Source organism: Sander vitreus, chromosome 7 (genome assembly GCF_031162955.1).
Source record: "Sander vitreus isolate 19-12246 chromosome 7, sanVit1, whole genome shotgun sequence".
NCBI lineage: Eukaryota > Metazoa > Chordata > Actinopteri > Perciformes > Percidae > Sander > Sander vitreus.
In genome coordinates, this window is record NC_135861.1 from 28,383,648 (window position 1) to 28,455,736 (window position 72,089).

The 72,089-nt window shown below is 40.5% G+C and overlaps 3 protein-coding genes across 12 annotated transcripts; 2 read left to right on the forward strand and 1 right to left on the reverse strand.

Moving 5' to 3' along the window:
* Positions 1-4,820: 4,820 nt before the first annotated feature.
* Positions 4,821-11,244, reverse strand: pfdn4 (prefoldin subunit 4). The gene is made up of 4 exons (XM_078255799.1): positions 11,135-11,244; positions 9,914-10,021; positions 7,649-7,789; positions 4,821-5,517 (listed from the first exon to the last, which is right to left on the reverse strand). The coding sequence occupies exons 1-4, from the start codon at positions 11,156-11,158 to the stop codon at positions 5,386-5,388; spliced, it is 405 nt and encodes a 134-aa protein (XP_078111925.1). The 5' UTR covers positions 11,159-11,244; the 3' UTR covers positions 4,821-5,385.
* A 1,287-nt stretch (positions 11,245-12,531) lies between these two features.
* Positions 12,532-30,844, forward strand: bcas1 (brain enriched myelin associated protein 1). Of its 6 annotated transcripts, XM_078255801.1 has the most exons (16): positions 12,532-12,855; positions 13,015-13,061; positions 13,340-13,424; positions 14,442-14,608; positions 19,920-20,075; positions 21,266-21,322; positions 21,730-21,765; positions 22,446-22,661; positions 22,789-22,875; positions 24,789-24,830; positions 25,599-25,643; positions 25,778-25,843; positions 26,174-26,212; positions 27,892-28,014; positions 29,726-29,935; positions 30,440-30,844. In XM_078255801.1, the coding sequence occupies exons 2-16, from the start codon at positions 13,023-13,025 to the stop codon at positions 30,518-30,520; spliced, it is 1,449 nt and encodes a 482-aa protein (XP_078111927.1). In that variant the 5' UTR covers positions 12,532-12,855; positions 13,015-13,022; the 3' UTR covers positions 30,521-30,844. The 6 variants fall into 6 exon arrangements, with proteins under 6 accessions (XP_078111927.1, XP_078111928.1, XP_078111929.1 ...); XM_078255802.1 differs by lacking the exon at positions 25,599-25,643; XM_078255803.1 differs by lacking the exon at positions 22,789-22,875 and having other exon boundaries at positions 12,534-12,855.
* A 6,443-nt stretch (positions 30,845-37,287) lies between these two features.
* znf217 (zinc finger protein 217) lies at positions 37,288-43,143 on the forward strand. Of its 5 annotated transcripts, none has more exons than XM_078255811.1 (6): positions 37,288-37,385; positions 39,481-40,862; positions 41,071-41,178; positions 41,309-42,697; positions 42,800-42,927; positions 43,061-43,143. In XM_078255811.1, exons 2-5 carry the CDS (start codon positions 39,536-39,538, stop codon positions 42,913-42,915), a joined length of 2,940 nt encoding a protein of 979 aa, XP_078111937.1. In that variant the 5' UTR covers positions 37,288-37,385; positions 39,481-39,535; the 3' UTR covers positions 42,916-42,927; positions 43,061-43,143. The 5 variants fall into 5 exon arrangements, with proteins under 5 accessions (XP_078111937.1, XP_078111934.1, XP_078111933.1 ...); XM_078255808.1 differs by lacking the exon at positions 37,288-37,385 and adding an exon at positions 37,392-37,729; XM_078255807.1 differs by lacking the exon at positions 37,288-37,385 and adding an exon at positions 37,392-37,716.
* The last annotated feature ends 28,946 nt before the right edge of the window (positions 43,144-72,089 follow it).

Below are 72,089 nucleotides of genomic sequence, written 5' to 3' on the forward strand. Positions count from 1 at the left end.
TGCCATCCCTTGATTCTCACCACTAGTGTGGCTTAAACGGTTGAAATAAACTCATCAGTTTCTAAATGTAATGGTTACATAAAATCCATGTAAGATCACTAATCAGAGGCAAATATACGTGTTAAGATTTAAGTTGTCCGTCAATTCTGGTGAATGGGTTTTTGCGCAATTCAAACTGTCACCCAATCAGTTTCTTCAAGGTCTCTGAAATATTACTGACATAAATTTAGGCTTTGGTAATGATATTCATGGAAATATTTGGAGGCATTCTACTGTCTTTCATATGGTAAGTTATTTTGTCTATTGTTCCATGGTGGATATGGAAATGTCTTTTCTAAAGTAATTTTCTCTATGTATTAGGGCCAACTGATTAAAGTAGATAACTGATGGAAACTTACAAGCTTAGACTCCCACACATTTTAGACATTCTAGACGGAGACTGGGTGATACATGACTGAAAGTTTTAATTTCCAATTCAGCAATTCATGAATGAAAGATAAACAAATCTTTAAATAAACCATTGGATGTTAGCTCTGGGACAGCAATTTGTTTTCAAAGCACTTATAAGTGCACTGATGACACACACACACACACACACACACACACACACACACACACACACACACACACACACACACACACACGTTGCTAACAGAGGGATCAGTCCACACAAAGACTCATCTTCATCATTCAGATTATTCATACTCTGCCGCAGTGGAATTGTGCCTTTATGATCTTGGCTGATCGACTTGACAGACACTAATGAAATGAATGACAGAATATATCCCAGCATAGTGCTTAGCCTCCACACATATATCCAGAGTCCCTGTCCACAGGAAGTGATGGATTGGAATGCATTATTAAGAAATTAATTAGTCTGGAAAGTCTCACAAAAAGCTTCAGGCCTTTGGTCCATCTGCAAAGCAGCGTGCCCTTTCGCTGCTTCCTAAATGATCCACGTCATCTGCTCACACAGGTGCATTGCTGCCTCTCAAAGCCCGTGACAGAGCTCTTCGCTGCACTCAATCTTGCTTTGTGCATTTTAGGCTTCTCTTCCTAATCCCCATGATATAGCTTACTTGACATTCTCTCATAATGTATTGCACTACAGCTGTCAAAGATAAAGACCCTCATATTTTGTTGCATCACTCACTCAGTTGGGTTTTCAAGTCTAGTTGACAGGGGCTTCCTGGTGGCCCAAGTGGTCCCTGACTAGGCCTGCAAATGACCATTATGCTCACTATTGATTAATCTGAGGATCAATATTGCAACAAAGAGAAAAAAAATTGTTTTAGCTCCAAAATGTCAGAAAATAAATTAAAAAAACAACTGGTGTCGTCAAATGTCTTTTTTTTGTCTGACCAACAATCCAAAACCAAAAGACATTCAATTTACACGGATAAAAAACGAAGAGAAAAGCAGTAAATTCTCAGATTGGAGAAGCTGCAGTTGCGGATACATTTTCCGCTGATCGATAAATCGTGTACACTCTATTTAAGACACATATCACATAATTCAAATATGATCAGACCGTGTTAGTTGCATGTCGTCTTCCTCTCTTTCCTCATGTTTCCTTAAAGACCAAAGTGTGGAGAGAGAAAACAAACTACACCTCCATGCTAACGTCAAGAGAATATGCTGTCTGCACGTTATTTATTAACTATTCATGGCCACAATATAAATTGCATGGCCTTTGACAGGTAGCATGTCTCATTGTGCTTTTGAGTTTGCTCCTCGCTTGTAATGAACAAAAGCTGGCTGCGGAAAGAACAGCTTGGAAGTGATGAAGAATGGCTGTGGCTGCTATGGATTTTTCAAACCATCTGGGTTGACTCTCCTGACATTTAGGCTAACATACAGAGACAGTCAGCAAACACAATTTTTCACTGTAGCACCAGTGCAGAAAATGATGAAGTGTGTACAAACTCTTTGTGGAAGAAACCAGCCACCGGCAATACCTGCACTGACTGCTGGATGACTGGATGTACTTTACTGTTTAAAAGGTGGTCGTGGCGTGTCACACTTTGGACCTTGAGGTAAAATCATGAGTGTAGTATGACTCCTATTAACAAAACGCCCTCCAATTATTCCTCTGCATATTTGTATTTCCTCTACATCCCATTCATAATTCTTATCCAGGAGCCATGAGGCAAACATGTTTGACATATTTCTCCAATATTTACAATGTGCAGCCATAACCAATGATCTAAAAAAAAAAAAAAAGGTTATATTGTTACTGTCTGATTTCATTGAGAAATTACTGGGGAGACAGAGACACCCTCTGGTTGGTTTCTGCTGTTACTGCAGTAAGCCTGAGCTTAAAAGAACCAGTGAATATAACATGTATATATAACCCAATCCAAATTAACATATTCTACATCCCAATGTGACAGTGAATGTTTTAGTAGACTACATTTAGAGACTACATCTCACCTTATTTAACAAACGAGTGATACTGGCAGCTTCAGCGGAAATCATACCAATTTAAAAGCTGCCAAAGTGTTTCGAAAGTTCTAACTGCAAAGATAAATATCTGTGTTAGAGAGGATGCAGGGGAGTGAGAGGACGGACAGAAATGAACACACAGACAGAGAGAGAGAGAGAGAGAGAGAGAGAGCGAGGGGACAGAGACAAAGTAAATAAGGCCATCGGGGAAATAAGTGCAGTCATTTCCATGTGTTCCTCTGAGCTGGGGTTTAACAAGCTGTGCATAAACACGAGGCTGTGTGGGTGGAGGTTCTCTTAATCATAGCTAGGAAGCTTCAGCAGCAAACCTACCGGGAGGAGACACTTGTTAATTGAGATCTTGATCCTCCAGAGGTGTCTGCCATAACTTCAAGCTCTCCATTTCTTTTTCTTTCAGATATTTTATTAGCTCTCGCAGGCCACACTTGAGGGCACAATTTAATGAGGTTTGTGCATTGTTGTTATTTGCGGGAGCCACCAACCCAGCATATCTAGAGAATTATCTGATTATAAAGGCAAAGATATTCAGACAGAAAATTCAGACTTTTCCATCCATGGATCGATTTGCTGTGTTGCTTCCACAGTGATTATGCTAAATACAAAATACACGTTTCTAGACACATTTAGTAGTCCACACATATAAAACCAGATGTGGAAATGATTTGCATCTTCTAAGAGTTCTGTCATTCCTGTGTCCGATACAGGAGATCTCGTTTATAAAAGAAGTGTATAAGACATGTTTAAGATCTTTTCTAAGAGTTTAAGAGTTGTCAGTAGTTCCAGCGAAGAGAAAACTCCATGATTGATGATTTCAATTAACTGTCCAAGCCAAAATAGGTCAAATCATTCAATAGTTCATCAAAGATTAGAGAAAAGTAAAAACTTTTAGATTGTGGGAGATACGTTTGTTTTTTCTTATTTCCTACCCCAATAATCATCTCAGGAACCCTCAGGTTTATCTTGTGACTGTGGAGGGATCCCAATGCTAGATTGGGAACCACAGGACTAACTATGTGTGTAAAGTAGTTCAAACTAGCTCCAATTAACATTGATGCATCAGTATCAGGGCCCTATTTTAACCATATACGGGCACGGCGTAAAGCGCGTGGCGCAGGTGCGTTTAGGCCGCGTACGAATCCATTTCTGCTAGTGTGACGGCGGAAAAAGGATCCGCGCGCCATGCGCATGGTTCAAAAGGGTTGTACTTAGTGTCTTAATTAATCATAGGTGTGTTGTGGGCATAACATGCAATAAACCAATCAGAGTGTCATCTCCCATTCCCTTTAAAAGCCAGGCATGTTGTACCATGGCGCATTGCTGTTATGATGGCAGATTTGCCCTAATATTTTTCTTTTTAATCTTTTGCATGTTTGTGTGCTGCTGCGCGTCCCTGTGTGTGTAACAAGCAGAGTGTGCGCGCGCTGTGCATAAGCCTAGGTGCATTTACTAATGCGCTGTTAAAATAACAGTGAAATGCTGGGTTATTGACTTTAGACCAGGTTTTTGTTGGTCAATGGCGTGATCACTTTCCGCTGCCTCAAGATAGCAATACGCCAAGAATGTACCCGAACACACCTCCCTGTAAGACCAGCAGGCGCATGGGCGCAAAAATAGGAGCAGGTGCATTTGCTATTTAAACCACGTGAGCGCTGGACAGCAAATTGACAACTGCGTCGGGCCGTGTGCAAGACAGGGCCGTTAATCTGTTAATGTGAATATAATGCCAGTAGACAACCATTTTTCTGCAGGACAACTACTTTGGATACTACATTTTGCTGATGACACTTTTACTTAGGTAGGATTTTAAATGGAGAACTTTTATTTGTAATGGTGTATTTTTACATTGTGGTATTGAGGATTTTACCTAAATAAAAGGATCTGAATGTGTCTTCCACCAGTAGTATAATCAGTGTATGAGACCAGACTGGTTTGTCTGTTTCAGATGTGAGAACTAGACTGACTGTTGGCCCCCCAAAAAAAAGAAGAAAAAAAAAAGTCTCCATCTCACCCACATTTGGTCAAAAGACTCTAGAAAATAACATCTGTGTAGTTTTTATATTTCTCTCATCTTTCCTAATGATAATACCTTCATTTGTGCCTTTGTATTTTAGACAGTTCTGTCGATTTCATGGCTGAGCTTCAACTCCATTTTACAGACGCATTATATACACACTGTGCTAAATCGTGTCTAAAGAAACATGGCCACAGATCAGGAGATACTTCTCTAAAAAAAAAAAAAATGTTGGATGCATGTTGGCTCGGTTTGTCGCTCCAATTCTGACTGAAGATGAATTGGCTCAAAGTATTTCAGATGTTCATTTTCATGTTCTTTGTAAAAGACAATAGACAACGTGTACATCAGTAAGAGAGGGTACTCATTTAATCAACTTGATTTGACCACGAACACCACAAAGTTATGAATAAAGGTCAAGCAGATTAAATACTTGAAAGATTTCCGTCATCAGTGCAGAGACAACACAATGTTGTTATGGGACTATTTCGTCCTACCTTGAGGGTAGTCAAACACAAAGTGAGCTCACAAATGTTCCGGTTTGTCAGAAGTTAAAAATACTATACAGCTGTTTTGTTTCTCATTTTTATTACTTTAGTTTGATCAACTGAGTAAAAAAAAAAAACAACAACATGAGCATTAAATAAGGGACCAATTAAAAGACGTTCGAAATGATGGGCATTTATTTAGTCTCCAAATCTTTGTTGTCCTTGTAAATTTGTTTGCCGAAATTTCAACTGAAGAATCATACAACATTGGTGCAAACAAAAGCCAAAAGCTACAAATCTAAGCCGTTCGTGCTGAGTCCCGCTTGATGTTTTTGTCGGGCAAACAACTCGGTGGATCGGATGCGTGAGCTGCGTGGAAAAAGTCCGTGTTGGGGCAGCTGTCAATGTCCATTTCTCAGCTCAGCTCTCGTCTGCCTCCAGGTTAATGTTGTTACCAAACTTGGCATAGAGGTGGACCTTCAGATCACCCAATACTTGCTGTATCGCTGACACTCGTTCCTCAAGGCCTTTGACCTCCTGCTCCAGTGTTTCCTGATTACAGAACATAAAACTCCAATTAGACCACAACCCACTACAGTTTTTATTTTTCCCCCCATATGGAGGCATGCAACAACGCTTTTTACAACTTTTTAAATAAATTACTCCCACTAGGTGAGTCAATAAAAACACACTCTGAAGGCAGGAGGACAAAATGTGATGAGGAAAGAAGAAAAATATGACTGTGTATATTAATGTGCACTAAATTATAATCAGCAGATATTACGAGTTGAAAAGTGAGCCGCTCTCAACGCGTTTGTCATTCAATGTGTGTGGCAGACTGCTCCACATCAATCAGCCTGGGCCTGCGCAGCGTGATGAAGCAGCAGCAGATACAAGGACTAGGGATGCACCATAGGAGGAAAATATGCGATACGGGATAACGTCGTTGAATATTGCGATAACAATATTACTTCAGATAAATAAACAGATATTACTATTCTCTCGGTTCAGCCTGTCTGCTGCTTTCAGTATTCTGCTAAAATACAAGAAACTGCTTGTTGAATTTTAAACAAATGAAATCATTTCCAACGTTATTTTATTAAACCAATTGAACAGTGAATTGAATATAAAAAAGGCACCACTGGGGGGGGGGAAAAAAAAAAAAAAAAAAAAATCAATGATTTTTTTTTTTTTTCTACATTTAAAGTGCGGTTTTCTGCCGATATTTTCTTTCAACTCACACAAAAAAATGTCTGAGTGTCTTTCGCGATGTGTTTGTTGCGCCGGTTGATATTGCGATGACGATAAAAAAAAAAAAAATAGGCCCGGCTGTCCAAACGGAACGGAACGGCTCGCGTGAAAATAGACCTGGCGAGCGTATTTAGCAGAGCGGCGGGAGCCGCTTCCCGCACGCTTCTGGGATGCGCCGCGACGCAGCTGGTGGAATGGCGAACATTAAATCGAATGGCCGCGATTGCTCGCGGGCATGCCACGCGCCCGGACAGCAGCGCAGACGCGCCTGGTGGAAATTACGGGGTAAATGAATGGCCATTGAGCCGTATCTCACCAGGCGCTAAAAGTTATCGACAACCCTTCAGCCACATTTGTCAAACCATGCGCTCAGTGAAAGAGCTTGGGTAGGTTTTGTGTGCACTTTTAACCATTATGTATCAATCTCAGTACACATTCCTGATGGACCACTATGACAGCTCTCTCCACGAAAGCACAAGTAGGAGAGCACAGCAACAATAAAATCATATGGGGTGTGAACGGGCACATGACGCATGTTAAAACCTTTATTTTCAGAACTTTTCTGTTACGGTCATCTGAAGTTCTGAACAAACTGATTTTCAATTGAATCCATTTCTTTATATTTATATATAAAACAAAAAAACAGCACGCAACAGGGACACATGCTCTCATTTTAAAAGGATTCTGTTGTGAGAACATAACATGAATACTTATTAATAACACTTAAGGCTTTATGCACACTGAGACATGAGTTAAGATTTTGTTGGTTGTTTTACAACCAAGACTTTATTAGATTGTTTCTCATCAATTTTTTTTTAAAGATAATTTTTTGAGCATTTTTAGGCCTTTATTGGACAGGACAGCTGAAGACATGAAAGGGGGGTTCAAGGTCGGAGTCGAACCCAGGCCCGCTGCGTCGAGGAGTAAACCTCTATATACGGGCGCCCGCTCTACCAACTGAGCTATCGGGGCGCCTGTCGAGCTGCTTTTAATTGTGGATTTCTTTTTCTAAACTCTGTATAGTGTCTTGAGTGTTGTAAAAAGTGCTATATAAATAAAAAAAAATGCATTATTATTATTATGATCTCAAACACAGTCTAATGGGGCAATCATGGAGGCTTTTCAGAAAGGTTAGTAAATCCCATTTTTAAAAACAGGAAGCTCAGAGGATAGTTACACGTACCTCAATGTTTCACTGGCTTCATTTTGCTACGAGGCAGGAATTTGTGCAATAGTACATATTATGATTCAGTACAACTTGATGATCAGTTTAAATAAAAACTGTGAAAACACTTGCCACATTGTTAACCAAATGACTTTCTAAATCGTTCATTATGTTAACTCTCCTCCACGGGCCCCTAACTTGAGGCCTTTGGCTTAACGAGGGTCTTCTAAGGGGGACTACAAGTCTGAAGAGTATGAAGAAACCTACCTTTGCAGCCTCCAGCATCTCTTGTGTTTCTTCCTGACTGTGACTGACAAAGACATCGCCGATTTGATATGGGATCAACAGAGAGTCGTCGTCTAACATCATTAGGTCGTCGCTGGCGTCCTGTAAGTTCTGCAGCGATTTCTGCAGGGAGACATTAGCAGGTCATTAGTCTCAGTTTGGGCTGTTAACAAATTAGTGTGAGCAATTTAGCACAGTGGTTCTCAAACTTTTTACAGTAAGGTACCCCCCCCCTTTGAATTTTTTTTTTTTTTTGTTGTTTTAAGCCAAGAACCCCCTGACCAGCGCAAAACATATTTGTTAGAAGAAAAAAAAAAAAAAAGTATGTAATAGAGGTGTTAATCTTCCCTGACCTCCCGATTACGATTACCATGTCAGCGATTCTACATCTCGATGCATCACGATGCGTTAAATACATTTTTCTATCAAAAGCAATATAGGAGATTTAATTCATAGCTTTTCAAGCTTCAAAAACAAAACATTCTGCAGTGCTCCAATACTACATAAATTGGATACATAAAACTGCAGCACTGAGCACATGGCACTTCCTGAATGCGCAAAACATAACAGAATATGTAAACAGAAAGGTTGTTAGGCCTACATTAAATTGTAAACAGAAATAATCGATTATGGCCCGGCCGATCATCGATGCAGCATCGTCCATGTCCACGATCCGATGCATCGATTATCTGATTCATTTCAACACCTCTAGTATGTAAGGGGTGCAACTGGCCTACGTCGCGCAACAACTGAAGACCGGAAGAACGTCTCCGAGTGGGGATACGGCTCTTCCGGTTGGCTTTTTACAATGGCGGAGCCCGACAGATACTGCTGGACCAAGTCTCTCCGCAACCTGCCTGAAGTCACCTACGATGATGTGGTTCGGATTGTAAATGAACACTCTCAAAGTAAAAAACATTTTTGAAAACGGCAAAAAAGGAAAAAAGGTACAAGACCGGTGTACAGAAACTATCATAGACTTCAATGGTAGAAGCTCGCTCTAGCCTTTCGCGGGTACGGTAAACGTTTCTACGGTAACAGCGAGTTGGACCAATCAGAGACGTTGCCGTTACGCTTAGGATTGTGGGTAGTGTAGTTTTTCTCCATAAGATCGCGGATAAAACATGTTTGTCTTAAAACAAGGTTGATTTCATACGGACTTATAGATTCTACAGGAGCAGAAACCTTCGTTTCACAACCAAGTAGCTCGGGGTCAGTCTACCTCGGATGGTTTAGACATTATGGCTGATAATCTAAATCCTTATGGAGAAAGGGACTGTTGACCGGAAGTTCGGATTCCCTACTCTGCGTTCTGGAAGCAGGAAGAGTGACACAGGCCTATACAGCGCTGTCAATGATAGATTTACTAAACAACAACGTTGTAACTGAACAACATTTAAATGCTATACTTCAAATGTTTAGAAGCATCACTAAATGTATTTATTATTATTTTATGAATTATGCATGACATATTTTTAAATTAGAATTTTGAAAAAAATCTCACGTACCCCGTGCAGTACTCTAAAGTACCCCTAGGGGTACACTTACCCCCATTTGAGAAACACTGATTTAGCATTTGCATTGCCCTTCAGACCACACTTAACCGTAACCCATCTGAACAAATGAACTCTCTGTGGAATCGGTGTCAAAAGGCTGTGCTTTGTGGCTCTGATGAGTTGTGCCATGTTATACTTAATAGATAAGAGGTGTGACGAGATCTCGTCCCTCGATATTGCTCGCCGAGGTTAAAAGTTGTCACGTGGTATCAGTACACAAGTGCAGAATTACGTTGGTATTACCGAGGACCAATGCGTAAATCAATCGGTGCCAAATTCCGGTACGTCAGAGCGCGTAAGCACAAGCTTCTCCGTCCTCTCTGCATCTTTAACAGAGAGCGGGGCTCGGCTCCGACACACAAACGCAACACAGACACCTCTCGGTTTATCACATTAAAATCAACAGCAGCACCACAAACTACAGCCTCCAAAATGGCCATTATGTTTACCCAACACTTCCTTACAAAGGTTTTAAAAGGCGACATTTCAATCCACACGAAAACAGGACTGTTTTGACAAGTGAGGTACATTATCCTATGTCAGTCAGTTAAGAGACACAGTATCAGGCCGAAACACAATTATATTATTCCCAATGAACCCCATGAGTGTCCAAAATGTTTGAAAATATGACTTTTGTAAACTCAGCTGAGCACACAGTGAACCCTGAGTGTGTGATATTCACAGCGCTTACTTTCTTTGCCTCAATTTCATTTTTCAGCTCGGTCATCCGACTCGTGTTCCTGGCAAATTTATTGATCTTCTGTTGGTCTTCAAAAGTAACATTCACATCTTCAACTCCCTGCAAACAAGAGGCAAACAGTTAAAGCTGTGCTTAAAGTCAGTGGTGGAAGGCAACTCTGTGCATTTACTCAAGTACTGTACTTAAGTACAATCCTGAGGTAATTGTACTTTACTTACTTAATATCCACATTGTGTTGTCATGCAATTGTTCATTCTGTATGTCATAAGAGCTGTCTTTCTGGTGCAGAGTGTTTGTATCTGCATATTTTCCACTGCTTTTATCATTGCTTGTACCGTCAATGCGTTTATTCTAGCATGTGTGTTTTCAGAAATGTTATTAATATTACACAGTGTCAAACAAAGTAATAAACTAAACTTGAATATTTATATTTTCTGCTACACTGCAATTCAGAGGGAAAAATATTTACTCAACATTTATTTGAGAACTTCAGTTAACATTACTAGTTATTTTACATATTCAGATGAATTACAATACAGTATTAATCATGTATAATTATAAGACAAGTAGTTAAAATGACCTAAATCTTTAACAGCTGCAATATTAAAGTGATGGACAAATGAATGCATCAATAATTATAATTCACTAATATAATATATATATATATATATTATTCTGAAACGGGCCATTCTGCATAATGAGTACTTTTTCTTTCGTTACTTTTAAAGTAAAATATCTGTGTAAGTTGACCAGATAAACTGAACATGACAAAATCCAGTTGGTTCACTACGTTTTAGAATGAATAAGAATGTCACATCAGCTAGCTACCGTTAGCTAGCAAGCTATAGACAAGACGACAGCTTGAGTAACGGTAGTGTCTTGTCAGTCACCGTTGCCAACTATCACATACCTCGTTCAGCTGGTTATCTTCATCATCATTATGTTAGTAAATGCTCAGGACTCTCGGTTTTTCTAACTTTAAACACAGGATACATCTAGCTAATGTTACGTTAGCATTACGCTAGCTACTAACGTTGTCGTTGACATGAGCTACACGAGGGCGTGACCATGATTTGTATATTACTGGCACCGGCAACTGTGGCTTTCCCCCCCATACATCTCTACTGTTTTTATTTGGATATCCATAAGTGACTGCAACGTGTATCTAACTCAACAACGAACAACGAATACAACAAATAATTCAATACTTACAGGTCCCTTCATGGTGGCTGCCATCTCGGCTTCCTCGACTGCACATAGACGGCAGTACTCCACAGAACAGTATAGCTTCGTCGCCACCTAGCGGGGCGGAAACCCTTTACAGAATGACAGTCAAGGATAACAGTAAAATGTTTGAGTTTTGTCAATTTAAACACATATTCTGTCCATACGCCTGCTTTTAAAATAAAAAAGGTAATGTGCAAAATGTGCTTACAATATGTCCAACAAGTTATTGTATCAACCGGAACTGCTGCTCTGTCAATTCTACAGCAAACAGTACTGCACCCAAGTTCAAATATTTACTGAAGACATCTGCAAAGCTAGAGCACTAGTCATCAAATTTAGATTATAGCTGCAGAAATATAAGAGCTGTTGTATTTAATAACCGGAAAGCATCGTGAGAAATCATATTGTTTTGACTTAATCTTGATATGCCATTTCTTCCTACTAGTCTTACAATCAGTGGGCTTTTTGTAAGGGTTGTGCTACTAACAAATCTAGTAGTAAATCTAGTGCCATGCATTGTTACATCATGAAGAGTTTGCTTGAAGTCACTCAGGCTTGCATAAGGTCACAAATGCACAATCCAAACAGGGGAATCCAACTCCCACCTCAATGTGCAGGCCATAGGCTACAATTGAGACATTGTGTTCATGGATTCCAAGCCTTGACATAATAAAATCAATAGATACTGCTCATTTTGTTTTGTTTTGTTTTAACAATTGGTTTGCAGTTGTTTGGTAAATCACAAGTTTATAATGTCTGGAGTGGCTGATTAGCATAACAAGGCTTTTGTCAGCATGATCATAGCACATGTACTCACAAAAGCAGCAAACAAAACAAAGATGAGAATAATAAAAGAAGGAAGAAATCACTTGATAAATAAAAAGTCAATTTGGCTTTGATCCCTTTGTATTAATTCACTGACAAGGCCCTCAAAGACATGTGGAAGTCTTCAGAGACAGATGATTTCATTACAGAGCTATTTGTAAGCCTTGATTAGCTGTGATAATGGAGCCCATAATTGATCTTTGCAACTCAAGAAAGCTTTTATTAACCACATAATATCAAAGAAATACAGTAGATAGTAGAAGCGCAAACAGTGGTGTGGGACTGGGGATGGAAATAGGACTGAGTACCCAGGGCCCTAATGTGAGGAGGGCCCAAAAAATGCTAGAATGAATAGCTGTGGATGCGGGGAGGGGCCCATAGAGAATGCCTTTCTACAGGGCCCAGAATGTAGTGCTACACCCCTGAGTGCAAACATATTTATTTCTGTTTTTGCCGTGTGGATGTGTGCCAGGCAAATATCCTTAATACACATCCTGTTACTTCACAGCTACATTTCTCAACAAAATTGCACTGCAGCGCCTTATCAGAGTGTGACTGGTTAGAGTGTAACCACATTATGATCATGTCAGTCTATTTTCAGAGAATTACGAGAGTGATTACCATGAGCTAATCATGAGCTTTTTTTAAAGAGCACCAACACTCTGTTGGGCGGATAGTGGGCTCTTCACAGGAAGAACTGATTACTTAAAAACAGTCCCACCCATTTTAAAACACACACACTGTATACACACTGTTAGCTGCATATACACAGTTTGGTACAGTAGGAGCAGCAAGCGCATCTCTCTGACACGGTGACAGACTATTTCTGTATTTCTTCTTAAGGAGGATATCATTTGCTTGACTTGCAGAAGTGTAACAAGGTAAGCTATTTGAAGGATACTAAAGTTAAGACAATGCCGAACTAATGCATGAACAGATGTGCAGATTATATCACTTCAAAGAAGTTTTGTCATTATTTGCAGTGCATCTTTTTTGTTTAAGCAACATAACAAAACCATATTTGTTTTCTTTTTTTGTAGGCAAAAACATGGGAAACGAGAACTCCAAGAACGGGGAGCTGACCGAGGTAAACATTTTATGAAAAGTTACACACAAAACCTGTTATGCTATACCTGCAGTATCTAGAACTTTGCGGCCTCTAAATCAGTTGTACGATGCACATGGAATAGTAGATGTTAGTTGCTTCTTGGATCAGAAGTTTGATCCTTCTTAAGTATTTTCCAAATGCTGAATTATCCTCAGGTTCATTTAAAGTCAAAATCTGTGTTTCTGTTGAAATGTGCCCCACTGTAAATAATGTTGTAGAGCTAACAGACCTATATGTCTTTATTCTCTTTTTTTTAGAATGGGAATATTCCTGGGAAGCATAGTAATGGATCAGTGAACGGCCTCTCTGCAAACATCACATCTAATGGATTGGAGATGGCTGGTGAGAGAGATTTTTAAATTTCTAATACATGATAATGATTTAACTGGGAATAGGAAATATAGGCTATGAATGCAGATACAGTGTCACTATGACGTTCTTTTCTCTAAATTTGGAAAATCTGAGGACGAGAGGAAGATTAGACTTTTTATAAAGATCTTTTTTTAGGGCTTTTTCCTTTATCAGAACAGCTGAAGCGAGACGGAGAGAAGGGATGACATGCAATAAAGCAAGGACTGAGCTATATTTTTCAGCAGGGGACCCCAAACTTCCCTTTCCCTAGCTTATTTTTTACTGTTCTTTATTTCTGTTACATCATATCTTACTTTGTAGGAAAATACTCAGTCAGTCTCTGACAGACAAAATCAGCTGATCTTTCCATGTTCATGTTGGATTAGTCCTTTGGACTTTTCTAAGGCTCTGTAAACACAGTGACTCACAGCTGGACAGTGCCTTGAGGCTTGTTAATGTAAACTATAGGCGTAGTCTCACACATTGACAAGGAACAATTATTCGACCTGTCATGGTGTGGTTTGTTTCTCTGCAGTTACAATAGTGCTATAGGATTCCCACTGGCACCTAAGTTTGTCTAAGGGCTAATGTTGACTCTGGAGTTAAAGATAATGTCACTTTCTAACATTGACTAGCCCATGTTTACTTCACGGACTATTCCACGATCATGCATGAGTTAAATGTTACATGCAAAGAGCTTAACATTCAAATCAAGACTGATATATAGTCGTGACAGCTGTAAACGTTTTTGGTAAAGCACACAGATAAGTAATTGTTAGATAAGAATAATTATTGCAACATGGACTTCACAATACAGACATCAGGACTTTGACAATATAAAGAACTAATAGTTTGATCTAAATGAAAGAAGAAAAAAAAAATTAACTAGCAATTGTGCTAGTTTGCTTATTAAAAAGGTTGTCAGTCAGTTTGGTAACTACAGATTCCAGTCATATATTGCCAACTCTTATGTTCACATGTTGACAACAGATTGACTGTTTTTTTCAGTTAACACTGAGACCATAGTCCAGCAAAATGGCGAGCCCCTCTCTTTAGAACTTGCCACAGAATCAACTCAGCCTGAAATCCTTGAAACCATCATTCATAAGAAAGAGGTCAAGAAAGGTAATGAAGATCAAACAGATATAAGTCTTCCTGCCACCAATCCACAGCCGGTGAGTGCACATTTCTGCGTTTGTTTTCAATGTGATATTCTACTGTATATTCCTCTTATTGTCAACAAATCGTTTTTTTTGTGTCGCCAAAGCATCACTGTTGCACTGGGTGACATCTTCCTTCGTTATGATGAACATGGGCAATGTAGTTTATTTTGACTCAATCCCACATACACTGTCCTGCTGCTGGAAATACTCAGAGCAACAAATGAAAATAAAGTCCTTCACAAATGCAGTATTTACTGCTGTTTTAGTAGCATTTGCCAAAACATACAGTGCCCAGATCTTTTAGAAAAGTATTTATAGTTTCATTTTTGAAAATGAATCAATCAAATGATTTTTGAGCCATTTTTGAAGATTTACATCTTTGGGCTAAGTGCTAAAGGCACAAAGGCAAGGAAGTCAGGAAGCATTGGGAGAAGGGACTAATACCTTGTTGGTTTTGGTCTTCTCATGGGATTTGTTGAGATTTTTTGTGACATTTTAGGCCTTTATTTGACAGGACAGCTGAAGACATGAAAGGGGTGAGAGAGGGGGGAATGACATGCAGCAAAGGGCCGAAGTCTAGGACTAAACCTCTATATATGTGCGTCTGCTCTACCAACTGAGCTATCTGGGCGCACTCTCATGGGATTTGTTGACAGTAAGGAGAACATAGAAACATTTTTTATCCTTTAATGTTTTTGATCTACTCTATTACCCAATATGCCTGCCAAATTACATAAAGTTACTTAGATTATTAGTCAGTCATAAAAGACAATTTAAGCAGTACATAAACCATTCCAAAAACAAACTGAAAAAAGAGAAAGAAATAATTTCCGTAATCACTAAACAATTACATCACTGAGAGATTTTTCTTATTTGTCTGCTGTCACAGTGTGATCAAGCACATGGTTTGCATATGTGTCCCGGGAAAAAAAGAAAAACAAGTGTATTTTATCTAAACACGAATGTTGATTTTTACGATAAAGGAGTTGGCCTCAAGTGGAGAGGAAGCTGCCACGGTGACCGTCACTGTGCACCGAGAGGACTTCCAATACCCACAACCAAAAAGTGAAATATCAACGCAAACGGACGGAGGAAGTCAAGCAGATATTTCAACGCAAACCGGTGAAGATGATGATGATACAACCACCACCGAGTCATCCTTTGTCAAGACTGAGGAGGCTGTTGAAGACACCGCATATGATGAGCCCAGAGACAACCAGACAGCTGGGAACATCAGTGAAGAAATGGTGATGGAGAACGTGTACAGAGCGGAATGGGCAGAAGTTACTGGCATTAAAAACTACAATCCTGATGAAAAGATTGTGAATGGCCGTGAGGAAACAGAGCTGGAAATTGCTGCAGAACCAGAATCTAACCCAAAAGAATCAATTATAGAAGATGAAATAGATGCAGAAGAAAATAACATTGAGGAACCTGTGCCATTGGAGGTCTTTTACAGCCTTCCTAAGGTGATGGCAGATTGTGTTGAGGTGGTTTTCGCCGCTATTTCTGAATCCACTGACTCTCCTACTGTAAACACCTCAGACCGGAGTGCAGATGAAGTCATTGCTGAAGACAATGGGGAACGAGCTGGAGACATGTCAGTGCTGATTAAAACCGCTGAACCTGAGTCTAATGCTACGACTCCTGAGGCCAGTGGAGCAAATGACGTTCCTTTCCCAGGCCAAGAGCCAGCGACTATGTTGATGGAAACAATCTCGGAGATTGTTTGTGAGGAGCCTAACCCCACACCTGTGAACCAAGATATGCCTGTAGAGGCACTTTCTGTCCCTCTGGTGCCAGTCCGTCTAGTTAGGGTGGAATCTGCCCATGAAAAGGTCTCCGCCGATGATGCTTTTGCAGTTGAGGATATACAGGGAATATGTCAACAAGAAAACCTCGACAATGAGCGGGAGTGTGATAGATGTCCTGAGGAAGAAATGATCACTGTGGAGGCTCCTCCCAATGACTTTATCATCATCGAGGAACTTCCTGAAGATACTGAATCAATTCCAGAAGTTATGACTACAGATGAGGACGCCGAGGTCGGGTTAGATGCGATGACTTATGTGGGACAAGACACATTTGAAGAAGCAGAACTAAGTCCTTTCTTTGTCAAAGATGACACCGAGCTGACAATGGAGGCAGCGATCGACGCCCTCTCTCTAGAATTTGAATCAATTGCCATCACACCTCCGGAGCCTGCAGTGGATAACGGCATCCCCCTGGAAGAAGAGGTGATCACTGCAAGAACTTTTGTGCCCCTTTCTGGAGAACTCGTTACTGAAAACATAGTTGAGGAAGCTGCAAACGTGCCGCCAACGGATGGCGCAGAAGAGTCGGAGCCTTGCGTTTCAGTCCAAGAGGAACTCGTAGAGGAGGACGTCGCCCCAGCCGAAGCGCCAACTGATTCCACTCACGCCGTCTCTGTGGAGCCTGAATTAAAAAACAACCTTCTGGTCGTCCTCCTTGAGACAATTGAAGATGAAGTTACAGAAGAGATACCGCTTGAAACATTTAATTCCGGTGCTGTTTTAGCTGCCATTGAGGAGAACTGTGTTATGGGCAGGTTGGTGAATGGCGGACCCAAAATGCAAATGCAAAATGCAGAGGCGGAAAACTGAGGATAGTTTGATGTGAAGATTTATTATAAACACAAAAACCCAGGGTACAAACCAATAGGAATCCAAAATAGCAAAAACGCAAGAAACAACACAAGGAGTAAAAACTGAGGTAGTCCAAAAACGAAAAAAGGGAAAACAAAGCTGAATAACAAAACTAAGGCAGGCAAGAACTAAGTCAAAAAGCAAAAAGGGAAAACAGAGCTGGATAACAAAACGAGAGCACAGAGACCGCAGGGAGACTAACACAAAACTCAGAGACAGGAGCAAAAAAACACGGACAGGAATGAACACCAAGGAATACCGACAGGAGACGAAAAACACAGGAACACTAAGACTAACACACAGGACTACAAACTGGCGACAAGACACACAATGATCTGACAAAGGACAAGGGGAAACACCATGACTAAATACACAGGGTAACCAGGAAACACAAGACAGGTGACAAAAGGCTGGGAAACAGGTGAAACACATTAGGGCTGAGCAAAACAATCAAAAAAGGTGTGAAAACACAGGACAGGAAGTAAAACCAGACAAGACAAGACAGAAAACTAGACTACCACAATAAAACAGGAAACAGAAACAAACACAACCATAACAAACTGTGAAGATGCAACTTCAGATGAGCCTGTGTCAGAGTGTGTTAAAGCTGTTCTCGGGATCATTGCTGAAGAAATCATTACAGAAGACGTTGTTGCAGCTGAGTGTAACCGTGTGACTTCAGAGGAGGTAGCGCCACAGGTCATCCCCGAGGGAGAGACTGAAGAGAAGGCAGAGGATGAATCAAGTGTGAACTCAACAGATTCAACATCAGGCTAACAAAATGTCATGAGTACAGACATGGAAGCTTTAGATGTTAGGTTGCAGTCTGCTTGTATATCAGTTGTTGAAGGATCAGCATATAGGCTTGGTGGTTTAACGCTATCTTCAATTGTTTACAGTATCACTGTTACTATTCATGTGGCCGCAAAAGAAGAGCAGCAGTGAAATGTTGAAGGAATTGTCTGAACTTTTGTTTTGAAAAAACACTTTCAGATGTCAAGTGTTTAATAGCACGTGATAATAATTGCAACTGGATTGTAAAATGATTTGTGTTTTAAAATAATGCATGTTTTTATATATCAGTGGTGGAAGAAGTATTCAGATCCTTTACGTAAGTAAAAGTACTAATACCACACTGTAAACATAATCTGTTACAAGTAAAAGTCCTGCATTGAAAATGTTACTTAAAGTGCTCATATTATGCTCATTTTCAGGTTCATAATTGTATTTAGAGGTTATATCAGAATAGGTTTACATGGTTTAATTTTATATATTTTTGTTGTACTGCACATTGCTGCAGCTCCTCTTTTCACCCTGTGTGTTGAGCCCTCTGTTTTAGCTACAGAGTGAGACATCTCACTTCTGTTCCATCTTTGTTGGGAGTCGCACCTGCGCAGTACCTCGGTAAGGACTACTAGCCAGTCAGAAGCAGAGTATGAGGGCGTGCCATGCTAGCAGCTGAGCATTATAACGTGTTACAAAGTGACCACGTTTGTCTCTGAAGTAAAGGCTGGACTACAACAGAGCTGTTTGGAGCAGTTTGTGAACAGTGTTTTCTGTTGGAGATGGTAAGTCCCTTTGGGGTGGACTTTGGGCTTTTTCACTTTGTAAACCTATAACGTGCACAAAAAAAGATATATAACACAATAAAGGAAAGGGGAAAAGCCAAAAAGCATAATATGAGCACGTATAGTATCATCAGGGAAATGTACTTAAAATATTAAAAGTAACAGTATTCAGTGCAGAAAAATCCTCCCATTTTAGAGACTGGAAAGGATCCAAACAGTTGTGTGTTTAATGGTCTAATCATTTCAGCTGGACTTGTAGGCCGTTATATTGTTGGGCAGCCTATGTATAATATAATATATTTATATGTGTTTTGTGTGCAAAAATCTTAATGTGTAAAGCAACTAGTAACTAAAGCTGTCAGATGAATGTAGTGGAGTAAAAAGTACAATATTTCTCTCTGAAATGTAGCGTAGTAGAAGTAGAAAGCCTGAAAAGAAAAGAAAAGACTCAAGTAAAGTACAAGTACCTCAACATTTGTTCCATAAGTACAGTACTTGAGTATATGTACTTAGTTACATTCCACCAATGTTATATAGTATCAACACAAAGCTCACACTGTAAAGTGCTGAAACATTTTACAATAAAAACAAAAAACAAAAACATCTTCATTTATGATTTTGTTCATTACTTATTTGTACTCTTTTGGTCGTGTCTTTAGTGACAATTGATACCTGCTTTCAGAAAAGAAAGAGAAGTAGTGTCTTAGTTTAAAAAAAAAAAAATAAAAAAAAAGGAACATGAAATTTGAATCTGAACTGAAGTGAACAGATTAACTAAAAATGATTTTAAAATTAGAGTTGGTCAATTCTGTATGTTAAAGATCATCACCATCAACACACAGCAAGGTATTTGAGTTTCCTGGCATTTCTCAGGGCATAACTCTCACACATTGTTGAATATCAATGAGTGAGGGGTGGGACACACACATTAATAAAAGGCTGATTGTTGACAATGCCCCGAGTAGGCAGAGGCATGGTTGGAATTGTGCTCCCATCTCAATGCTGCGATTAAGACACTCACTGCTTGCATTATCAGCTGCGCCGCTCTAACATCATTCTCAAAGGCTAATTCTTTGTCATGGTGTATAGGAGGCAGCTAACCTAAAGCAAGCGTCAGAATCATTAACGGTGCCAGAGAGCGTGACTCTAGACCCGGGTCCCAAGAAAGAAAAAGCTCCTGAAAGTGACAAGGGAGAGGACAGTAACCCAGAAGAGAATCCAGTTATGAACTTCTTCAAAACACTAGTAAGTGACATGATTTGTGTGGCTTACATACACTTGATATTTCTAATTGCTTGTAAAATTAGACTGCATGGGAAAATAAATAAAAAGAAATCTGCTGTAATCAAAAGTGAAAAGAACAAATGCACCCTTGTTATCTCTGACTTCAGTTGAAGGCTAACAGCTGCTCAGACGACAAAAATGAAGTTATTGTGGTTTGGTTTTTGTCACTGAAGTCAATATGTTTGGCAATTTGCCGGATAATGTAGGGATCAGTGATAATAGATTCAAGAGTGAAAATGTTGTTTAAATTCATATTTACTTTATTCTCTGTTGAGGCGTTTGCAAAAAGAAGTTGTATGGCAGTAAAGGTATCCATTTGCAAAGAAACTCCAGCACACTGTCTAACTTGCAAAGATACATTTATATACTTTTATTTTATAAAAGTTTTTTTTTTTTTTTTTGGCCTGATGAAGGTTTAGTACCGAAACGTTGCCAGCTAATACAGTTAATTAACTTTTGACCTACTCGTCCCCCTCCGACACACCTGTCTCACGTCACGTTACAGATGTGCAGAAGTATTTTTCTGTTCTGAGTTAAGGCATCTATAACAAAATCTGCCATGATGACAGTGCATGATGGAAAACCTACAACAAACAGCTATTGTATTTCCTCTTCAGAGTGCTGTCTTTTGGATTCATGCCGTTTTAAAGAGTTACCATTGCCCTAGCCCCATGCTAATCAAGTCTCTGAACATGCGGGAATGTGGTGGCCTATTGTTCAACCCATAGTGTGAGCTCACAAGGGAGGCCTGTGCGGTTGGAAGTTGAGATTTGTGAAGATAGAGCGAGGGCAGGCCTACGCCATCTCCGGAGCACAATGGCTATCACGATGACAGCGCATGTACTGTATGTGCTCTGTCCGGGCCTTCAGTGTTCCTCACTTAGCTTATCATAAAGGCCTATGTCTGCTTTCATGAAAGGCTTCTGTTTTTATCTAAATCATTATTTTTCTGTTCCTGTTACATCAACTATATACGCTGACTCTGTTTGACACTGCAGCTTCATTGCCAGGCAGCTATATGAAATAACATCATGCACACATTTAACATTCATAGGGTACGCATTTTGTTTTTTTCTTATTTTCTTTTTGTCTGGCATGAATAAAAGCCACTGAAGACAGTTGCTTTTTTTTTTTTCCCCCTTTTTGCACAGGTGACTCCCAAAATAACCAAAAAGGAAACAGCTACTCCTGGTGCCACAAAAGACCAGGTGAACAGATGTTTATAAAGCATTACGTCAAATATAAAACATGTTAACTGATTAATTGATCATGACGGTACTACCGTGGGTTTGTTCAGAATGGATTTCATTTTCTTGTTTGATTTTCTTTCATTATCCATTTTTCATCATTATGCTTATTTTGGTTTACAAAGTGCTACCAGTGAACTCAGTACTGTAAGGGTTTATTTTTTTGACTAGTTGATTATATATTGATTATACTGTCATCTATTTGAGTTCATTTCTGTTTCTGCTTGGAATTTACGATCTCCCTGATTCCAAAAAAGAACTTGTCATTTCTAAAGAACCAATACGTATATATAGCACATGTACACAGGCTTTTTTTATTTTCACTTTTCACATTTCTCTAACTGCTTCCTTTTTCTGTTGCCAAATAGTCCCAGATGGAGAACCAACCAGCAGTAACCACTACTGTGAGCACAATGCCCATTAAGTTTTTTCATTTGTTTTTATTTCCCCTAGAAAGAATATATTTATTGGACATATAATTGGGTTAACCTCCAGAAATGTGATTTTATTTGCCAATGTTGCATTGTACACTAATTCAATTTTTAATAGTTTATTTTGGACGAAAGTTGCTAAGCTTAAAGGTGCTGTAGGTAGGATTGTGAAGATCCAGGATTTAGCCAAAGAATTTGAAAATTGACAACTTCTCAGTCCCTCCCCCTTTTCCGCTAAAGCCCTAAACGGTCTCCTAAGCCCCTCCCCCCACAAGGGAGAATGAATACGTATGCATGAGCAGTAACTGACACACAGTTAGACACCCCCCCTGCCCCTGATTGGTGCATCTGAACAGGGAGCTGTGGATTTTTGCAAATCACACTACAGGCTTTAGGTGGAGCCAGAGGAGCCAGATTTTTTTTAAATGACCTGCTTCATGTAGTTCTACTGGAACATAGGGTCAGTTTCAGCAAATATGACAGAAAGTTAGTTTTATAAGGCTTACCTACTGCACCTTTAACTGATCACTGCTGTGCATTAATCTTATCATACTGTACATCGCATACAATTGTGTATCTTCAAATATATTTGCTGTTAAAGGTGACTGTGGACATGTTTCCTTTCCAAACCAAACGTTCTCTCTCTCGAATAGGTTGCACAAGTATCTGAGCCGCCCGCAGCATCCAAAGGAATGTCTTACCCACCACCACCTCCTCCAGAACCACCGAGAATGGAAATCAAGGGAGAACCAGCTGCCAAACCTGTCAAAGCCACACCCAAAGAAGAACCCAAAGCTGCTGCAAAAGAAGCCGAGTCCCCAAAAGGAAAATCAGCCAGAGTTGCTCTGAGCAAATTCTTCAGTCCAAAGGTAAATAAACAGCAAACTGGAGATTGCAAGAGTAGATCATTACTTTAAGGGATGGTTATTCTTTCAGTGAGTGCATGTTCCACAGTGAAATCACATTATAACGTAGTGTGAAATATGTGAATTTGAGGTACGGCTAGGTGTCAAGGCATCCAAAGGCAAGGGTGCTTCAGCAAGTGGAGCCAAAGCCCCGGCCAAGGCCAAGACTGCAGCAGTGGTACAGTAGCGTATCATATTCTCAAACTGACTATGGCTCATCCTGTTACTAACTGAACAAGAGCTGGTTTGTCTGGAGGTGGCAGAAACTGAACAATATGGTGTTTCCACATTGGAACACGCAGCAATTGTGTAATTTATCCTGCTTTGAACCCCATCCAGGAGAATCAGGTTATGTTGTTCTCAAAAAAACAAAAACGTGACTCACTCCCAGTGCGTCGAAAGAAACGCCTGGTCAGGTGACTTTGCCGTTTGTTAATGATGCAAAAAATCTCCTTTAGCGTCTGAGTCAGACGTAGGGGCACTTTCAATATATTATATTTATATCGATATTTGACACGCTGGGGTCATTTTTTGGGGTCATTTTTCGACGCGCTTGGTCAGGACCAATTAGCTTCACTTTTTGACACACTGGATCGCGACTGTTTTGGCGTCATTTTTCAACGTGCAGGGTAAAACCACTCTTTCATCTAGAGAAAGATTGTGGATGTGGTTAAAAATGTACATTTAAGTGACATGCGATACAAGAACGGGACAGTTAAGATTAGAGTGTTTAGGATTATTTTTTGGGCTATTTATTTATTTTATCTTATTAGATGGTGCATATATATAGACAGAAAAGGGGGGAGAAAGAGAGAGAAGGGATGACACGCAGCAAAGGATTCAAACCTGGGCTTGCCAAGGACTCAGCCCACATGGGGTTCACCCACTACCGGGTGAGCTAGAGGTCACCCCAAAGTCCTGTGTGGGTGGGGGGGGTGGGGGGGTGGGGGGGGAGTGTCTAACTGCGTGTCAATCACTGCTCATGCACACGCATTCATTCTCCCTTGTGGAGGGAGGGGCTTAGGAGACCGTTTTGGGCTTTAGCGGAAAGGGGGGGAGGGATTGAGAAGTTGTCGATGTTCACATTCTTTGGCTAAGTCCTGGATCTTCACAATCCTACCTACAGCACCTTTAATACTACGTCATCTTACAGCGCCTCGGTCGAGCTCGGTGCGTTCCATACAGACGCTAAAAGGTGATTTTTTTCATTGGTTTCTGGCGCTGAGAGACACGGACCAAGCATCTGTATTTGACGAGTTGGGAGTGAGAACAGGTTGGTCAGGAAGGCATGTAGGCCTAATAATAGCAATAGCATGACTTACAGGTTTCCCTGGAAAAAAGCCTCGTGTTAGCACCAATGTTTCTACCACAGTCCATATTTCCATCATATTCCAAACATTTAAATTGCATTAGTATATAGTATATATTTTGCTTCCTTGCCAGAAGATCAATACCACTTTCATGTCTGTGCGCTTAGTATGAAGCCAGAGCCAGGATACAATTAGCTTAGCTTAGCATAAAGACTGGAAATGGGAGGAAACAGCTAGCCTAGCTCTGTCCAAAATTCAAAAAATACAGTACCAGCACCTCTACATCACTACCAAACGCATTGAATAGTTTGTTTAAACTGTGCTGTTACTTATCTTGACTCCTGAAAGTTGATGCGCCCAGCTACGAGAACTTTTTGCACTTCCATTTTTGTGCAAATTAAACAAACGAGACACAGTGTAATTAGTGAGCTTTACAGGCCCTGGTAGATATATTTGTGAACTTTGGAGAGAGACAGGCTAACCGTTCCCCCCTGCTTCCAGTCTAATGCTAAGCTAACCACCTTCTGGCTTCAGCTCCATTCTAAACTCACTGACATGAGAGTAGTATTAATCTTCTCATCTAACTCTCGACAAGAAAGCACATAAATGTTTCCCAAAATGTCAAACTATCCCTTTAACCTGTTCATATGAGTCAGCATCCATCGCCATGCTAACATATTAAGCATTTCATAATTAAAACGTTTCCTCTTCTTTTGAGGACATCTGCTGTCTGTCTCAATGGCTTTTTACTAACAATAAGAATTCCTTCACTGTCCTGCAGACAATCAAAGATGCACCAGCACAGCCGTCGGTAGAAGTCCAGGTAAACTAGAGAGCATGCTCAATCTTCTCAGCTGTATTGTTCTCAATAGTCTTTCAACAAACGAGCACAGACGGTCTTACTTTGAATCTTCTTTTAAGGGTTACAGCAGGGGCAGTGCCAGATGTTCAGGGGTCAGCCCAAACCTAGGGAGGGTCCGGGGTCATGCATGCATCAATTTAGGGCAGCTATATGCACTATTTTTTCAAGCCATTTGATAATAGAATGCCTACAAATCTGTACACCATATGGGGGAAAACATGATAGTTGCCAAGGAAAGAACTCATGCTGTATAGCCTACATCCTATTTTTGTATCAAGTTGTAATTCTCTTTAAACTCTCTTTATCATTCTGAAACCAGAACACAACACATGACGATGACTTGCTTTCACTTCTGCCACCTAAAAAAGAGGCACAAATTGTCTGATGTTAGTATTGTTAAGATACAACATAGGTAGGGTAGGACTTTGGCGTAAACAGCAAAAACTAATCTTAAAACCTCTTTTGAGTTGAGTTCACAGAATAGAAGGCAATATTTCCCCAGTAATAGAACAGTTGCTCTATTGATTTGCCAGTCAAAGAGACTGAGGGGAAATTATTTTAAAACTCTGAAAGATTCGGGGCTTTTGAGAAAACATTCGGGGCTGGAGCCCCAGAAACCACCCCCGTCGCTCTGTCTCATAACAGACAAGCTGCAGTAAATTAAAGCACTTTCACATGTACATCATGATTTGCATCTCTTCCAATTAAAAAAGTAGTTTTGCTCTGCAGGAGACACCAGTGGTGCCACAGCCAGTTGTCGTTGTAGAAGTCCAGGTAAATCAAAGGAGAGTTCTCAATCTTTTTTAGGGAGTGGAACAATCTTCTGATCCTCTGATTACATCACATCACTATCTTCTAAACTGCATGTTGTTTCCCCCACATGTTCTGACTAATTTGCATCTGCTCAGAGTGAAAATAATGTTGGACCCCATGAGACAGCAGAGGAGGTGGCACAGCCAGTTGTAGAAGAGAAGGTAAATCAGCAGGAAGTGCTCGGGAATATTAATTCTTAATTTCCCTCACTCTGCAGGCACCTCTGACATGATGTTGTACCAGATGTTGAACCAAAAACAATCTTTCATTCATTACAGTTAACACAAATTGGCACTGGCAGTTGTTCTTTTTTTTTTTTCATGTTTTGATTCATGTATTCATTCATTGGTTAAAGGATTTTATCAAATTGTATCACCAATTTTTGCATGTGAAAATATTTCCATCATGACAGATGAGTCAGTTCAAGATTTGTTGCATTTCATACAGCATCTCAATTGATGGGAAAACAAATAATGTTTCCTTCCCTGCAGGTGGTGGAGGAGGTACCACAGCCAGTGGTAGAAGCTGAGGTAAATTCAAGGAGTTCAACATTTTGGGAATTATGCTTTTCTTGCTTTCTTGCCAAGATTTAGCGTTGCCAGCTGTACGATTATTATCGTACCTGTATGATCATTTTGTTCTCAGTTTAGTTATTTATTTAATTAGCTTATCTTATGGCCTTAAACTGTTTTTATGCTAAATATATACAGGCTTCTAGTCATACTATCTTATAATTTAATTTTGTATAAGTAGGCAATTACAAACATTGTCAGACTGATGGACTTATGGACACATACCCCCCACGTCAGCTTGCTTTAAAAAAAAAGAAAAACAATGAGGGTAGATTTGTGTCAAAAAGTTGTTTTTTTGTAAAATTAAAAATGTACGCCTATTTGTTCCTGTGGTTATGAGTAGCCTAGCGTACGGTAGTTTAAGTTTAAGTGCAGCTAAAGTTGTCAGCGGAGTCCAAGAAAAGTTTCCCTAAGGGCAAAATAAAGTATATTTAAATTAAATTAATTGAATTGAACATTTCCCATCATGCAACGCTGCTTGCGTTAGTTAGATTAGAAGATCACTCTCATCTCTGTCTGTTAACAGTGCGTTTCATTTGTACTCGAAAGTCAGATTTCGGAAACACGCCCTCTGAACTCGTATTTCCGAGCTGGGAAATCAGACAACCTCTGAGTACCCCCGAGCTCAAAATCCAACATGGCTGCACCGTGCATCAACAGCAGTGAAAGCTGTAGTAACATACAGTTATTAGCATTTCTGTCTCTATAAAGTCTCACTAAATCAGTCGTACACACAGTCCTGTCCAACTTCTATCTGTTGTCATTTTGTTACACTGTATGCACAAAAAACAGCATAATGCGTTGTTATCAACTGGTATTGCTAACAATGGCTAACCTGGTTAGAGCTACCCCACAATGAAATCAGACCATGAATCCGACCTGTTAAATGGAACGCAGTCAACTCAGGTGTGACTTCATTCCCAGCTCCGGCTTCCAAGTTCCGAGGTAAACGGAACGCACTATGGCAAAAGCTAGCAGCCGGTTAGCTTAGCTTAGCATAAAGGCTGGAAACGGGTAAACAGCTAGCCTGGCTCTGTCCAAGGGTAACAAAACCTGCCCGTTAGCACCTCTAAAGATCACTAATTAACACGTTATAGCCGATAAAAACCACAATTTTTTGTTTTTACATTCCACTTTTACTTTGTTAGATTAACCAAATATATATAAAATACAAACAGTAACATTTCTTGACCTTTGGACTGAGCCGTGCTAATTGTTTCCCCCTGTTTACATTCTTTATGCTAAGCTAAGCTAACTGTTTCCTACATCATAGGTGTGACAATCTTCTCATCTCTTGGCAGGAAAGCAAATAAGCGTATTTCCTGATGTGTCCAACTATTCCTTTAAAGGAGAATTCTTCAGTGGAGACATACCTTTTCCTATTTTCTTGTCCTTTTTTTCTTACAGACAATAACGTACTTAACCTTTGTGCATGATGTTGTGGGCTCCTTCATTCTTACAGGGACGTTTTTTATCAGATGTTTCTACTTACTTTTCTGCTGTGATCCAGCCTGGATATTTCCCCCTTTTACCTCTTCTTTCACTTCATAGGTGGCAGCTCCTTTCCTCACTCAGCCTTTAATTTGTAAATATACTCATCATGATGTGTATTTTCTGCTCTGCCGTTTCGATAATAGAAGGTGGATTCCTCAAAAGCCAGCACTCTGGAGGCTGCTGCAAAGCCAGAACCGCCACCGCCTGTTCAGGAACCAAAGAAAACAGCCTCAAAATCATCCTTCTTTTCTCTCTTCAAGCCTAAAGTAAGGACCTATTCACTTAAGCCTTTATGGCTTTTTAAAAGATCTGAATTGTGCTGGAAATGCTAAACAGAAAGTAACAAATGAATGTGAATTTGAGGTACTGTTAGACAACATGACCACAAAAGTCCAGGCAGCCTCCACAACTGGAGTTCGTCTCCTCAGGAGAACAACTGGAGTGGTAAATACTCTTACATCTGAAGAATAGACGCATTATTAACCAGAGTCATTTCATCAGTTACATCTGCTCTAAAACAACTGTTTTTTTCTCCATGTGTTAATATATTTGACATATATAATGTTGCAGTCGCTCAGACGCCACTGTATCCTAACAGCTGGTATACATCTTAATGTCACTTCAAATGTCACATCTGATGTCATCTCAAAGTCCATTAATGAGTGGAGCACATCAGACATTGTTATATGTACTGATACAGAAGCAGACACGTGCACAGACATCAAAGGGGCACCTGCCCTTCTTCTTCCTCAAGAGAAAGTGCTCTATATATATAATAGGGTCATATATATATATATATATATATATATATATATATATATATATATATATATATATTTATGTTGGCGTACAGCTTCCCTGTAAAAAAAATAAATAAAAAAAGGTATTTATTGAATACAAAAATATCAGGTTGGGAGATTAGACTTTGTTGAGTTCTAGTTAGTAAATAAATTGGAAACATTGGAAACCACACGCCGAGGCATCATCACACTGGACATACCAACTATGTACAACTATCACTAAGTAAATATTAATTATCTAATAATTGCCATAACAATGTGATTTAATGTTAATTAAGTCACCTCTTGTGGGGCTCAATAATGCAAGTCTCATAAAATATACTAAACAATCAATTTGGAGTTATGATTAATTCATTAAAATGAATAACTATAACCAAAGTTAGGAGTTCTTGTCGCAGAAGAGGTTGGCAAGATTCACTTTTGTACAAAATGACATAGACAGCAGGTATATCCCAAAGTGTTTATTCACAAACAGTACTGACAGATCCCAACAGTAAGGAAGTCAGAGTTGTGTTAATATTTTTCCTTTATAAATAGTTATGAGACCCTGCCCAGACTGATCTCATGAAGTGGTGTATGTATGCCACGCCAATTCGTATGCCATTATTGGCGTGTTATCAAGACGCATACTTATCACGCCGTTTGGCCTCCATTGACTTACATTACCTTGCGATTGCGTGTCAATTTACGCTGTAGTGAGTAGTATGAAAGGGCGAAAATCTGTAAAACACAGGACTTTCACCCAGGAGAGCGGGGATCGTGTCCTTCGTGTCTCGCGTGTCACGTTTCCTAAACTCAACCGTCGCTTTCTTCTTTTACTAAATCCAACCCTGTTCTTCTTTTCCTAAACCCAACCGGTTCTTCTTTTCCTAAACCCAACCCGTCCGCTGTATACGGCCCTCAAAATGCGTACAGATAACACAGCACTTGGCTTTAGAAAGTGGTGCGTATGTTTACGTCCGCTGTTTACAGCGTAGACATACACGCCGGATGGCTCAAAATGCGTACAGATAACACACCACTTGGCTTAAGAAAGTGGGCGTGTATGTTTACGTGAAGTCATGATGTCATGCTGCCCTGCCCCCCAAAATGTCTGTGCACGTCCCTGTATAGAAGGGTGCTCTCAGACTGGAACTGTTCAGTTTTATTTTTAATTGTGCATCTGTAACCCTTTCAGGCTGCTGATCCCCAGAAGGCGAGCCCTGCCCCAGCTGCAGCAGCAGAGACAGTAAAAGCCAAAGAGGAACCCAAAGCAGCAGCCAAGTCATCAGAGGCAGTCGTAGACAACAAACCAGCTTCGGTGGCCTCCCAAGCTGGAGATGATGCAGCCAATGTGCCCAGGAAACTGGAGAAGAGGAACTCAATCCATCTGTTCTTTAAACATCTGGTAACGAGAGTGTCACTTTTCGTCTTGACGTTGCTGACTGTTTATTCAGGTTTTTAATGTGAATGGCCCTGCACATTGCAATATGTTGTAGCTCCATCTCCACTAGATGGCAGCAGCAGCTCATAAAGGTTTGGACCGGACCCTATTTCACAGTGCAGTGCACAGCATGTGAATTGTTTTGCACGGTTTGGTTTTAATAATTCACTGTTAATAAATTTGAATCAGAGGACACATATTCCATGCAGTGTTGCAAGCACTGCAGTTTAGTGATAAGGATTAAAGTAATAAAGTAAGAAGGTACTATTAAAAAAAAAGGCAAAGACCTCAAGTTAAAATTGGTCCCCACAAGTAGCATCCAAAACAGGGCTTCTAGGAGACTTCAATCAAATGAAATTACATATGTAATGGGTTAGATATGAGTTCAGATTTGGCATGGAGGATGACATGGCTCTTTGAATAAAAGAACAAATGAACAGTCACAATTTTTTCCCCTTTACATTTCAGGGTCAGAAACGTAACTCGACAGATGCCGGGGTCCAGACAGAGCCGATCCCTGTTGCTCCAGCAGCTGAGAAGGCCAAATGAAGCCAAAGCCAACAATACAGTTTCCCTGTACAGACTCCCTATCTCTTTCTTGCTCTTACTCAATCTTTATCTCTCACTCTGTCTCATCTCCCTTTCAACTCTTATTGAATTACTTTAACTCCTTTTTTTTTTCTTTTTTTTCTTTTTTTTGTTACTGTTCAGAAGTTACAATATGGAAGGAAAAGTGACATGAAGGCTAAGAGCATGTTGTTGAAAGACAGAGTGGGCAGGTAGTTGAACATGTGGTGATTTGAAATGGTCAAAGGCGAGGTTGTTGAGATATATATATATATATATATATATATATATATATATATATATATATATATATATATATATATATATATATATATATATATATATATATATATTTTGGTCATATAAATGTCTTGACAAGTATAGCAATGTGAGTGTGAAACCTTTTCTACAGACATTCAATGTGACTTCTCTCTGTTCTTACGACCTAACACACTGGGCTTAAGCAATAGACAGTACCATGCTTTGCTTTTAGCAATTACTTTGTCAAAAGGGTTCTATTTTTACAGTTCATACCAGAAAAATCACGCAGTTGTGGCTATGCAGAGGTTAATATGAAATGACATTGAAATAAATACTTAAATCTATATGACATTAAAATGAAAAGCTCCTAACAGAGCTGATAAGAGGAGCATTTTCGTATAACAAACTGCACTTACAGATTTTGTAACTTCATGAAAGCTATATGTAGACTAAAGCGTATACGTATCCTAACAGTCATATGGGAAAATCACAATCTTTACTGTTCTGTGGGGAACTGATTGTAAGTGTAACAAATTGATCTGAGGTGGCAAAATGGTGTCGCTGTGCCACTGTGTCCTTGTGGTATGTTTTGCAGTCGTCATAAATCCCAGTTGATTAGCTTTTCATTTAACTGTAGCACTTTTTGTCATGGAATTTAATGGAAGTCTTATGGTGTTAGTCATTTGTGTTTGGCATGTGTGCAATTAATATGCTTATGTTTGCCTAAATGTATGTATGTGTAACTTCAGCTATCTCAAAGACAATAAATATGTTCACAGTTTGTTTGATCTTCATCTGTGTAAACTGCAATAGAGAGAGCTAATTTAAGAATAACTCGATGTTGTAACAACTGCAAACATATGTGGTTCAGCAAGTTTGGCTAAAATCATATAGGACATTCTTCCAAATCATTTTAATGCACACAAGTTAAAGCACTCAACTTGTGGCTTGATTAAGCGTGACACACGAGTTACACCTCGCTGTGTTGGGTGTAGAGGCACATACTCTAAGCCTTACTCATCTATGTGTTTATTTGTATGGCTGACAGACAAGTGACAGTTGTCTGACAGACATGGTCGCAAAAAAGAAAACTGACCGGCCGCAGCGCAGGCCATCATTTGTAACTGTACACAGACCGAGAGACGACTGCTGGACATTTGCATTCCTTAGAGTCCATGAGACACCTTAGAGATAAAAGATGTAAAACGAGATCTAAGGAATTGTATATTTCAGGTAAAGGAAGCCCTCAAATCTTCTATTACCATTTATGATGTCATTTACATGATGGATAGCACCGTGTGCAGTCTTTGGAAGGATGTGTTTTAGATAGTAATGTCTGACACCCACCATTCACCCGCCATTAAGTGATGAGTCGCGGCCCCTGAAGGCATAACTCACGCTGCTCCTTTGTTATCAATGAGACACACTCTTCTCGCATTACCTTCTGCAATAGTTGTGATCATTTTAAATCGTGCATCAAAGTAATTGCCATGGCACTTAAGGAGAAAAAAAGTGAGGTATTGCTTGCAGAGTATAAGACATGTGGGCCATTGTCTGTACTTCCCCCTGAGGATTGTTTCAAATTAAGACGAATGGGTGAGGTTTTTGCCAAAGGTATCGCTGGTATGTGCGAAGAGCTTAATACTAAACATAAAATCATCACGTGTTAACATTACCTTAAGATAAAAAAAAAAAGTAAAAAAAAAACGTTTTAGTACCCACACTGCACATCACCACCACTTCCTGATGCTTTTTACTTTGTCATGCTGTTATTAGGAAATCCACTCAGCCTTTTTTTGCACCTGAAAAATGGTGCAGATGAAGACAACAGCTATGTATGTCAGAGTGTTTAAAGCAAAGGCTTTTGTTTACATCATATTTCATGAGGGCTAATCAGTCCCTTCCGCACAATCACAGACAAAGTGACTGTGTGGCTTATTAAAATAGAAAACGGTTATAGGAATGGATTTAACCATGCATAAAGATTGTACACACCACACAAGATGTGCTTGGCCACCACCATGTTGATGCAGTTCATCCCAGGACAATGCATGTGCCTGTGTGAATGCAACGAGCTCAGAGGGGGTGGAACAAGGGAACAGTAGGCAGGGAGGCCTGACAGGAGGCCTGCTGTCAGCACTAATGTGCATCACGGCACTGCTCGCTAGCAACAGGTCCGTTCTGTGAGGAAACATTTAGGGTGAAACCATTCCAGGGACCAGGAAGGAGAGACAGTAATCGCAGATTCTGATGGGATCTACATGCATGAATGAATGGTAGCGATCTACCCTCTTCAGGACACTTTAACCGAGGGTGGCTCAGCAGGTCCTGCAGACACTAGGGGGGGTATTCTAATGCAGATGCTCTCAAGTGGCTTTTAGGGTGGTTTTTGTGGGTCTTTTCAGGGGAATGTTACATCCTGCCGGAGGGACAAAAGGTGTCTCTAGTTTGATACCACAAATGCTATAAATGACTTACGCTATTTTGGTGCCTTTTGAAAAACTGAAACAGTACTGTTATTTGATGTTGTGTGTTTAAACATTTGCTTGATATTCAAATCAGTGATGGGATCATGTTTCAACCTCAACTGAAAGATAATATGGTCAGCTGTGTGTTGAGAAAAAAGCTTTAGATTATACGATTATTAGGCCAAAGTATCACATGAAATGCTTCCATTTCCCATTTTGTACGTGGTTTGGGTCCTTAAAGGCTTGTTGCTGATAAACAGAAGAACAGAAAGTTGCACTGGGGAGATGTAAGTTAGATAGATTTGCAAAAATGCATAGAAAAAATGGTGTCCAAAACATATATCTATATCAACAGATATCTATTGTGCTGCTGCATAATGGTAAATATTGGTCTAAATGGATTCTTGGTGAATGTGGATTATCATATTTATGGCTCAGCCATGGACATATCACTCCAGAATACATATACGATATTTGGTTTACCTCAGACTCACGGGTATATATCTTTAGGATGGGCATGATGAGGTACTACTACTGACATCAAACTGTTTAGATTGATTATATGTTTTGGAAAAATATATATTTTCAGCCCTGTCTATAGAGAAAATCTGTCTAAACTGAAGTGTGGTACTTCTAATGTGCCAATTTCAAATATGAGATATGAGTACGTTGTGACTTTGTTCCAAGTCGGTGTTGTTTATGTGGAGAGGATGTAGACGTTACGTACTGTATGTGTGTCAGTATGTTAGATTAATCCAAGCAGCAGTATTCAACAGAAAGAACACCAAATAGTTAACCATTCGTGCTATGATTATTAAAATAATAATGGCTCATTTGCTTATTTATGTATCATTCTCTTCTAAATTGAGTTGTATTTGCCCATCACTGAGCAACAAGTGTGGCTGTCCACTTACATTGTATTCTTTTTTATTTTATTTTATTTTATTCTGAAAAGTCAGAAGAGGTTATGCAGACAGCAGTGCACCACAGTGGTGGAAAGTAACTAAGTACATTTACTCAAGTACTGTACTTAAGTACAAATGTTGAGGTACTTGTGCTTTACATGAGTTTTTTTTTTTCACGCCACTTTCTACTTCTACTCCGCTACATTTCAGAGAGAAATATTGTACTTTTTACTCCACTACATTCATCTGACAGCTTTGGTTACTTTACACATTAAGATTTTTGAACAAAAAACCCATGTGGTTTATAATATCTGATGTTTTATTATAAATGAAACTAGCCAACAATATAAGGGCCTACAAGTCCAGCTGAAATGATTAGACCATTAACTGCTTGGATCCTTTACACTTTCTAAAATATGAGGATTTTATATGAGCATCAAGTACTTATTACTTTAATACTAGATTTTCCTAATGATACTCGGGCAACATTTTCAATGCAGGAGTTTTACTTGTAACAGAGTATTTTCACAGTGTGGTATTAGTACTTTTACTTAAGTAAAGCATCTAAATACTTCTTCCACCACTGGTCCACTCGCAGTAGAACAAAGAGCCTTCAACCATTCTCCCTTTCTCCTCAGGACAGAATCTTAAAACTATTTGTGCAGAACTCAGAAAATGAATGCATTTGGTTACTGACACATTTTCTCTGATGATCAACAACACAACAGCTGGGCTGAGAAAGGAGATTATATATTATCAGTGTCTCTCAGGAGCGACACCAGGATTATGAAAGAAGCCAGGCTGTGAATCTGGAGGAGGACAATGCAGTCAGCTGCTCCTGACATGTCAAGACAAAAAGAAGCCTCTCCCCATTCACTGGTCCAGTTCCTATCTATATACTGAATTCGTAATTATTCATTCAAGCACTGGGTATTTCAAAGATGCCACTTCATCTTTAGTTATAATGTACTACTTTTGGTACGAAATCATACAATACAGGCTATGTTTTGTTTTTTTCAAAGATACAAACTGAGACAATGAGTTTGCACAATTGTGGGAGAAATTACATTAGCATAAAGTCAAACAATAGGACAAAGTTAAAGGATTCAGTTAAAAGTAAACAATGTTTGCCCACTTGTCTCTGTCATTACCACTTACAGCAAACGAATGCTTAAAAAGTTAAATAACTGCGATATAATTTATGATAAAAAAAAAAAAAAAATGCCATCCAGTTCAAGAATATCTGTCTGGTTAAACACAAACTACCACCAACTCCACATAAAGGTTCTTTTTTTATAGGCTATAAGATCGCCACACAATTTCATCATCCTGAGGCATCATACTGCTCCTCCAGATTGATAGCCTTTCACAGAGCCTTTGTGGCCACAGAACAATAGGAAATGAGTGGAAGGCCTCGATGTGTCACATGTGGTGCCTTTGATTAACATACTAGACTTGTTTGTGTAACAGATCTCGTGGTGAGGCAAGAATACCCAAAACGTGAATAAGAGTATTGCAGTACAGAAATGTTTTGATTTAGGTGATTGAGTCTTATAAAGCTAAACACATACAGTATGTCCTTTTTTGCACAGTAGGTACTCAAAAAACATGTGGCCTATTGGATTTGATTAAGATGAACATTAAAATATATATATATTTTTTACTATATGTACAATATCAGCTCCTATGTCTAATATGCGATAGGCATTCGGTCTCTTGGTATCTGGCATGTACAATAAATCACATTACTGCATTTGGTGAAGTCTACTTGTGTTTTGATCAGGCTACATAGAGATCACGGCATTGGTCTGACCTGTTTGGTAAAAACACAGATTTCATAACAACTTTTAATATACTGTATAGGCAAAACTCTATAATAGCCTATACAAGAGGGTGGATAAGGCAACAACTCTAACTCCTAATATAGAGAGATGGTTTGGGTCTTTGTTCACTGCTCCTTAGCTGGCAGTGGTTACTGATAGTGTATTCCTTTCAGACATTGCGGATCTTGGGGGGGGGGGGGGGGTGTGTGTGTGTGTGTGTGTGTATGCCTCAATAATGAGTGTACACTGAAGTCTACTGAATATCCTCATTGATTGTACAATGTATGGTTTTAAGCTGCCATCAATGGCTGGTGTGTCTTTGGAAAGGGTGGAGGAGGGGCTGGTTTTTTAGCTTCACATTAGCCAGTGGATGCTACTGTAGGTGATGGTTTTGATCTCATATGAATCTGTGTATTCTTCTTATGGGTTATTTTATGTCAAGTAGGCCACGACCCAAATAGTGACTTTCCATTATCCCTGTCATACTTTTGTATTATCAATAGAATTATTATAATATAGCGTTATAGGTTTAGACCTGTCCTAGCATAATAGAGAGCCTCCCCCTCTCTTTAAGATCAGACATACACATTTGCATTAAGTGTATGGCTTCATCAGATGTGCGATGTTTAGGTGACAGCAAATACATTTAAATATAAAACTTGCCCGCTTTGAGTTATTTTTGCATATTGTATAAATGGGAAGAAGCACACATTTCTCATGACTCAACCAAGCTGCTTCTGCAACAAACAAAAAACTCATGTAACTGTGAAAAGTTTGAGGCACCCCTCCCCCACCTCCACATGGTAGTTGATGCATGACGTGAGAGCATGGAAGAAGGGCTACTGCTTTAGGTAGGTTCATTGAATGCAGCAGCACTGCCATATGAGAAAGTGTTGTTGTGTAGCCTGTGGCTCTTATCAGCATAAGGAACTTAACTCTGTGACAGTTTACGTAGCTTAAAGTAGCATTTAGATGTGGTACCATACATGCTAACCCAAAGGCATTGGACTAAAAGACAGTTAGAAAAACACAATAGTAAACAGTAGCCTATAGTGTCATGGGTTATTTAAAATACACATGACAGTGATTCAAATGCCAAAGACTGCCATACCTGTTCAAGCAACTGGTAAGTAGTTGGGACGTTCTAAAATGACGTTCTAAAAAAAAATCCGTTAGTTATATAAATGTATGCTTTGCAAGTTTATTTTTTACAATCCTTTTCTGTGTTATTCGCGACCACGTGACTGCCCTTTGGGTTTTTTGGGGCTGCCGTGCACGCGCCCCATCTTCCCCTTGATCGTTGGAGAGAGCGCGCGTCAGAATTCAACAGCTGCACTGTGAGGACTCGCCAAGTAGAACAAATATGATTCACATCCAAACAATTGAATAGGTGAGCTGGCCCACCAGCAGCGAAACGCGTTTGTGTGTGAAATGAAGAAGCAACTCACCCAGTCTGCTTCGCTCCCTACTGAACTCAGTCGCTCGTAGTATCAGTGTCATTAATAATCCGGAAATTCACAGTTGGTAGGTATTGTTTGGTGAGTTTCAACAGTTAGGTCGAAGTCGAGACAACAGAAAAGTGTTAAGTTTGCTAACGTTAGTGTCACTGGAATGCGATTGACTCTGCGTGGGAGTTCGTGTTTTAACGTTAGCGTATCGTTAAATTACGTTACTTTATCGGTTTTTGAAACTGGCGTTTAAAGAAATCAATGAGCGACAACGTAAGTACACAAGGTATGGTTAATGTTGATTTGAACTAAGCTATTGTCATGAAATGAACGTTATCGTTTTAGGGAACGTATTTTGCAGTTGTTAGCTAAATGAAGCTTCTGAATGAGTTAACGCCAGCGACGTCAATGATATTAATCTGTAAAGCTCAAAAGAAGTTGACCAAATTCCTCGTGCTCTGCTTATTATGCACGCATAGAAATGTAATAGCAACTCAAGTCAACGACCTTTGACTTTGATGAGTCTAATTTAACTGTTAACTATGACTTCGAGCACCCCCCCCCCCACACCTCTCACGAGCAAATTAACGTTAATGATGTTAACGAGGGCTGTGCGTACTTGAATAACAAGGTGGCTAACGTTAATGCTGCCTCACACAAAGCATGCGTGGGCTTTAAAATAATAAAAAAAAAAAATTCACACTGGGTCATTATCGACAGTTGAATGTGCTCACCTGCGTTAAGTCAAACGTTCACACAGGAAAACCACATTATAGCAAAGGACAGCAATAATGGTAAAATTGGGTCATATAGCGTCGAAGTTATTATTGAGGAGAATAGGGGCGATTCATTGGAAAATGACTAGTAACGTATAGCTAGGCAACTAACGTTACATTGCCCAGCTGTAACACTTTTGTAATGCCGTATGTGTTTCGGTAAATTAAAAAAATAAATTGATATTGTGCTTTTATAGTGGACTGCTAATGTCATTTGTATTAACTTGTCTTTTAACTTTAGTTTTTTCAAACTTGCTTTTCCAGTCACTCCACCCCTGTGCCAATCAAACTAAGAGTGCCATTGGGATTTCTTAAACTTTTTACTAATGTGTGTGTGTGTGTGTGTGTGTGTGTGTGTATATATATATATATATACATAAGCAGCTCGTTATACATACTGAAACAGCTACTATGCCAAAACCCACAAGGAGGAATTTATTGGTCACAAAACAAAAGGAAAACCAAACCTAATAGCCTGGTCCATACTGTACCATATCAATGTGCAATGTGTGAGTCAACATGCAGCCAAGGATTGTAGGCTAGTATAACATCAAGATGTTTTTATATCTTGGGTGTCTTGATGCCTGTTGTTAAATTGTGTTAAGTGCCAATCAAACTAAATCCATGTAACATTTCTCAAGATTTCTTACATTTTTCATTTTGGGTGTGATCAAGAAACAACTAAAATCAGAAGGTAAATTGTTGGTGTCCTAGGTAGGAAAATGCTAAATATTACAGTAATGGTTTAATGCAGTGGTATTTGAATACTTGTTTTGTTTAGTCAACTGCAGTACATTTAAACACATTTAATTGGGACTATTTTTTGCTACAATGTAGCTTACAAATTAGTCTTTATTAACAAAAAAGGTTTAAATGTGAACAGGAATGACAGTATTCCAATGACCTATACATTAATATCAACCCTATAAAGTTTGTATGTTATCAAGTACGCCAACTTCTGTAGTTGATTGCTCACAAACTCGGGTTTATATACAGTATATACTAAGAATTAAGAAATGCTGGTGAGTAAGAAAAACATTGTCTTTGTTTTATCAATGACCTGTACAGAGGGGAAATGAGTTGTCTGTGCAGTTGATTGCCAAAAAGCTACATTTCCTGTTTCAGTATAAGGGCAGGCCATTCTCTCCGTGTGGTGCATTTTAAAGAGATTTTTATCTCAAGTTAGGTAGCAGTTACCTGATCGTGTTTTGCTATTTAACAGAGCCTAATAACACCTTTTTTTTCCTCCTATTGTTTCCAGGTTCCTAATAATCTGGACAGGGTGTACAACATTGTTGTTCCACCTTCAGAGGACAATGCCAACTCACTCGCTGCCACCGTTTGTGGAAAGCCCGGATGGACTTGCCCAAGATATTCTTATTAGTAACAACGCAAGCATCCCAGGAGCCGGCTCCAGCATGACACCACACGCCAGCTACTCAGAAAAGGCTGTGTTGAAATCTGAAGGAAGCGTACCGCTGTCTTGTATGTTCTGTGATCAGAATTTCACTCATCAGGACGAGCTAGGACCCCACGTGTTAACGCAGCACCCCACCACTTTCTCTGAGCCAGCCGTGCTTAGAGTTGAAGCGGAATTCAGGATCCCAGGAGAGAGACCCCGGGCCAAACCCAGCAGCCTCCCTATCGAAAAAGAGGAGGTCACCAGCTGTATTGTGTGTGGGCAGGTGTCGCAGGATGCGAGTGAGCTGGAGACCCACATGAGGAAGCACAAGGACTACTTTACTTACTGCTGCAATGTCTGCGGACGGCGGTTTAGAGAGCCGTGGTTCCTAAAGAACCACATGAAGATGCATGTGAAACCAGGAGCAAAGAGCAAGGCCCAGCAAGACCTGGAGACCCCCGTCACGGTCAATGGTATCGTCCAAGACCCTGCTTCAGAACCTGTAGTCACCGTTTACAAAATGTGCATGGTTTGTGGGTTTTTCTTCCCCGACCATGACAGTTTGGCTGAACATAGCAAAGTACACAATCGAGAGGTGGAGCCCGTCAAAGATAAAGACGAGGGGAAAATGAAAGGCACTACTGAATCTCTTGCCAAACAGGAAACATTTCTTCACAGTCTAAACCTCACGCCTTGCTCGTCGGGAGATAGTTTGCAACGTGAGAGATCATCAAAATGGATTTCCCAGCTGGACCCCTTCAACACATATCAGGCCTGGCAACTTGCTACAAAGGGCAAGATAGCAGTTGGTCCTAATAATATAAAAGATATTGGCCAGGAAGCCAGCACAGACAATGAAGAATGTGGCTCCGATAAGGAGGAGCTGAATAATATTTGGTCTGAGGGACAGGGAGACAAGGCTACAAAAGAGGTCCTTGGGAGAGAGCTCCGGTCTCAGCCGCAGACTGTAGTAGAGAACGCAGCGCCAGAGCGGCGGTCTCTGATGCAAAAAAATAAGGAAAAAGAAAGGCCAACCACCTGTGAGGAATGTCAGAGAACCTTCAGGACCTACCACCAGTTAGTTCTCCACTCCAGGGTCCACAAGCGCGAGAGAGGCGGCGAAGACAGTCCAACTAACTTTGTTGATGGGAAGTTGTCGAGTGCAGGCTCACTTGAGCATGCAGAGGAAGGCTGTGAGGAGGGCTTTGAGGAAGCAGCAATGGCAGAAAACCTGGGCTCAGGTAAATTTATGGCTCATTACACGCTCATGCTTCTCTCATACAGTCTTAATTGTGCTTTAGGAATTGTTTTTCATACATAGAACTGTTACCAAGTGCACCCTCTGCTGGTAGGAGGGATGATAACATGTCCTTTGTGATATTTTAATTTTTTTAATTTTAATTTTTTTTGTCCTATTCTTTTCTATGTATTTGTGCCTATTTTCAAAAGGTGAAGATGGTTTTGATCGCTCAAAAGTCCGATCAAAAGGATGCAGTTACTGTGGCAAATCCTTCCGATCAAGCTATTACCTCACAGTTCATCTGAGGACTCACACAGGTATATTCAACACGTTTGGCATGAACAATTCATTTATAATTATGAGACTGCAGTAACTCGGCTGTATACAGCAGGCCTAATGCTGTGGCTTATATTTTAAACTATGCTTATACTAAACTGTTTGTTTCAGGTGAAAAACCCTTCAAGTGTGCTTACTGCGACTACGCTGCAGCCCAGAAGACTTCACTGAAATATCACCTGGATCGGCGTCACAAGGACAAGCCTTACGTGGACATTCCCAGCAGACCCGTGCCTTTAGTGCCCTCTCCTAACGATACAAAACATGGAAATGACAATGAAAATCCCGCTCCGAATAGATCCAAACTCTGGGTTACTGTGGCCAGACCGTGCACCACCGGAACGCCAGAGGACAGATTTGATGGCATAGGTAGCAAGCACGGCAAACCACTCGTCCAGATGAATGCCGAGTATGAGAAATTAATTGCTAACTCTGCCTACTCCCCGACTGATGATGTGGTCGTAAAGTGCCCCGTGCCTGTTAACCTGAAGATGGAAAGGGAGGCGATAAAAGACGAGAACTCTGAGGGCCCATTAAATCTGTCCTTAAAAGTGTCTCTCTCCATCCCTGCCAGTGCAGAACCCAGAAATGCATTAATTCCAATTGCCTGTCCGTTTTGTGCATATAAAACCATGTACCCAGAGGTTCTGACAATACACAAAAAGCTCACTCATAAAGAGAAGTCAGACAGTACGAAAAAGAATGGATTCGGCAGTTTAAAACAAAAACGTTTTACAGGTTGCCCCCCTGCGCTCGATGGGAAAGATGTCCCCCCACTTCCAACGATTGACCGGCGCCACCCTCGTCGAACCAAGTCCCCACCCCCTCAACCTGCAAAGCCGCAAGAAAAGACGCCTATTAACCCACCTAATGCTCCGCAGCGCTCCCCTGTCCATGCGCCCGTACACGATGTTGTCCAGGAGACCCAGCGTTGCACAGTTAACACTGACACGCAGCCCAGTCAGGAATCGTCCCGGTACACAGAGCTCATGAGGAAGTCCAACACAGGCAGCAAGTATGCCATGGAGCGACCAGCCCCCCCAGACAGAGTGGGAATTGGGGAGAGGAGTTACCCAGCGAGAAGCGGTGTCATTTGGCACTCGGATGCCGCCAGGCTGTGCCTGTCGAGCAGATTCGGGAGCCTCGGCCAGATGGATTTCGGTGAACCCTCCAGCAAGCGATTAAAGTATATGCTACCTCCAGGCAGGGAAGCTGACACCGGCGAGAAGCCTGGCTTTAGAGGACCAGCGGGGAACGTGTCCAACAGGCTGCTTCTCTCAGGGAGAAGTGTGAAAGCCCCGTCACAAATGTCGGGTCCATCCACAGGTTCTGAGACCTTGGGCTCTTTGAAGACTACATCTCCAGCTATTGGAGGAGGCTTGGACACCGAGTGGAGCATGATGAACCTCCTGCGCTCCTACACCCCCAATGACCTGGCATCTCTCTATCACAGCACAGCAGCCAACCCCAGTCACGGAGGACTGGCCAACCCCAGGGCAGGTATGTATTAGGTTAGCTGGGTCGGGAGAAGTGCATACTCAAAGTAGGCTGCTTTATATCTGCATATCCTAGCAGTTAACATTGCAGATTTTTTTCTCTCAGGGGGCAGAACTGTGCTGTACCAACACTTACCCACTCTGCCCAACCTTCAGAGGAGAGACCCCTCGGGCCCTTTCCCTAATCCTCAACGCTATGGGACCACTGATAAAAGTACCTGAAGTGGCACCAAGGTAAAAAGTTGAACAATATTTTGTACAATACATACTGTTGGAGACCCTGACCAGACTATTTCACCTGGTACTTGGTATAATTGAAGTCATTTTTGAAAATGTATAAAAAGTATATTTTCTCTCTTCTCTCCAGATTTGAACTGTACGGCTCCCTTGTTTTGGAGTAGTTCTTGGAAAGGTGTCTAGGCTCCACTAATTTAACTTTTTTTTTTTATTATATAAAAATGTGTTTTTTTTTTTTTTTAAATAGACAATTGTGTTGCATAGACATGGCTTTAGTGTACACTTTTTTTCTTTTCTTTTTTTGAATGGAAAAAGTGCAGGTTATCTCTCTTCGAAGATGTTATTCCACTGGTGGCCACTGTGGAATTTAGTTCCCATTCCAAAAAATAACTGTTGCTTAATCCATTTTTGACCCACACTAATGTTGAGATATCTGCAAGTGTCTGTGACAGAACAGTAAACGTTGTATGTGGGATAACATAAAATATATCTAATAGTAAAAACAAGAAAAGTAATGTGTGTGTGAAAAATTGCTGCTCTATTCACTAACAGTTTATGGTCCAGGCAGTAATTAAGCACTATTCTATATATATATTTTTTTTCTTCTTCCTTTTCCAAGGCACTGAAGGGTGGGGATGTTCTGTTTAATAACTTGATGGCTTCGGCCCAGTGGTTCACAGACAGGCCACGGTAACCAGTCGCGTGTATGTTGAAGTGGTCTACCTCATGTTGTGCTCGCAACACTGTTACGTTTGTAAAGCTGCTGCAGCTATCAGGTCAGCTGAGCCTCTGTACCTAGCGGTCTATCGACTACAGACGTGTCTCGAGTTGTAGTAGAACTAGATGGACGAGATTTTCGGGGCCATTTTTCAGGCACCACGTCAAACTCAAACTCATCCGGTGATACAGAACAACTACTCCTTGAGGCCGTATCGACCTATGGCCCATGATTAACTGCGACGATGTGGGCTGTGGAGTTGTTTGATTTGCTTGGCATTTACACGTTCACTTTTAAACGGAACAGATTTCATGGTTATTATTTGTCCTTTTGAAATCAAATGGCTATCATCTGCTTTAGCGGTGCCTCAAATCCATAAGCTGTAAAATGTACCAACCTCTAAGAGTTCTGTTTTGCGCATCAAATGGTCATGCTCTATTTGGACGGCACATTTAGTCCCTGTGCAGGCTATGCCGAGTCTGGAAAGTGTTATTTTGTTTCAAGTGGCAGCCGTCAGTCCTGGCTGGTCATCAAGTGGTCTTTTAGATGTCATATGACTGTGTAGTTTGGGGTGGGGGGGGAATACAGAAGCAGCTATGTTTAATGGCTCCATTAATTACACACTGTGAAAAAAAAAAAAAAAAAAGTCTCAGGTAAACTCATTTATGAGCTATTTAGTCTGTTGTATAATTTAGCATATTTGCCACTTTGAATGGCTTCGGGTTAAGTTATTGATTTCTTTCTTTCTGATTGGTATTCACATTACATGTGTACTTATGTAAAAATGAAAATATTGTTTGAGATTTGTATGACACATTTCAATAATAAAAGTGAGGCGAAAAGCTGCGTGTCATCTGTTACTTCAGTGATTGGCACCTGGCCGCTCACAATCTACACAACAGAACCCAGGTTTAGCTGCATTCATTTAACTGAAACTGTAATTGGTACGGTTTGATATGACAAACCTGTCTTTAATTTGGACGTCTCCCAGGTACAGGTCACACATACCTGTAGCTGAAATACAACAATCATTTGTCGTATCAAACCTCTTGCAAATCTAACATCCTTTGAGACACTGCACACAGCAGTGCCTTTAGAAGACACCTATACATTAACTGTTAAAGACTATGACCAAGAGAGATTTCAGTATTAGATTAATCCATCTTTTTTTCTAGCTTTCCATTTAAGATTTCAGTTCTACCATTACTCAATACTAAATACCATTACCAGTAATACTCCTCCAGTGTCTTCAGTCCCTAACGAGAAACTATTTAGGCCACGCATATCAGCCTCACATCTCACATTACAACACAAATCCTTTGCACAGAGAATGTTCCAATGATATTCTGTGGCATGAAAATGTGCTAACAATTTGTATGGATTCACATTAAGGCTGAAGAATATGTGGCGAATGTTCTCTTTTTCCCCCCCCCCATCAATGACCCAGATTGACCGCTAGAGGGCAGTATTTACAAAGTCTAGATTAGAGCCTTGTCAGATTCTGGTTTCAAAGCCTTGTTCAGTTTCAATAGCAGACCTATGTAGTGCAGTTAGTTATGATGAGTCTGTATTAGTGGTCAGGTGAGAATTAAGAATTACAGAGTTTTTTTTTTTTTTTTTTAGCTTTGATACAAAGTAGAAAACGTACACGTTTGATTTCATTTTTAAAAGTACACCTCTCAACACAGGATAAAAAAATACTTTAATAAGAATGCCATGCTTCTTGTGGCGGCACCCCAAATGGTGATGTCACACAGGTGTTGCCTATCAGCTGTCAAAGGCAACACACCTGGTATGCTTTGTGATTCAGTGACTCCTTGAAAAGTAAAGCTTCTTGAGAAAAACAAGTTTGGTAATGGCTTAATCTACAAAACATGAGCACAGTATTGTTGAATTTCTCCACAAACGAAGAAGACTGACAAAACCTATCATGGCTGTGCATTCTGTAAACAACACATTGCAAGGGACAATCTTCAGCACATTGAACACTTTAAACTTTGATTCTATACCCCCCCCCCTCCCTCCCCCTTCCTTTTTTGAGTAGACCACATCTGTTTGCTGTCTGTTCCCCTGGGCCAGCACTGTGTAATCTATTGCATTAGCTCACATTAGTGCATATCGCCCATGGGCCTTGGTAATCACAAACGTAAAATGAGCATTTCACTTAGCATCACCCTCATATCACCCCCCCCACACACACACACTATAGCAAACTTAGCGCAAAGGCATGGCAGAGGACGCAAGTCGACAACAGCTATGACATGCATCCTGTTACTGTCGATCCCTGTGTCCAGAATGCTGCAAGGGCTTTCGTGTCAAAAGTACCTTTAATAGGCAAAGATACACTTTGAGTTTTCACTCTTGTTTACTTCTTGTTCTCTATGTTTTTCTCTGTAATTTGGGGCCCTCGAGAAACGTTAAAATGTGTGCATTTCTGCCAGAAATTTGGCCTGACCTTTACCTATGACTTTATTCCTTGCAGAGGAATGGCACTGCAGCCCTTCATTTCATTAAGCTGCAGCATCGCTGGGCTCAAAGAAACCTCAAATCCTTTTTTGAATTGATACGGTAATGTAATGTAAAAAATAGATTATCAACACTGAGCATCTCTCAAGCAATTTCTTTCTCTACAACTCACAGAAAACTGATTTTATTGATCTAATTAGAACTTTATCTATTTTCCCACATCTTAAGTTTGTATTCCCCATTACCATGCCTCATTGCCAATTAGGCACACAGAGCTTGACAAGGACAACCCGAGAAAATATCCATGTTTATACAAAGTCACTCGGGAATTTGTTTTCTCAAACTGCTTTGGCATAAAACACCTGAGGTCTTCACAGCTCCTTATCAAGTGCATTTCATCACATTAGCTTTTGTGTGATAAGGATTCACACAGCAGCCATTTTAGTGCACAACTCAATACACAAATGGCATTATATGCTTGCATTGCCATCCATTCATCTGTTCAGTGTGTTTGGTTTTAGAAGAGGTTGTGGATACATCATCTGTGACTGTGTTAAGCAATTCCACCCTTTTTCTCCCCAGTAGAATGACTATCAAATCTCCTACCTCCCTCCTTGTAAACTAAACTTGATTTTTTTCTCCTTACCCCTTAAGTGCTCTCTTCTCTTATTTTCCCTCTCCTATTTTATGTCCTTTCATCACTCATAATTGTTGCCTCCAGATTGTCAACTTGCATGAATTAGCAATTGGGCCAACAAAGCAGATACGGTCAATTGTTGAATATCCTGTCAGAATGTGAGGCAGAAAGTCTGCTCCGGCTGTGATTGCTCATCATCGTCACCCCATTCCTCTGAGGAAGAGGAGCAATGTAATGGTTCCCACAAAAACAGCCCCTGGCCTAAGGAAAGGGATTTGGGTGTCTGGAGACAACAGGGGCCATATGGAGCGAGCTGAGATAGCAAGGCACATGTACAGAATAATGGATGACGTGCCATGTTTCATGTTGCCGAGAAGCCATCAAGAGACTTGGTTTGGGGAAATCAAAAGGCTCACACACAGCAAAAGCGACTGTTGGACCATTTAGCATTTTTTGTTTATTTTTATGTTGGGAGAGTGCTGAACATCTAGCCTTGAAGGATGTGTTGCTCTACTTTCAGTGCCTTTGGTCTGTCAAGGTTATTTGTGAGTAAACACAACACTATTATACACTTATAATATGACATCATAGAAGACAACTTTAACAGCACAAGAACCTGTTTCTGAAAAGAATACATTTTTTTAAGATTAAAGAAACAATGAACTGAAAAGAAACTAAAAAACAACATGTACAATAGATACAAAGACTTGGGCAACTGTTATATTCTACAAATCCTTTTTAGCCACACTTGCAGCTTGGCTGCATGGATTGCAATGCCGGTCCACCACTTTGGTCCAGACAGTAATAGCTCAACAACTATTGGATGGATTGCCATACAATTGATGTTACCCAGAGGATGACACCTACTGACTTTGGTGCACCCTGACTTTACCTCTAGCGCCACCAGCAGGTTGGCATTTAGTGGTTTTGACTATCGGACCGATTGACACGACATTTGGTTCACTCATTTATGTTCCCCTCAGGATGAACTGTGGTGATCTTCTGACTTTTCATTCAGCGCCATCATCGGGTCAAAAATGTATGTGTCCAATACTTTGGTTTATGGGCATGCCCCTGCAAAATGAATGACATTCCCATCAGCCTCAGCTGTACTTTTTTTAATGCTGATTAGCAGTTCGTGTGCTGGGGCGCCCTGGGAGCTCACCCGGCTCATACAGGCAGGGACGAATCCAAGATTTTTTAAGTGGGGTGGCCAAGGGGGGACCAATGGGGGCATTTTATCAGAATACAGCATAGAACATCTGCTTAGAAATATAGGAAATATTGGATAGGATAGAACAACATAATGTAGTAGTCATCACGGAAACATGAACTGGTCATGTGACAAGGGCTGGGAAGATTGGCAGAACAGGCAGCCAAGTGACAGTACTCTGATTCAATGGAAATCACAATTGTCAGATTGACAGCACTCTAGCGGCGGTACCCCCCCGTGCCCCCCTTCTAGCCCACGCCCCTGCAAGCAAGAGGCTCAGTCCGCTGCGGAGTGGCCGGGTTTCAACTCCGACCCGCCGCCCTTTGCTGCGTGTCGCCCTCTTTCTCTCTCCTCTTTCCTGTCTTCAGCTATCAAAAAATAAAAATAAATGTTAGCGTGCAAACACGCTAAACTAAAATGGTGAACATGGTTACCATTTCGGCTAAACAACAGCATGTTAGCGTTATCATTGTGAGCATGTTAGCATGCTGATGTTAGCATTAGCTCCAAGCACCACTGGTCCTTAGCACAGCCTCACAGAGCCGGTAGCATGGCTGTAGACCCGTTTCGCTGTCAATATGGGGCATTCAGAATAAAGTGGATGTTACAAAAGGTGAAATCCAACTGTTGTTATGGAGCTAAAAACCCTTCTGTCCAGAGCTCTTCTGCCAGGAGGGGGGCACTGTATACTTAGCCCCCCCTCTCTCCCCCTCCTATCTGCTCTACCTGCATGTGGAATAAGCCGAGCACCTCACCTCTGTTTTTCTCCCAGTGTCAGAACTACACTTAAGTGCTGTTTCCGATACCCATGAGTAAGCCCCATAAAAGCTGCCCCATCGCCGCAGCGTTATTGTTTCTTGCGGATGATTGATTGATGGATGAGGGCTGACACTTCAATGAAGCCATTTTCACTGGCATCTCTATCCGATGATGTGCAGCGTATATTTTCCATCCACGCCTCATTGCTCGCCTGTGTCATTCCTGGAACTTCATTTACACCATGTTCCCTGAAGGACCTTTTTTAGCCCCATCTCCCTTTTTCTCTCTCCCTGGCTCCTCTTTTTATCTCCTCTTTTTTCCGTGCCATAAAATAATGCTATTTCTTGTCGACTCTGGAGGGGCCTGGAATCATTTGCAGGGAATGATAAAACCAAAGGCATGGAGGGGTTATTTACAGGAAGTGTAACAATGACAGGGTCCCACTGTTCTGCCCTTTTCACTGCCAGATGCCACGTCCATGCAGAGACAAGGCAGGGCTATGATATACATTTCAAACACACTCGACCTACGCCACATGCACACACAGTCGTTTACTGTTATTTCCACGAGCCAAATAGGGACTTCCAGCATTGCAGATTCTACCAAGATGTTGTCCAAACCTACCCGAAAAACATGTTAAAGTATATTAGTTCAATAGCAGTGCGATTGAGGTGCCTTCTCTGAAACAATTGCCTGTTTTTGCTCATATGGGGAGCAGATGGTAAGCAGGCATCAGTGCGGCAGGCTTTCTGGGATGACAGCCATGAGATTCCCCCTCAGGTGCTATTGGAGCCCCTTTAGAAGGAGAGAGTGATTGGTAGGACATGGCACCTCCTAAGCAACTGTTTTTTCCTGAGTTTTCCCGTCTTACAGTTCTAATCAACAAGCTACACTGCAGTAAGTATATGTGCAATTTCATCCAAGACATACTTGCTTTTTTGCAGCTTAGATCATATTTATTTCATATTCAAACCTTTATTTAAGACTCTGGGAATCAATTGAGGGAGACCCTCATTTTCACTGGTGACTATGACATCAAACAATCAATAACAAACCATATCCAAACAATATCCATTCAAACCGTTGCAGGTTGATAAGTGGAGTCCTGAAGCGAACTAAAGTATTCAGTTTATTGTCATGTTGCAAGAGATTCCATGAGGCTGCAGCGCTAACACTAAAAGCTGTCTTTCTAAGACATATTCATTATCCATTAGATTGTCTATAAGATATCATTGTTTAGGTCCAAATTAAATAATCCATGTTCTGTCTTACTGTGCTGCCTGCACTCCGTTTAGCAACACTCTAACCCATCTATTGAGCATTCATAAGCAGTTTATATACTAATAATAAATGGCTTATAACACACTATAATGTGGATGTAAACAGATATAGGACATCTGTTGGTTGGTAATGTATTTGTCACCATTCATCCATAGCTGCTGTATAATCAGTTAATGAATGTTGCTCACACACTGTAAACTTGTTATGAGCTAATAAACTTAACACAAAAAGTAAGGAAATTTGTGTTTGGTAGATTATTTCTCTGTGGTAACAATGCTTTTTGGCAATAAATCTTATACCGTTGGAAAGCCAGTTTAGTTCCCTTGCAAATAGTGCCCCATTTGTAAGGAACATGCATTTGTGGGATGAGCAGCAGCGCTGAGTATGTGGGTTGTGCCCATGAAAAATTTGCCAAATGTTCTCTGCCAATGCCAAACAGCTTATTCTGCCATTGACTCGTTTGGTGTTTGGTGGATTGGATGATTGAAGTTTGAAGAAACAAGACATATTGACAATTGAACAATTTATTCATTTCACAAACAGGAGCCTCATTAGCGTGTGGAAGAACCATACACAGCCACAACAGCCTGGCACCTCCTCCTCATGCTGGTCACCAGCCTGGTCACACACTGCTGTGGGATGGATTCCCATTCTTCAACCAGCATTTGTCGCAAGTCAGCCAACGTGGTTGTGTTGGTCACTCTGGCACGAACAGCACGCCCAAGCTGATCCCACAAGTGTTCAATGGGGTTGAGGTCAGGACTGCTGGCAGGCCATTCCATCCTCTCCACTCCCACATTCTGGAGGTAGTCTCTGATAAACCCTGCCCTGTGGGGGCGAGCATTGTCATCTTGGAGGATAGAGTTCGGTCCCAGACTGTGGAGATATGGGATTGCCACTGGTTGCAGAATCTCATCTCTATATATAAGCCTTGTTTTTTCAGTGAGGGAGATGCCGCCCCCACACCCTCACACTGCCTCCACCACAGTTAGCTACGAGCCGCATGCTTTGCTCTCAGATGGTAGCTTAAACTTGAAGTGCTTCGGTGATATTTTAGTTCCATTTCAAACAAGTCACATATTGCTTTTAACTTGTCGACGGAGCCTGGGAGTTTTTTTTAAAGTAAAACGCGCCATTTAGAACTGTGTTGTGCGTCTCCATGGCTGCAGTAGGAGGTAGGAAGTGTCTGTGGCAGCTTGACAACAAGTAAAGGTGCCTCAAAGGGTCAAAATAGTAGCAGCCAAAGATTCTTCGTAGCAAAGATTATTTGGTAACAGTACCACGGTGTAAAATAAAGAATCTTTGGTGTACGCGATTAACATGATGAACACAAGTATAGCGCGTTATGCTCTGTCTTTAATCTCAAAGCGATTAACGCGTTAAGGCTGACAGCCCTAATAATAAGATAATATTGACTTATGATCATTTTTACAGTGTTGTGCCAGAGTTATTATTTTGGTACAGGTGTACAAATCACTCAAAGGCAAGTTTAAAACTGTAAATGATATGTGTGATTACACTATGTTATAGTGTGTTATCACACGGAATCTACGGATGCAGAATTGCAGATTTTCCGCAGTAAAAAAAAAAATTTAAATTAAAATTAAACTCAGAATGTTAACACATCTCCACCACAAGCAGAAAAATAGTCCTAGCTAAATTCCACAAATTTTCATTCTGGGTCACCACTGAAAACTGTAAAATGCCATTTGGTCCTTACCAAACATTCATTAATTGTTTATCAGCCAGCGATGAAGGCCTCATAGAATGAGTTATAGCAAAGAACAAATACATTAAAACACACTTGAAAATGCCCTTGTATTTGTTTACAACTACATCACAGTGTGTAAGAAACCACTTATTCATTGTGTGCGTGCTGCCAATAAATTATAAATAGGAGGGAGTTAATTTACTCTTCAGTGTATAGATGGGACTATGGATACAAACAGTGTGGTTCCAGATTTGAACGGAGCTGCCTGCAGGTTATATTAAGATGTTAATGTGATATATCTAGCCACCACTTTTATGTGAAACACATTTGGTGCATCTGCCTTTCAGCACCTTGAGATCGAAACATACCGACTAAAGGGGAAATGAGAAGACACAATGCACAGTTGAACACATGATGCATTGTAGTGTGTGTGTGTGTGTGTGTGTGTGTGTGTGTGTGTGTGTGTGTGTGTGTGTGTGTGTGTGTGTGTGTGTTTCTATGTGGGCTTGGCGAAACTTGACCTTGGCTGCTACAGGACATTTTGGTTCATCAGGAAAGATGATTGTTTCCTTTAAAAGATATTAAGACGACTGTGTGTAAAAGAAACTGACATGGCTCCCTGCATCCCTGATGGTTTCCACTCCGTTTCTTTTATAGTCACTCAATCGCTATGGGAATAGTGTTCCACCACAGTATTTATACATTAAGCAAGGTGTCCGTCTTCAGAAACAAGACCAAGGTTGTGATTGGCCCTAGAGTATAATTTCTCCCGTGTCATCCTTTACCAATAATGTTGATGGGAGCTTGACCTCTGCGGTGATGAGGGTGCGTGAATGGTGGTCATCCATAACCACAACCCATACTCCACCCTGGATAATATCTGCAGATGGAAGAGCCCCCTTACAGTCCATGCTGGGATAAAAGCAGGGTTATTATAGTAAAAAGTATACGAAAATAAGCAGTGAAAAATATATATATTTTTTTTAAACTGAAACTGAATAAAAACTAAAGCCTTCAAGAAAACTAAACTGAAACCATATTGCCAGGTTAAAAACTAATTAAAAAAAAAAGATAAAAATGAATAATTTCAAAACAGGAGACAGCATGTATTGCCACCAACTCTCGAGACATTGAACCACAAAAACTGAATAGACTTGACTTGAGATGGGTCTGTGCCAATATTGCTTCACATGGGACACTAAAGAAGTGCAAATATTAAACATTAAACATTATGGCTATTCTCCAACCATGTATTTTATTTTATATGTAGAGTATATGTACATATTTCTGAGACATTATATCTGGCCCTAAAAAAACAAACTAAACCTAAATATATAAAAACTAAAACCTTTCTGATAAACCGAAACTAAAATAAACTAGCAAACACACTCAGAAAACTAACAAAATGAATAATAAAATGAAATCCAAAAGTGCAGTGCAGGAAACCCTTCCATCCCATGCCTGGGGCATGTTTTATGTTTTAATACATTAGAAATACATAAAGTTTAGAAATTACATAAACACATTTTGAAATACTACATAGAAAACAATAAACACTTATAACGAGATAAGTGCACAGGTACATGGGTGGGTAAGAGAGGGAGAAACCATTGTTAACCATTGAAAAATTGTTATGTAGAGAAGCAACTGCATATGTTCGTGAACAAGGATGATATGATAGTTTTGAAGGATGAAATGGAAATTAGTTTATCCAGTTTGAGAATATTTTGCAGAGCGTTCCAGTCGCGAGCGGCAGCAGATTGAAAGGATGCAAGACCAAAGGCAGAGTTGGTTTTTGGAATGCTAACTTGAAGATGAAGTGAGGACCGGGTGTTGTATGTGACAGACTTTGGCTGCAGCAGGTGACCTAAGTAAGGAGGTGATCGGCCAAGTAGGGTCTTGTAAATAAAAGTGAACCAGTGAATCTTACGGCAAGTGTGAAGGGAGGGCCAGTTGACAGATGAATATAGGGTGCAGTGGTGTGTATTGAAGGGGGCATTTGTGGCAAACCTGATAGCGGAATGGTAAAGAGTAAGAGTTTTGATAGCGTGATCTACGTTCAGCCCCGACAAAACGTAGCAAAATGTGGATTTAAACTGAAATGGGGGTTTACACACACACATCACTTCAGATTGGGTATTACCTCTGACACAACCACCAAACGAGAGAAAACATACCTCAAAGCCCACCGCCCAATGCACACCGTTCCGAGGAAACATGTCGGTTAACCCGGAAAGTGTAGCAAAACGGTGCACACTGCTTTGAGATTGAACGTGCCCCTGGTGAGAAAAAAGAAGACAAACAGTGACCCTTTCAAAAAAGAAAAAAGAAAAAAGTAAGACGATGGGATGCTCCGGCCTGAGTTGTCCTTTTAAATGCATCCCTTAAAGCCATTATCTGATTGCAGTACATTTACATTTGATCACTTTGTTATTCTATGTGGTGGTGTAATGCAAAAAAACACCAACATAGGAATGAATGAGCAGCTGGGAAAGGAGGAGCGAGGATGTTACGCATCCATTCCACAAAGCAATAGCCCTGCTCTTCTAATGCAATGTGACACTGAATACTACACACAGAGAAACAAGTAACCTCAAATTGGGTTATTCTTCCTACCTGCCAGTAATCCAGTTGATAAGCACTATACATGTAGATTTCTGGGGAGCAGAGAAATCAGATTACCCGGAGCTGAACTGGGATTTTCAGTCTAAATTGGCTGTTGTTCCTTGGGTCTCTTATTCTATCAGGATGAATGAGGGGAAATAAATGATTTGACTTTGCACCAGATAAATTGTTTGCACAGGAGCACACATAAAGAAAACACTGCTAGGGCTACTGAGCATACATAGATGCACCACATTCTTGCTAAAATACAAGTTTGGAAACCCACAAAATGGTAGGATGATTCATGTAAAGTTGTCTCTGTGATATTTAGGGAGATGAACTAATCGAGAGGCAACAATTCTGCCGTGTTTCTTCACTCGTCATCCAAACACAGGTGAGACTTCTCAACTTGTAACTTTTGGGATTTGCAAAAGGGCAAGCAGCTAAGCATCAACTGTAATAAACTGTAACTGTTGAGACCTTTATTGTGAAAAGCCTGTCTTAAATGAGCATCAGAAACTAAACCTGGATTAATCTGTTTCATAAAGCCAACCCAGAACCCAGAGCTGACGGGATCCGACTAATTCAAGATCTCCCAAGATCAAGAGTCAGGTTAGCGGTAGTCTATATCCTTAACGTTCCACTTCCGGGATTGCTCCATTTCTGCTGTAAAATCTGCCGGATTTCACTCATTTAGGCCGGATATCTGTCGCCTTGGGCTTCCTTTGTGTTAGCATTTTAAACTCTGGTCGATTTATGAGGACTATGGTTAACCTTTTCTTAGATCTCTGCAGGGTAAATCCAGACAGCTAGCCAGACTATCTGTCCAATCTGAGTTTTCTGTTGCATTACTAAAACAACTTTTAAACGTACACGTTCCACCAAAACAAGTTCCTTCCGAACCTATTTAGCAGCGGCACCGCAGCTTTTCTCTGGTGCTAAGCATCGCCCAAGATGTTTGTGATTGGTTTAAAGAAATGCCATTAAACCAGAGCACGTTTTCCTCCCATCCCTGAATGCTATGTGGAGTAGCCAGATCCTGAGGGTCTGGCAACGCGAGACTAGGTTAGCGGCTCTCTGAGGCTATACGGAACTTTAAGCTAAATGCTAACATTAGCATTGCAAAATGCTCACAATGACAATGATATCATGCTGATGTTTAACAGGTCTAATGTTTTACTATGTTCACTGTCTTATTTTAGCGTGTTTGCATGCTAACATGTGCTAGTTAGCACTGAACACAAAGTACAGCTGAGGATGATGGGAATGTCTTGGTTTTGCAGGTGCTTGGTCACCAAATTTCCAAATATTGGAAAAACGAATGAATTTTAACTTGATGATGGCGCAGTTATTCCATTTCATCCTGAGGGGTATAAGACAAGGTGCCGACCATACTGATGTTTTACGGCCCACAACTTTACTGTTTTGATTCCCTCACACTGCTCTCCTAGCATCATTTGTAGCTACAGTAGGCAACTATTTTCAGCAAAAAGACAGACAAAGTTAGCAACTACAGTAGTTGGTGAACATAAAGGAGCATTTAGCAGCTAAAGAGCCAAAAAATCTCTCCCTTGGTAGAGACCAAAAACAGAGATAAAAGAAATTGAATATTGGACTCAAAATAAAGGACGCGCATATAAGCAAATGTTTGCTAACAAGTTCACCGTATCAACTTGGTGATATGTCAGTGTTGTGTTCACAGCTTGTTTATAGTGCCCCGAAGTGGCCAGAAATTCACTTTTACATGTTACACTACTTTCATGTATCAAAGAGGAAGCCACTCATTATTTTAAACCTCATGTCTTAGTTTTTACTTTGATTTGACTTTCTATACACAGGTGTGTGTGTGTGTGTGTGTGTGTGTGTGTGTGTGTGTGTGTGTCTTTCCAAATCACGTCCAATCAGTTGAATTTACCACAGGTGGACTCCAATCCAGGTGGAGAGATGTCTCAAAAATGATCAAGACAATCGGGAGGCAGCTGAGCTAATTGTCAAGTGTCTTCAATGTGATACAGTTTTCTCTTTTTAAGACATTTGCAATTTTTATAAAATCCTGTTATCTCTTAGTCATTATGGGGCACTGAGTGTAGATTGATGAGAGCAAAAAGTAATATAAACGATTTTAGCATGAGGATGCAACATAATAAAATTGTAAAATAACAAAATTGTAAGAAAAACACTTTCTGAATATTGCAGATCTACTTACTCCTATATACCAAAATATATGAGGACAGAGTTTAAGTAAAACATTGGCTCATGTTCACAATGCAGTGGAGGAACACTCGGCTAGGAAACATACTGGAATCCGTTAGATTGATTGCAGTTTGGATCAACAGAAGTACATTTCCAATTTAATGTTGTATGTGGCGTTGTATACGGCGTTCCACCTAAGCAAGTTCCTTCCCGAGACCATTTAGCAGAGCCACCGTCGCTGTATCCGGAGCTTAGTGCCGCGCAAGACGATTGTGATTGGTTTAAAGAAATGCAAACAACCGCAGCGCTGTGGAGATGGGTCTGGCAATGCAGAGACTAGATTGATTGTAATACTGGTTAAGACTGAGGTGAAGCTAAGCCTGAAAACTTAGCTGACCAGAACCAGGCTGGTCTGCAAACTGAGGTCAGACTTAATGGAAGAGATTTCCTTCAAACTAAACCTGAATTACTGAAAGCGTAACTCTCGCCAAAATGCAACCTAGGGTCTTTTTGTGAATGTATCCAAGTCAAACCTTCGTTTAAAAGCATAATTAGGACGGAAGCGGAATTTTTAAGATTTACCATATTATCGTTTTTCGGTCAAATGGCCTTTTGAATGGGAGTGCTAGGGGCACTACTATGATCGCATCAAAATCACTATTTTTAAAACACTAAGAAGGCTCGACACAACATGAAACTTTGCTCCAAGTATGACCAGGGGCTCTACACATGAACTCCAGCATTGAGAACATTGTTTGTGTACCCAGAGTTTACTAAAAAGAAAGGTTTTGAATGACTCACTTTAACAGTTGTTGTTTACACTATCCGCCATCTTGTCAGTCAAAAAGTGATGAACGGACTCCATAGGAGGAAATGTCATTCTTATATGAGGCTCCTTTTACAACTGACCCTGACAAAGGTCAATATTGTTTTTCACTAACAACAAAACAACAAATTATCCGTGCATTTATATGGAACTAAGCTTTAGGAGCTTTCCATCTTTACTCTCCTCCCTCAACTATTTTTGACTGGCTCGATGGACGGCTACCGGAAAAACCAACAGCTACAGTGAGTTGTTAATACCTTTCTTTTTAGTAAACTGTTTTCCATAAACAATGTTCTCAATGCTGTTCATGTGTAGACCCCCTGGTGATACTTGGAGCAAAGTTTCATGTTGTGTCGAGCCTTCTTAGTGTTTTAAAAATAGCTATTTTGATGCGATCATAGTAGTGCCCCTAGCACTCCCATTCAAAAGGCCATTTGACCAAAAACGAGAATACGGTAAATCTTAAAAGTGGAGTTTCCGTCCTAAATATGCTTTTAAACAAAGGTTTGACTCGGGTACATTCACAAAAAGACCCTAGGTTACATTTTGGCGAGAGTTACGCTTTAAGTAAGCATGGCTTATCTGGTAATATTGCTCTATGACAATTTATTCATATTTATCTTCAATTAGTAAAGACCACAACCAAAATGTTTTTACACATGCAAAGTCTGCACTGTATTTTTTAAGGGAAGAGGCACCTAAAACTGCATGGCTCAAATGACTAGAGATTAAATTCAAACCTTTACATATTTGTTTTTTTGTCAGTAATTGTGCATTTGATGCTTTGAGAACACTGTGCAGCTAGATAACATCAGAATTCAAGCATGTGTGTGGCTTTTGCATCAGTGCATGTGGGACTTGCATGTAACATCTCAGCATGATTCATGTCCTAAACGGCATTTTCTTGCATTGCAAATAGCTAGAGTCGCAGCCTCTCCTCTCCTATTTTTGTATTGTCTAACATGACACATGAATCCCCAGTGGCCCTGGAAATCAGACAGCCCAGGTGCAACACTAATATCCTCCCAGTATCCAAACATTTCCTTTAAAAGTAACTGGCACACTGGGGCCCATAAATTAGAGCTGAACGCTGCTCAAGATGTCTGGCTTCCAATAAGACCGTACCCAGAGCAATAAACTTTGACATTGCTGCTTGAAAAATGCCTGCCCTTTTTCATTGTCAAGTGTTACAAATTGACGAAATGAGTTCATCGATGTTCTCTGGTCATTATCTCTCCAGTGGCACTTTGTTTTACAGACAGTGGGAAAAGGGACAGTGCAGATTAGAGGCCCATGCACAGTTTATCAAACAAAATCTAATATCATCCATAAGAGAGGAATCTGGAAATCAATACTTCATTACTAAATTGTTAGTGGGGATGAAGAGTAATTGTGTGAGTTCAGAGATGTGTCTCGGCGGCCGGGGCATAGGAAGTTCAATGTCACCCGGGAAGTGATAAGTAAAGGCACTGATGGGAAGAAACATTTCTGTAATGGGGGGTGGAGGGGGTGCTGGAGGAGGCCAGTGGCCTGAGCACAGAACAGACAATAGACACTGGTTTGCCATTGATTGGCTCAGCTATAAAGATGGAATGGTTTAAAGAGCCAGAGAGAGAAAGAGTGGGAGACAGAATGAGAGAAGGGAGGGGGGAGAGTTAGAGTGAGCACCACCTTCTGAATTTACCCTTGTCTTGTCACCAGTTTTTCTCCATTGCGTAAAAGTCTTCTTCTGTGGTCACTCCGATCAATCGTCTGCTACATTTGCATCCCGACAGAGATAAGTGCAATGATAACACAGTCCTTCCTGCAGAAATGGAATGCCGCTTGATGACACAGCCATTACCGTTCAGCTGTAGGTTTGTCTTTAGAATGGCTTGTGTTAATGAACCTTAATAAATAACTTGGATGATTCATCTCAGTCATCGCTGCATATTCTGTCATGTTTACGGTACTGTACATCCAGCTCTCTGTTAGGTGTGTGATCTTAGCACCTCTGTTGTTCACGCTGTGTGGGAGGTCACAGCCCGCCACAGCCCGCCACAGCCCGCCACAGCCTCATCCCTCTAAAAGTCCCTCTGACCTGTTCCCCTGCCTCACCATGTTCAGCCATGCAAAGCAGAGTGCCTTCAATTTGAACATTCATAAGCCCGACCTCGTGTTTGGAGCCAGTGGGAGCTCCGAGTGCATCCTGATGTAAAATTGGCCACTACATTTTGGTGAAAAGTGAAGCACGGTTAGAGAAAGGGTTGTACTCTGCTAAACCAAATGTGGTTATACATTTTGTGATTATACTTCATTCTTTTAGAGCCACTTTTGGGATTTTTTTTTCTTTGTTCTTTGATAAAGTGGGACATTTAATAGAACCAATTAGGCCTTGAACGAATGATTATTATGTTTAATTGATCTCTCGTTTATTTTTCTGATTAATTGGTTCATTGTTTAGCCTATAAAAAAGGCCCATAATAATTCCCATCGCAACCTGCAAGAGCTCAAGGTGACATATTAAAAATGTCATCTTTACTAATGTGTTTCATGTACACATGAAACATGAAAATCTCTTAGGCTTGTGTTTAACCACAGATCTAACCTAAAACCAATTCAAAAAAACCATTGACCCCCAAGACAAGGGAACTGGAAGTGAAAAAAGTGCTAACTCATTTCCAGGGATTTGGGACTCATTCCTGCAGCACTCTACTGCGAGAGTGAACTAAAGAAGTAAAGTTGTGGGCCGGAAAAAAACCCAAACAATGAGCTTGAAAGATGTTGTAACTTTCTGTAATACTGAAGGGAATTGCAGTGTCCGTGATTATTCTTTGTGGATTCATCCCTACAAGCTACTTCTTGGCCATTTAATCCAATTGATTATAGCAGCTTTAAAATCTTCAGCCCACCAAAAGATGGACGATAAGGGAGTGTGAGGGAGTGAAAACTCAATAACGAAGAGCACAGTGTATTATTACACCTTTCATTTGAGGTCAGAGTACATATACACCACTGCGTTGGCTAGAGATGGAGTGTTTTTCTAATTAAGAAAATTCCAGCTCGCTTACACATCACAAACTAGCGGCGGGAGTGATATAACAAGCTGCTAGAATCCACGTACTCTTATTTCACAACATGTTTGAATGTTCAGCAAGTATACTGTTCCATTTAAAAAGAGCCTTTCCCTGTTGTTGACAGAGATAAACATTTCTATTTTTTTTTTTTTTTGATGTCGGTGAAGTGAAGCTGACAGTCCAGTAACAGGGGCCGTTTGCTAATGATTTTTGAGCAGCCCCCAACTGAGTCCTAAATGTCTGCAATATCCATAAACAACTCTATACTGTCCAATTAGGCAGACAGAGATGTACTGAGCTGTCAGACAGATTTGCATGGCTAAGCACCTGAGATCCAGAGGATGATGAGGGGGATGGTTCACCGGCCAGGGAGAGAATGTGCACAATGGATGACTTTCATTACAGCATCACCGCTTTTACATACACACTCGTCCAATTACTGCCTGGATTAATTGATCATCGTACCTTTTCTTTCCCCAGCACCGGCGCTGCTGCTGTGTTTTTTCTCCCCTTTCTGTAACAACTAAACGACCCGCTGCTTTCATTCCTTCTGCTCTATAGCTCCTGTCCCAGGTTTACAGCCAGAGCTCTTCATAAAAAGTCTGAGGGGACATTTTGAGAAGGGAGGGAGCGGGGGGGAGGTTTGTTAGAGGAAACCGTCATCGGCCACCACTGCGAGGACGGCCATTTGCAGGATCGCATACATTGGGAATAATTAGAATTTATGTGTGCCCGTCAATCCCGCCTCATCCTCTTCTCTGCTGTAGACCCATCAGTGGTCAGAAGGGTTCACCGGAGCATGACTCATCCCTGAGTGCGTTTGATCAGAGTGAATTATGCCCCTTAGATTCATTATGGCACTTTATTTCTCTTCTCTGTCCTCCTCCCTTGTCCGTTCAGCACCGGGGAATGAAGTGTACAAGACAGGGTACATATTTTATTGTATGCATGCTGTCATGCACGCACAGTTAGGGATAAGAGGTAGGCAGCGGTGGTTTAGCCTAGCTACCTAATATAATACACTACACTAAGCACGTTTTAAGAGACCGTGCAAAGTGTATGAGAGAAAACAGCCACACAATAGAAATATTTCCGAATGTTTGTAACTTCATCGCATGCAGGCCTGAAACCCTACGTCAATGTCGGAGCCATCTTGCAGATCATTTGAAACAAAGCACAACTGGAAGACTTTAAACGTGGCATCGTGAAAGCACTTTAATATGACAAAAAAGTCTAATTGAACTCACGCTGTTTAGTGTAGGACTATGACAAGTGCTAATGGGATCATTTAAGATCATTTAAAATACAAACGAGTCTCGGCTTTCTGTTCATTAATTACCGCTAATTATACCAACGGCTAGCCTTGTCGGGGCCGTGCATTTGGTTGTCTCCGAGTTGTGAACATCAGGTCTGAATGAGAGGATGTCCCATTTCCCTTCTGGATGATAATGTATGGCGACGTGTAAGATGAATAGATAGCACTGTGGTAGAAACACACAGCTCTTATGTTTCCATTCTTTTATTTTGTAATATAAGGTGTTGTTCTTCCACGCGCACTTTGTAACCTTGTTTTGAAGTAGTAAGAATTATCCAGAGATTTGAAACCGCTAACAATAATTTCTTTTGAAAATGTAAAATACTTTCTTTCAGGTATCTGCAATTCACAACTGTCCATTTTCTAAATACAGCTCATACAGTGGGATTTCATGAGAATAATTTCACAGCATCATTTAGAGAGAGCAGATTGCATCAACTCATTTCTGCATTTTTAATTGTGGCGCCATTCCCCTCCAGGGGGAAGAGCCCAGTCTAACAGAAAGGTTAGTAATCTGTGATGCAAGCAAGCTGCTAGATTTCTGATCATGTCAAGTCCTTCTCTGTTAGCGTTTCCAGCCTGGTTAATAATGCAGTTACCTATCCTCGTTCATTTATGCATGCTAACATTACCTATCCAGATTTGAAAAAAAAAAAAAAAAAAAGGTGATATCTGAAATAATTACTACTTCCAAGTGGTCAATCTTTCTTTCTTTTTCTTTCACTGTTTTCAGCCTGTGTTCAGAGCTCCATCAGTAATCAAGGGTTAATTTCACACCTCAGTGGATTGCCTGGCTTAATCTCTATTCAGTGTAATTAAATCTGTCCAATAAAGTGAGCTCTTTTCCTCTTTGTTCTCTCCCTTCTCCCACTCTTTTTATTTTTTTTTTTTTTTTTTTATTGTTTTACACCCATCACATCTCATCGTCTGAACTATGGGCCATCCAGCCTCGCTTGACAGGCAGAATCTATCCCTAAAATTAAAACATTCCTGACGGAGATTGTAAGGGGGTAAGAGAGGGAGGGTGGGAGGGAGGGAGAGAGAGGGGGAGTTTGTTGAGCTTGGTGGGAGAGGAAAAGGAAAGGGAAGCTGACACATCCAGTGTCTATTTTACTTTCTTTTTTTTCTTCCATTCAGCTGAATGGAATGTGAAGATCTGACCTTGTCAATCAGGCCTCTTGACAAGTTTAATCACGGTGTGCCCTCTGCAAAATCATGGCTAAATAGGAATGCAAATAATAGAGAGCTGGGGCCTCTTATAAATGGTAATCAAGAGGACTAATCAACTGACAGGTCCACAGATCTGGCTTTCATAAGGAGTCACTCAAACTTCTAATTTTTTCTCATTATAAACCCTCACACTTCTTTTTAGCAACGTTAATAAGAGGAAAAAATTAATAAAATGAACGTCTCCATGTGTCCTATTGTTGTTTTTCAGTGGCATGCATATATGCAAGATTTTATTTACGCCTGGATTTGATGTCCCTGACACATATTTATCTTTCGTATGAGACAAAAGGTTATATTTAAGCCGTGTAAAGGGTATTTTTCTTTTCAAGTTAGACCAGCCAGCGGTTTCTGAACAATGTAAATGAGTCTTGCCAATCCACTCCTCTGTGATCTGCCACAAAAGTCAAGGGCTCCATGAAGACTTTGAAATGTTGATTCGGTTGAGTGTGGTGACTTCCCTTTGCACCTTTAAAAATACAACTGATCTAACTTTTATGTGCGCTTGGAAGTTGTGAAGGTTGCCTCTCTGCCTCTCTCCCCAATTGTCAGAGATGTCAAAGCTAAAATATGAAATTCCGTCTTGCCACGATGGCATCAAATGGTCCATAAGATCAGGAAGACAAATCCCAATACTTTGCCACAAGTCTATTGGGCTGACTCCATCACATCTAACATCTAAAAAAATCAAGTAATCACTTAAAATGTTAACACTTGTTGAATTGGGATCCAAATCCAGAGATATTCTTTGTGAAACACTGCAGTTGCTTTATGTTTCTGAATCTATAATTTCATTTATTTAGAGAACCTTGCATTTAGAAGGGGTAAATTGGATTTGCCTCGCCATAATTACACATGATTTCAGATGGTTTGGTTTGTCACTGGGAATAAAAAGGGGTTATACGGCACGTCGGCTGGATCTAACATTTTAAAGACTTACACTTCTCCGCTCGCTAATGATGGTTTACAGGCCAATTCTCTGGGGGCAGTCTGAGTGCTTCCAAGATATCACATCTTCACAGGCAATCCACATAACTTAGTCTGGCAATGCCAAAGGGAGGGTTTAGAGACAAGCCAAAAGCGTGAGTAAGAGATGTGTCAGAAAACAGCACCATATATAAATCTGTGCAAACAAAACATTACAAATCCCAATCCTCTTTCACCTTCTCTCTCCTGCTTTGGCTCATTCCTCTAAATTGCAACATTTAACCACTAATGGGAATTTGTGCGGCTTTACTGTGAACGCCTTTGATTTCTTCTTACATTAAAATATATATCCACTGAAACACATCCATCAGTCGCACCTGCTCGTCATATAACATGAATAAAATAAAAATAAAAATCCCGTCACTGACATTCACACTGTGTTGGATTATAGTTCAGAACCATCCGGCCTCCTACATCACCTGCAGAGGAAGATCAACATCCAAACAATGGAGCAGCCAAGACCAGACATCATTAGGCTTCTTAACACCTCACAAGACACAGACAGACTGACATCCACCCAATTTGGCCATGAGCTGAGGTAGCTACTAGTAGTCTGCAACCTCACTATGGACTAATGATGGTCTAAGCCTGTCTTGGCCTCTCACAGCCCCCTTTGATCAGGTACAGTAGAAATCCAGTGTGACGTGAAGATGACTATACATTCAGCAGTGTTTACCCGCTTAAATCCCATCGGCTGTTTGGCAGATGATCAAAAGAAGTGTTATTTAAACTGATATAGAATACAGTAGCTGTCACCTGCCACTCTATCCATGCTGGACTACAATTAAGAGAGTGAGAGAGGGTCGGAAAAGAGCAACACATATGTCTGTAAACAAAGATTTGTGCTGAATATTCCACTGAAGAAACCTCATAAAAAACAATACAAAGGGTGCTACCACAAGGCTAATTGCACAGCTATTGTATCCATTTTGATTAAAAAACAAATAGCAGAGATGATTTGGCACTGAGCAGACCATCTCCTCAGGACTGCAGGCGGCTGGATGGATGATATGAAGGCAACCATAGGGAGGAATGATGCTCAGTATTTATAGCATCCAGATAACACCAGCTTGGAAATTGACAGGCCCACCTAATGATGCTCCTCAAAGTGGCATGGATGCAGACGAGTGGACCTCTTCAAATGGGAGGCCAATCCCTGCTGACACAGGGGATAATAGCCCAGCATTGAGCCTATTGTCTGGCCACCCCACACCATGGCATTTGGAACTGAGCTGCCCCTGTTCCTGCGGACAAATGATCCGCACTCTGCCAGCGAATGTCAGCCATCACGTCTCTCAGTCAGTCTCTTCACATGAGAGATGATGGCAGAGGCCACCTTCTCTTAACCCTATTAGTTTATGAATAATTAGCCCTGCAGTAACACACAGGATGGATCTACTCTATCTATCTATCTATCTATCTATCTATCTATCTATCTATCTATCTGTATCTACCTACCTACCTACCTATCTATCCAACACATTCTCATGAATGGGTTCGTATGATATTGTACAAAAAAATACACACAGGATGGGGATATCTACAGTATCTCTATCTATCTATCTATCTATCTATCTATCTATCTATCTATCTATCTATCTATCTATCTATCTATCTATCTATCTATCTATCTATCCAACAGGTTCTCACTCCCATCTCGTAAAATAAGGACGCTTGGTCAGGTGCCTTTTGTCACACGCGGGAAGAACGGGACGGTTGGGTTTAGGAAAAGGTCGTGGGTGGGCTAATGGTTCCGTGACACGCGGGAAGAACGGGACGGTTAAAGAAGAAAGCGACTTTAGGAAACGTGACAAACAGGAGACAAACCCCCGTCCCCTGGGTGAAAGTCCTGTGTTTTACCCATCCACCACCCCTCTAGCTGCTGCTCTCCCTGCTACGTTCTACAAACACGCTGAAGGACGCCTTTTTCGTCGCTTCAGCCACTGACAGACCAAACCTCTGTATTTTACGAGTTCGGAGTGAGAACGGGTTGATCTATCTATCTATCTATCTATCTATCTATCTATCTATCTATCTATCTATCTATCTATCTGAACAGGTTTGCATGATATCGTTCGAAAATGTATGCACAACAATTCGAATGATATCTTACGAAACTCATGGGTCACATAAAGATTGGTCACATGACAGTTACGTTTAAATTATAGATATAAAACATATATATATATATATATATGGCTAAAATGTAGTTGACAAAATATCACTGAGCACCTTGAGGTGCCAGGTTGTTTCAGCGGCAATTACAGTTGAGATTAGCCGACAAAAAGTGAGCGTCATGCAACGTCGAGTTAAGTTTAGGCAATAAAACGACCAGTTAAGATTAGAAAAAAGATTGTGGTTCGGATTAAAACACCGACCTCCTTAAGTAGAACAAGAACAAGAACAGACGTTTTCCCCGGGAGTCCACTCCCCAGCTTGAAAGCCCTCTTATCTGGGGTGTAATACAAAGCTACAGTCTGTATTTGTTTATTTCATAGATGATGAATGAATCTGTATTCGGATTCATGCCGGAAATTGTTAGAAATCATCTCGACTGCTTATAATATTCTGTGTTCATACAGTTTGGCTGCTCACAAATTAACCAAAAAGCATGATATTGTATCCATGTTCATCAAGTCTTAACAGAGCCAAAATAAAAAGCTGTGTAAATACACGCAATATAATTGGGCAATACTTCAGGATTTTTTCTTTTAAAAAGTGTGACACCCCGGCAGCTTAGAGGTCAAGAGACCATCCATAAACCACAATATCCTCTTATCGTTTCTGTCTGTAATAAAGGCATACAAACTGACTAATATTTTGTATAGATTATAGAATATACATTTATATAGAACTAATTTGCAACGGCAAACACAATGGAGGAAACACAATGCTGCTCATATTACATTTTTCATCAATGTAATGTGGAAATGTGGTTGATTACCGTATCTGGAAAGATGCAAAATGTTGATACTGAACGTGTTCACGAAATATTCCCTCACAACATATTTAATTTGTCTTGGTATCCGATCATGCAACACAATATCAGCTCGTAGCAACTAAGCAGACCTCGTTACATCTAGACTCACACACATTGATAAGATGGTGGTCAGCACTCACTTGAGGCATAAACCTTCACTGTAGACACAATGGGCCCTATTTTGCACCCGACGCAGCGCAAAGCCCGATGCAATTGTCTTTGCTAGTTTAAGACAAACGCAGTTGTCAATTTCCCGTCCAGCGCCCGCATCAAAGCAAATGCACCTGCGCCCATCTGTGCGCCCATGGGCGTGCTGGTCTTACAGGAGGTGTGTTCAGGTGAATTCTTGGCATATTGTTATCTTGAGGCAGCAGGAAGTGATCGCACCATTGACAAAAACCTGGTCTAAAGTCAATAGCCAACATTTCATTGTTATTTTAACAGCAAATTAGTAAACTGCGCCAAGGCTTATGCATAGCGCGCACACATTATGCTTGTTACACACACAGGGACACACAGCAGCACACAAACATGCAGAAGATTAAAAATCTGCCATCATAACAGCAATGCGCCAAGGTACAAGCGCCTGGCTTTAAAAGGGAATGGGAGATGACCCTCTGATTGGTTTATTGCATGTTACGCCCAAAACACACCTATGAATTAATGAAGACACTAAGTACAACCCTTTTGAATCATGCACCTGGACCATTTTTTCCACCGTCAAACTAGCAAAAGTGGATTTGGACACGCCCTAAACGCACCTGCACCATGCGCTTCACGCCATGCACTTAGATCGTTAAAATAGGGCCCAATGTGTTTACTTTATTAACATTGAACTGAAACCACTATCTTTCCCTAACCTCCAAATCCCCTCCCTAAGTGCTTTTGTTGCCTAAGACACGGGTCTTACAGGAGGGCCTGACCCCTGGTTTTCAGCGCCAAAGTCCTTTTTAAAGCATTTTGTACGCCTGCCATCCACCCTGAGACAGCTCTTTACAACTTCTGTGAGGCACAAAACTGCACTTCCTTCACTTAAATTTTTTTTTTTGCCTGTAAACATAATCTAGACAGCAATTACATTTGCGTACAACAACGCAATCTGGAAAACAAATAGACACTACATGAAAAAAACAAAAGAGAATACCACTGCATGAAATCTGAAAAGCTCCCTTGGCCATTTTGCATGCACTTTTGAGACGGCCCCTGACTTCACTTAACAGATAGTCTACTGTCAAGTCACCAAAGTATAGTGGCTTCAGTATGGGATCATGAGGTAAAAATAACAGCTGTGAAACATCAGTCAACCTTCATCCTGCACTGCCCAGCAAATCTAGTGAAAACTGATGAAGAGTCATTAAAGATGAACCTCGCTAAATGTCTAATTATCAAAATTAAATCTATCTACACCTCTATCTATCTATCTATCTATCTATCTATCTATCTATCTATCTATCTATCTATCTATCTATCTATCTATCTATCTATACCTCTGTCTGTGTATCTGTCTGTCTGTCTATCTATCTAACTAACTAACCCTGGATCTGTGTTATAATTGCGAGTAAACAGAAGAAACTCTCTCCAGTCATTATAAAGCCGCCCACAGCTGCCACTGGGACCTCCATTAAGCCCAGTGTTCCTGAGATGCTCTGGTCTTATCTGATTCATCAACAAGACGTTGGCTGGCATGATTTATCTATGCCACTTACTTGTTTTCATTTTGCCCGGGGGCTGCTGCCAGCATCAGGGGCTTCTTTTTACAATGTGACAGCTCCATCTCAAGAGAAAAGACTCCCCATGCAAAAACAGTGCATCAAAACAAATAAGGCCCGAGCCACTTAAGAGAAGTGGCTGCGTTCAGGACCCATTTTCACTACATGTCAACCAAATGATGCAACGGCACGCTCAAATCTGCATTACTTCTGTGCTTATGCCTTTTGTCTGGAAATCTCATGTATGGGCCTAAAAATAGGGTTCAATACAAACATATTATATTATGCATTTGTTGTTGCTTTTTTATTTAGAGTACAAACTTGACCTCAAAATGCATAATGATTTTTTTTTTAAATTGATTATCTGTGTTTGTGTTCTCTGCAGGCTTCCATTTACCCATCTTCTTTGTGAAAATTCTCCACCTCCCAGTTTAAGTCTCCCTTACTCATCTCTGCTCCCCAAATCTACAGGCAAACGGGACACTCTTGTACATTAAATAAGAACTGTCACCCTGGGCAACTTGCAGCAATAAAGCATTTATTCTGCCTCACATTTCCTGGCACTTAGAATTATTTCCTTCATGCCTGATAACCAAATTACAATATGGCAGGTCTCCCCGGAGCCACAGGATTGTTAGTGCCAGCTCACAACATACTTTCAACTGATGTGGCATTTCATGTACAGCTGCCAATCAAAAGGCAGCAGAAGGGAGAGATGTAAATGAGGGCGGGCCCGACGGTGTTCAATTACCGCTCTGAGCTCTGCATAATCCCCCTTCCCACTGACTGACTGACTGACAGCTCCACATTCCTCCTCATCCCCAGCTTTCTCCCCTAATTTCACTACCTAGGTTTTGCCTCATACTGGGACATGGAATCAGGCATTGGAGGGAATTTCTGTCATTTCCATTTAGAATAGTGCAAATGTATTATCTGAGATCTGAAGGACTGTAAAGGAAAGGCATGTGTATTCAAAAAGTAAATTATTGCTTACAACAATATTCCCTACAATGTTGTGGCCCAAAGCTCAAAGCTAAACAAAGTCTCCTATAGGCTATGTCAGTGTCTTTGCCGCCTTTGAATATAAGTCTCTCTCTTTCCCATTTTAAAAGAATGGGAATTGCAACAGCTGAGTGGGCTGAGATACTCTTAGCTGCCTACTCAGCATCAACCTTTGGTAAATACTCAGATTAAGAAGATCCATGAATAGTGCTGATATCTTTTGCTCTTTTTGTCATAAAGACGCCTTTAGATTCCTCTTAATCCCCGTGTTAAAGGTACGCCAGCCCAATGGCTTAAGCAATGTTCTGCTTGTGACTGAGAAATGATGCCATTAGACCTGCAGGATTCACAAAATGCTATGTTTTGTGCGGGAGTGTTTTAATACCACAATGCATCACGGCGCATAATTCAATATAGCTCGCCTGGCTTCATTTCATTTTAAAATATCAAATTGTTTTTCTCCACAGTCACCTGATTTTGTCCGCCATCGTCGTCGTCATTTTCCTCTCTCGTCTTGTCTAAAACTGGCACTTTTGTTGCATTCCAAGAGGTTGATAAATCAATCCATCAAAAAATATCTTTGCGGTGAAACTCAATCAAGAAAGGTCATGTCGGCGGGAAAAGAACAGATTAAATTAGCATTGAATTAGACATGGAAAGTGAGCTCTGTCAAAACCATCACTGTGCTCAGCACAATTAGAATATGTTAATTATGCATTTCATTAAGGGGCCTCAGCGCTCTTTGAATGTGAGATGAAATGTCACTGGTGTAGGCAGCCGAAAAATGGAAGATTGCCAGGCACAACTTTCTTTGTGCAATGTGTGACACCTTCATTAACATCAGGGATTGCTAGTCTGATTAGACTTTTTGTATTAGTTTAAGCCTTTAGGCTTTCAAATGCTATGGCTTTTTCTCTCTCCGTTTTGATGTGGCAGCTAAGACCCTTCTCCATTCCCAAGCAGATATTGTCTATGGTTCAATTCTTTGTTGAAATTCTCAGACATAATGCCACGACATTGGACGTAACATCTCATTGTCTTTGTGCAGATGACGCCATTTACCATGTCTTTGTTTCACATAATCTTGGGTCACTTTCAGCAATGCGAGACTATGAAGAGCTAAACTGCTACACTGTGTGCTCATATGGAGGACATTCAGGTTGTGTTAATGGACGTGATATTGACTTTAACTGTGGATACTTATAGTTTTCAGTTTTAGCTTTAGAACATAAGTATTCTCATTGTGACCCACCTAGGATACAACAAGATAGATAAGATTGGGACTGCTTATTAATGCAAAAAATCATAATCACAATTATGTTGGTCAGTATTGAAATCACGATTATTTAACACGATTACTCATTGTCTTTTGAAAAGATGTTGCATTTGTTGAGCATAAAAAAACTTGAACTGTGAATATTCCCATGGTCCCATTATACTTTTCCCGTTTGAACACCAGACAAAATAAGAGTTTACTTGCAAAATATATGCATATGTGGAAATAATCTTTTTTCTGGATTACACTGTTTTAGTGATCGCTAGGAGCCAAAATTGTGATCAAAATTAAATTAATTGCACAGCCCTAGATAGATAGATAGATAGATAGATAGATAGATAGATAGATAGATAGATAGATAGATAGATAGATAGATAGATAGATAGAGATAAGGTCGGTACTTACAGCTGGATACTGTATGTGTATGGCTCTTCATCATCGCAGAGAAACTGCAGGACAGACTTCTTTCTCTGTACCAGTGATTAACTTCTGAGTGAACTCGGGAATATCCCACACATGATGTAACGGTTGACAGGCCATCACATTGTGTTCTGTGGCAATCACACGGAGAACAGATGATAGGTAAGTGAAAGTTGGACCGCTGCAGCAGCTTACATTACAGATCAGCCAACTTTTAAAACTTCATTAAAACAAAATGAAAGCACTTCCCGGCACACTTAAATTAAATCGAAAATGCTTTGGGAAGAGATGATGAAAGCCAGAAGTGGGAGCTGTCTGACAATTTCAGCGCTCACATACTTTCATGACATAAGATGATTCTTGTGTGCTGAAAGTGAATCGTAGGAATGATTGTCTCTGGAAGACCCCATCTCACAGATGTAATATAGATGTCTTGAATGAGTGACTACCTGCTGGCCTGTCTAACTGAGAGAGAATATACAGTACCTGTAGAGTAGAGCTCCCACCTCAGTAGCTACACCACAAGATTGCCTTCTTATGCCAACCACAAGAGGGTTAAGGAGGTGAGACTGAAGCTGAGATCAATTTCGCTATGTCTTTATGGTTTGCTGTATAACGGTCATTAATGTAAAATCAATCACTGCTTGTATATTACATTTTGATGACCAGATTTCCTTCCTTTTTTATCAAGGACTTTAAAGCTATAGTGTGCGACTATTTTATATTTAAGAACGTCCGTTACATTCAAGCCATTGCCAAATGAGTTGCTACAAAGCTAA

Bases quoted from the DNA above. Each gene is read 5' to 3' on its own strand.
- pfdn4 (XM_078255799.1), bottom strand. From the start codon at position 11,158: ATGGCAGCCACCATGAAGGGACCT. The intron at 7,790-9,913 runs GTAAGCGCTGTG...GTCTCCCTGCAG, and splicing joins ATGAAATTGAGGCAAAGAAA to AAATCGCTGCAGAACTTACA. The intron at 5,518-7,648 runs GTAGGTTTCTTC...TTCTGTAATCAG, and splicing joins AGATGCTGGAGGCTGCAAAG to GAAACACTGGAGCAGGAGGT.
- bcas1 (XM_078255801.1), top strand. From the start codon at position 13,023: ATGGGAAACGAGAACTCCAAGAACGGGGAGCTGACCGAG. The intron at 22,876-24,788 runs GTACAGTAGCGT...ACTGTCCTGCAG, and splicing joins AGGCCAAGACTGCAGCAGTG to ACAATCAAAGATGCACCAGC. The intron at 29,936-30,439 runs GTAACGAGAGTG...TTTACATTTCAG, and splicing joins ATCTGTTCTTTAAACATCTG to GGTCAGAAACGTAACTCGAC.
- znf217 (XM_078255811.1), top strand. From the start codon at position 39,536: ATGCCAACTCACTCGCTGCCACCGTTTGTGGAAAGCCCGGATGGACTT. The intron at 41,179-41,308 runs GTATATTCAACA...TGTTTGTTTCAG, and splicing joins TCATCTGAGGACTCACACAG to GTGAAAAACCCTTCAAGTGT. The intron at 42,698-42,799 runs GTATGTATTAGG...TTTTTCTCTCAG, and splicing joins ACTGGCCAACCCCAGGGCAG to GGGGCAGAACTGTGCTGTAC.